Here is a 72,089-nt window from a genome sequence, read left to right as displayed (position 1 = left end):
AGTGCATGACTTTAAATTGAATGTGGTGTTACAAAACTGTACAATTTTCACATACAGCACCAGTAACATTTAAATGGCATCACATATTTTGGATGTGCCATTTAAAGTGGAACTAAATTGAAAATAAATAAATCACACTTACCTTTATTTCTGCAGATCCCTCAATCCCTCTAAGATGTTCTCAATTGGGTCCTGCACCATCCTGGAATCCTCCTTTGTCCCGGTGCCGTCTATCTACTTTCTTGTTCTGGATACGTCACCCAATTTTTCACTATGCAGATGCAAGAACGGGTGAAGTACCCGTTTATTGCAAAGTAAAAAATTATAGTGATAGTTGCGCTTTAATTTTCACATTTAGCTTGGCATAAATACAGCAGCTCCCCAATTTTTTGTTAGCTTAAAAAAACACTGGTGCCACAACAGCTCAGTGGTATAGTTGGTTGGTTTTGTCTTCATTTTTAAAAAGACTAGAACATTCAATTGACTTTAAAATTAGTAACAATGCAAGAACCTAGTAGGGAGTTGGGAACATATATCTTATCACTCTGAACAGGGATATTTATGGCCAGATCACCAGGTCTTACTTTTTATAAAACTGCAGACTTGATAAAATATTGTAATTTTGTAAATGACTTGTTTAATATCTACATGTTAAAGTGTATAGGAGAGTTTCTTGAATATAACTTGTAAATAATTTGTTCACCTTCACAGTATGGCCTATTTTTTATTTAACAAAACAGAATTTACTAAGAATTGTATTTTAAGTGCTTTCCTATTTGAGGTAAGATATATGTATGTGTATATATATATATATATATATATATATATATATATATTGTGCATCTGTATATATATTTTGTTTCCAGCATGTTAAGAAAGAACATTTTTTTTCCAAAAGCCAACATAAATTTTTGCACATCTGTTCACAAATACCACTATTAGGACAATATTAGGATCATAGTGTAGAATTTAATGTGCTACAACCTGAATATGTTTATACAATTTTACTAATCAAAGTAGAAATCCAAGGAAACCTTCTTGTGATAAACACACCTCTGTGTACATGTATGGGAGCATTTTTAGCTGTCCAAAAATGTATATTTTATCAATCCAATCAGTTCTGAGATTTACAGAGCTTTGTCGCACAGGACAGTCCTGCCTGGCAGAGGATCTGACCTTTTCTCTGCTGCAGTTTCACTCTGATTTCAAGTTTGTTTTACCAATCCTACCTTGTGACACGCCAATGAAAAGAGAAGTGGCACACTAATGAACTCAGAGCCACATCATTATCACATGTGTTTTAAAAATTGACAAAGAAAAGAAAATGCTGCAGAGGTAAATAATAACATATGAATAACAACATGTGCAAGTACTGAAATATTGGTGTCTGGAATTCAACTTTTACTATAGCTGTTGCAGAATATAGTTATTTTAAGAACTTCCCTATTTGAGGCAAGCAATGTCAGGAAAACCACAGATACAATGTATGAAACTATTATTCCTGCCTAGGATTCCCCACTCACCTCTTCTAGGTGTTTTTGTGTAACTTTTTACTGATCTGTATAAACTATTTATAGATTGTTTCCAGAATTTTAATAAAGAGTATTTTCCAAATTGTAAAGTTTCTTAGGTATCACTATGCATAATTCCAAGATTCTTCTGTTACATGCCATGAGTAGGAATTAAAATGTTTAATGCAATGTTAATAATCGAAATGAAAGTCTGGAAACAGCTAAATGCATATATATATAATTATTTCTTGTGTTGCACTCATCATAAAAAGTAAGATTAAGGAGTAAGCATTTTACATGTTTGTCGGTAAAGCACCTTGGATCATTTGCTGTTTCAAAACCTTTGATAGACTATGTACTCATTTACCACTTTGATAAATTGGACATTGAATACGAATTTGAAGTGGCTCCATAATTTTGGAACCATATAATGGGAATCCTGCTTTGACTGTTAAAAAAGATTAATTTTACCAATAAGCCATATATCAAAGGTAATAATAAAGAAACTGTCTGATTAAGAAACATTCCATAGTGTCAGTATTGTATTTACTTCCTGGAATACATAGGGACTGTTGAATTCACTATATCAACCCATAGTGACCATGATGGGTTCCATGTGTAATCGTTTGGCCAAATTTACAGACAGAGTTTTTCTTCCTTGATTGCTAAGACAAGATCACATATATATAAAACCGCCATACTGTTGCTTCTCTAGTTCGTAAAAGTGGAATCACAATCCAGAGGCCTGGCACCGTCAACACTGCAAAGAAACAGAAATTATTGAGTCGAAACAAATCCGGTCAGAATGTTTGAGAATTCCCAGTAAAATCAGCTGTCAACGTCCACCAGCTAGATTGGCTGAGCTGTAGCTGTACCTATCACTGATGGGAAGAGTGCAGAGTTTGAAAATGTGATTAGAAAAGATGTATTTTTTTATAAAACCAGACCCTTTTTTAGACTTTCCTAGATAAGAATTGGGGCACAGCAAGGTCTTGCCCCACGTGTCTAGCCAGAAAAGGCCTCTGGAACAAAGTAAAGAGTGCGTAAAAGGTGTGAAAACCCCCTTTACTTGCAGCAAAACCTAACCCCTACCTACTCCTATAGGTGGCAAAAACCATTTTTGGGTGTGACTAATCCCACAATTTGACCCCCCAATGCTGTGGCCATTTGTGGGCAGAGAGCTTACTGGAATCTGTAGGCCGTCTTTGTTAAAGGGCTCCTTAGATATCCACCCAACTTTCCCTAAGGAATGAGCACAGGGGTACACAATACCCCTTACCCACATTCAGAAAGTGTGAAATTAGGTCTAGGAATAACCACAAAATTGAAAATGGTATATATATGGTATATGGTATGGTATATTTAATAATATTATCTAAGCCCTCCTCTGGACGGCTACCCATGGCCCACCATTATACCACCATGTTAAACAAACATAGCACTACATATCATGTGGACACCACTCCCCAGATAACACCCTGCTGCAAATATAGGTACACCTACCATCTAGTATTAGAGCACAAATATATAACCCACTACCAGATATCAAGGCTCCTATATGTTAACGCTACTACCTACCTAAATATTCAGTAAAAATTACCTACTAAGTTGCTTTTCCTAAGCACTACGGCTTTTACAACCAAATCATTTCACAAGTAGTATGAGAACAACTGGCCTCCACAGAAAAGATTTCAGCAATACTACCAAGTCTTGCCAACAAACCCCTGAGGAAGCCTAATTAGGAGAAACGCGTCGGGTGGGAAACAAAACTATTGCTGTCTGAACAGGACCAAAACTACTTGTACCATACGTTTACCTGTAAGCGTACAAAAGCAATAGTTTTGTTTACCTGTTACCTAGCTTAGTTTTCCTATGTTAGCACTAGGCACTAGCATGGGTCATCTCTGTCTAGCTATAGAATATTTTCGAATATAGAAATATGAAATAAAGTTTTATGAAAAACACTCCATGACCTAAAAAAGCCTGTCTTTTCTCTATCCCCCCAAAACTCACCTTCTCATCTAACATTTGTCAATAACTGGTAATTATCGTATTTTTCGCCGTATAAGACGCTCCGGAATATAAGACGCACCCATTTTTAAAGGAGGAAAATCTAAAAAAAAGATTCTGAAAGATTATTTACCTTCTGATCACTCATGTGCCATTCATACCTTATTCCCCTTCTGATCACTCATGTGCCATTCATACCATATTCCCCTTCTGATCACTCATGTGCCATTGATTGTCCCCTTCTGATCACTCATGTGCCATTCATACCATATTCCCCTTCTGATCACTCATGTGCCATTCATACCGTATTCCCCTTCTGATCACTCGGCCCAGCAATGTCCAGTGATGAGATTCCATGAAGATCCATTAAGCCATTGGGAACAGATGTTCCTTGTTGATCCACTCTGCTGCCCCCAGCGCCTCCTCCAAGTCTGATACCTACTGGCTTAACAACTCCAAGGTCTGTGATGGGCACCACACAGCCACCTTTATTTCACTAATTCCTGTGTCACTACAAATAGGATATAAGGACATGCCTTCAGTGAAGAAACCTTGCAAGGCTCAGTAGCATCCAGCCTTATTAACTGGAGAGGTAAAATAGGAATATGACTTGAAGTCAATGCTGGGTGTGGGGTGGAAATAATTTAAAGAACAGATATCTTATAGGGCTATGGATTACTAAATAACACTATTACATTTTATAGCTTTACCTTGTTGCTTAACAGGTTAAACAAATGTATCCCTTTTGTGTACATTATGAAAGTAACACCCTATGTGAATTGCACTACTAAAAATCATGCATGCAACGCTAGCCTGAATAAATGTTGGCATTGCATCAGACAATTTGAAATTCCTTGTCCAGCAACACTCATAAAAATGTGATTCAAACAAAACAATCTCTTCACGATTAAACCACATTTATCTTGTATCCATAGCCTAATTTACATGTTTTGCATTACAAAACTTGCACCATAGTGTTAAATGCAAAAAGGTTTTTGTTGATTGGGAGTTCTCATACATTTGCTCATTTGCAATGAATTGATAAATTGGAAAGAATTGGTCAATTGGCAAAGATAATAAAATTCTAAAAGAAAATCATTATATGTAATTTAGAAGCTTCATCATGTAAAATTAAACATTAATAAATAATAAAAAAAGGTTAAAACACAGGAATGTGTATGCATTTTTGCACATAAACTTTTGATTTTTTCATAATAAACTGTGTAATGCCCTTTTTTATATATAAAATGTCCACTTCTTAAATCTGCAGTAATACTTTCTAAGGATTTCTTGATTTCCCAAAGCCCTTCACATTTAAGGTGGGCCTGCTTGCTATGTCACTTAGAGGAAACTAGCACTTCAAAGCAGAAAACCCCACAAACCAAAGTACAACTAGAGAAAAAAAAGAAGCATCACATTGCCTATCTAACACCATCTGCTTTTTTTTTTTTTTTAAGCCTGTGAAAAATGACTAATGGTGACGTGATACAAAAAGTTAGGTGGGTATAAATACCTGCTGTAGTCTACATGAAAGATATTGTTTTTTCTGAAGCTTGGTTCACTGACTTGAACCTGATAAAAGGACACTAACTTAATTCTGCAATTGAAACCATATCCTGAGAAATAATGAAATATTTTAAGATGCTCCTCTTTTACAGTGCTTTTCTTTACTATATCGGACAAGTCATTGGATATAACATAGACCTCAAATCGGCCCATGATAACATTGAAAGGCTGAGAAGATACTTGGTAAGTATATATTGCACATGTACAACATTTGCACAAACTGTTGGCAATGCTAAGATCAGTCAGATTTTACAATTGTTATTAAACAAATATGTTCATCAGTTTTTGACATAAACTGCATTTTTTGTTTATCATAACATTTGTTAGTACAGTACCTATATATGTATGTATATATATTTTCTAAAAAGGGCTTCATTTTTCTGGCAGTGTCATTAGAAGTCAGTAAATTGCTGCAACAAATTAATATGACTGGCTTCAGAAATTATTATAGAAAGTATCTGAAAGGTGTTCAGGGGGAGTAACTTGCAGAAAAAACTGTGGATAACTGGGAACTGCAATGTCATTTTATGGTAGCAATAATGATTTTAGCTTCATGATCTCAGAACAATGCAACCCAGGTCTATTTCCATAGGAGTTTGTGCTTTATTATAGCACTAAAACTGCTCTTTTGACCACAGTATAAATATTGGGGCCATGTCATATGGGTGACTCTGCCACTAGACATACATATCCAGAGTGATGCTTACCAAAGATGGGGCAGTAATATTGTTGGCTTCCATAGTGAAGGGAGTGATTCTTAGGAAGTCTTAGTGGTCCAGACACTGATGACAAATCCTAGGGTTGGCCACACATTTTTTGGTTATAGATTTGAGAATCATGTCTGAACAGCTGTCACTTCCAGAAGCTGGATGAAGAAACTCTCCTGCATTGTATGGATGTTGATTTCGATTGGAAGTTTTGAATTTGAGTTTTTTACATACAGACGCATTTTGGATTTTATGTTTTTTTTTTTTGCATGATAAATTTATTAAACCTTTGCTTAGAAACATCCACATATTTACTAGCAGAATAATATTGGATTAACTGTATGTGCGTCACCAATGCGATATATATTACAGTGTTAGTATATTTATAGCCTAGCAATATTGTAATAATATTTAATATTGTAAGTGTATTTTGTGATCTGGAAACTTTGATGGAAACTGTGTATGTGGTCGAGCAAGCTGTTACCAGCTGCTGCTTACTGCAGGAGGAAATGACACTTACTGTGCAGCACAAAAGTGACACCACTGAATTTATAACCAAAAGCAGAAACTAATAAGGCAACTTGAAAGAATATTTTGTACAACCATTTGTTTCAGTGCATACACTCAAAAATAGTTGCTTTTTCTTTTTTACTAAAAAAGACCTGAAAAAAAGTAATAGAAAAGTGACTTGAGGTACCCATAATCCCAGAGCGATTATTTTGCTATCTGGCAGGTTTTGGAATGAAATAGGTAAGCAATGGTATGCATAAACCCTCTAGAGCCTCTGCCTTTCCAAACCTTTTTGTACTCCCGAAGAACCCTTATCATTAGTTTAGGTCCTCAGGGAAGTGTTTTTACCCATAGTTGTCATGCTACATACAACCAAAGTATATAAAAAAATAGAGACTATAAATATCACCTACCTACTGTTTACAACACAACTATTTTTAGTAATAATTTTAAAATAGAATGAATAATATAAAAACAAAGAAAGCACAGGCAGTGTGTTTTCCATACTTGTGGTTTCCCTAAAATTAGGTATCATCATAGATGTAAGCCCTGCAGACAGTGGAAAATTGTTGACTGTATACAGTGGAAAATTGCCCCCTTGTACTAGTAGTTAGTAAAGGTGGGATATTAATTTGTTACTGATTACTACAAAAGAACCTTGCTACTCTAGATGACTAACCTAGGGAGAATATTTACTCAACTATATTAGATTTTGCTGTTTTTTACTCACGTGTAGTTATAAAATTATTTAGAGACAGGTATACCCCCTCATCTTCCTAACACTTCCTTTCAATGCAAAAAAAGGTCTCTGATTTAAAACATTGCTAACGATTTGACTTGTTGGTTGTTGTGGGAAAGACAACAATAGACAGCAATGGAAATAAACAGGAAGCCAGTCAGCCCCGTCCAACAAGAAAGTTTAATGTATTGCTTTGTAAAGCAAACAAGTAAAATAATACCCACAACCTTCATGCTGTGGCAGAAAGGTGCCTAAGCAAGCAATGCAAGTAATGTTATGCTGAAATGCTGCTTACAGGTTTCAATTTAAATGTACTACATTATTATAAGTAAATTAATTGAAGGCTGCATCTGACAGATTTCTAAATGACTTATACAATTTTATTTATATCTTACTAAATAATAGTTGGTAAATTATCCATCCACCAAAATTTCAATTTTAGTTGTTTACAGAGGCTGCAGCGTAAAAACATGTATAGATTTCCTATATTTCTTGGGGCCCTTTAGAAGTACGCTTGAAATTGTGGTCTGCACACCTGCTTTTGCCAATACCAGTGATTTTCACACTTTTAGATGGATATTTGATTATTTCACATATGCAAAAAGAGAAGACTCAAAAACCTCAAGGACAGGTCGGAATTTCAAAAATACAGATTAGTAGAGTACAGTCCAGAGTCACAAACTATGACCAGTAGATCTCAATGCGAGAATTCCCAAAATATGTCAGAATTTATAGGGTAACCAAACCCATTAGACTTCTTTAAGCTACAATATATCTTGTGAGTTGACTGTTCACATGCTTAAATTTCCTTCTTTTTAAACGTTCTGCTTTTTTTCTTATGACAGAATGACAAGGATCAAAGTAACACTGATGATACAGATCAGAAATTTGCAAAACTACTGGACTCTTTCAAGGAGGTATGTTAAAAAAAATTTAATAAAACATTTATTTTAAATAGTTGGTTGAATGTCTGCTGAGTTACAGAGTGGAGAAAATGATTATCCATTGAGAAATTTCAATATTTTAATTAAGTATGCCAGTACTAAAATAATTCTTATAGCATTCATAATGTAGATGTATATTATATGGTTATTCATTGGAAACATAAATAAATAAATAATATATATATATATATATATATATAATCAAATTGATTTGGCTTAATTATTTTTACTGTTGTGGCAAAGTGGTATATACAACTTTTATTATAAGGAATCCATCTTAACAAAGGTTCTCTTTAACCTTTCAGGAAGGAGAAAAGAAACTGTTGTTTAGCCAGATTGTTCCTATGTACCTGAAGATGCTTAATTCTGTTGAAGTCGCAGAAGTGAAAGACAACAATAAAGTGAAAGACAGCATTACTAACTTATCGCAGATGCTGCATCATTCCAATGAAGACTTCCTAAAGCAAACTAGCGAAAAACTGAAATCACTTTTTGAATTGAAAGAAATGAAGGTATGAATATATTCTATTCTTGTTGTGTTTTATTCTGCATTTTATTTTAGAGTACAACCAAAAACACAGTCAAAAGTTGGTTTCTTCCATTATAAAGTCAGTTACATTTGTGCATATTTATATAGATAAACTTACACGGGAGAAGAGGGATCCATTGGGATTAAAAAGGACTGAAATCATTCTGGTACTGAGAATGGAAAACTATTTTATTACAAGTTTAGTTTTTCCACATAATCATATTACATGTAATGTAATTGCAGAATGTATGGTTTAGTCAGTGGATAAAGAAGGAAAGCTATATTTTATTATCCTACAGTAAAGGGCTCATCTATTTTTACAAAGAGGTTCCCACCATCTGGGATGATTGGAATGACAAGTGGCCAATATTGGGAATCTAAAATGATCTTTTTCCCATAAGTTGAAACCTAATTTTCAACAAGATCAAACATTCACATTACTACAAGCATAGTAAAGTGCACATACCAAACACAATTGTTGATTTTATAATAAATAAATATTATTGTATTATCATTATATTTTATAATAAATAATGATTATGCATGTAAAGCCTTCACAGAAAGTTATTTACAATTAAAATGTAATACATCCTTTTGGACAATAATGTTAGATGACAGAATAGTGTAAAATACATAATTACCAAGCCCAAGTATATATAAAATGTTCACCAACATGTATTAGTAATATTCCCAAAAAAGATATGCTTGTATGTATCACTTTGACACATGCACATTCTCTGCATACTGATCAAATTATTTAAATATGGTATGACACACTACAGCTGGCCATGGACATAAATGTGGGTCAGATCATCACTGATTTTTTTTACAGACTTCTGCAAAAACAAGCACATTTAGAATCAAGGGGTGTATGAGGGTCTGTTTAGAGGGATATAGACCAGCAAAGACTGACAGACTTTTTTAAAAGTAGAATTATAGTGAAGTCACTATAATTCTATATGTTGTAATAATGTATGACTACATACAGTAAATGCAATTTGTAGATTTTGACTGTTCTCAATTAGGATAGAAGTAGGATCTGGTAAGATAAAATTCTACTTGATTCCACATTTAGCATGCTTTGTATACCGTTAGACATAGTGAGATATGTCCCTGAGGTCACAAAGCCTGATTCTTTTTGAATTATACAACTTAGTTCTACTTAGTTCTACTGTTTAACTGCAACCTAAACAGTAAGATGACTAACACATGCTTAATCCAACATTTATTTTACTTTTTACTAAAAACCTAAAAGAAGATTTTGTCCGTTTATTAATAGAATTAATAGTAGAATTGGGCATTATGCGTGCAAATTTAAACACATAAGGTCTGAATGTTCCATTGTATACGGTGAATTTTTCACAGATTGGACAATCTCATTGCTTACTGTGGGCATGTTGCTAGCAGTGGACATGTAGACATGCAAAAAAAGTTGAATTTCCCTCAAAGATTAAATTCAAAATCAAATATTTGAGCTTCACCTAATCAAATATGTAATGTTTATTCCTAATAATCAGCACTCCACATAATACAATGTGAACATTTGCTTCAGAAGGCATCCCTATAGACAATAAATATACATTTTGAAGGTAATATAAAGTGATCATTAGGACTAATGAATACATTATTGTTGTTAATTAATGCTTTGATATACTCAAGGAAAACTACAAGATAAGCATATAAATATGTATTATGGTATAGCATATGTGTGTGTTTTATTAAGTTACTTAATATTATTCTGTTCTCTTTTCCTAGGTGACAGATGTTAAAGTCCAGCGATCAGCCATCAAAGAACTGTTACGAATTCTAAGAGATATTTTTGACCTTCAACATCAAAGAAAACCAGACCCCCAAAAATGCAAAAGGGAAAGCAGACGGAGGAGAAGAGGATGTTAGATATACTGAGTTTATTTCAGTCAATACTAATTTAAACACTGCTAGCTAACTAAATTTAAATTATTTATCATTTATTTTACTATTATATATTTATATTCATAACATATTATTTATATTTAAATTATCTGCTGCTAAAAGAATAAATAAAAGTTTACATTCTTTTCATAATTTGATGTCTTTTCTATTTGTTCAATTACTTTAAATCTTTAAACTTGAAAATACATGTTTCTTTCCAGAGTCACTAAACAGCAAAACTACCATTTTGATTGTAGGATTGATGATCTCATTCAGTACAATATTCTTTGAGCACACAAATCTCACAGTGATTAACAGAATTAAAGTATTCGTGTTAGGTTTTGTAAACATAATTGCAACTAGGGAACTATTGTCTTGTACTCGCAATATCCTAATCAGTCTACAGTTACAGGTACCCACAATACAAAGGTAGGAGGTCTGGGGTTAGAGTCCCCATCCTTCATGCAGAATGATTTAAAAAATCCATTTAATGACATAATAAATGTTTTTTGCTTACAGTGCATTGCGAAAGTATTCCCCTTATTGTTCGTTCTATTTAGTTGCATTACAGCCTGAGATTGAAAACTGATTTTTAGGGGAAAAGCACCATTTGATTTACACAGCACACCTACTACTTTGAATGTGACACAAACAATAATTAAACCAAAAATAGAAATAATGAATGTGCACAGGTATTCACCCCTCCCAGAGTCAAAACTTAGTAGAGGCACATTTTGCTGCAATTACACCTGCAAATCTCTTGGGTTATGTCTCTGCTAACTTAGCACGTCGCCATTAAATATTTCTAGGCAAAACTTCTCGAAATCTATCATATTTTATGGGTTGCATCAGTGTCCAGCAATTTTTAAGTTATCCACAGACTCACAGTTGGATTGAAGTCAGGACATTCACTAGGCTGTTCCAAGACCCTTTAAATGTTTCCAATATTCCACTCCAAAGTGACTTTAAGTGACAGTATGTTTAGGGTCATTTTCCTGCTAGAAGGTATAAATATATACATATACTCACACACTTATTTTATTGTCAATGCACTTGCTATTGCAATAAAACACAAAAATCACCAAAGAAAATTAACACTTTTTCAAGGCACTGTAGCAGGTAGTGAGTATCTTTACACAATTTTGCAAACAAACAGACCAAAGGGATAGGATGTGCATATAGAAAGGACCTGGTTTTCAGAGATATAAAGAATATAACTACCATATCCCAGAGCATGCACTCAGAATATCTTAAAACATTTATGTAAGGGGAAAAAAAACAAAAAAGTGGCCTCTACATACCACTAGACACCAGGCATGTATGTGTTACGTATTTTTAATAAAGCAGTTTAGGCTGTTCACATTGCAAAGTGAATTATCACTATAAAAAATACTTCACTTAGTGAATAAGATGAATAATATGCACAAAGTAAATTTTAAAAACAATTAATACGTTAAATGAAAATTCTCAATGAGTGAAATTTATTGATTCACAGTATATATTAATATATATTATGTATATTATGATACACAGTTATTGTGTGCAATAGATGGCACTTAGTTTGGATTTACATAAATGTTATTTATGCATTCAGAAAAGAATCTAAGGAACCTTTTCTACAATACATCTTGGGTTTCACTCCTTTTGTCTCTAGGCCACACCAAACTAGTTAAACTGGTATTACCATTGTTCTTTTGTAACATTGTACTTTGCTAACATGACCTTAGGGTCAAAGCTTTTGCTGCCACAGTTTTGGAAACTTGTCATTTTCATATTTGCTAATGCTATAACATTTTGCCTTACAAAGTGTTTGGCTACATTGTAATGTACTGAGAACCTGTGGTAACATTCACTTATTTTTTTACTTTGTGACAAAGCACCTTTGGATATACATTAACATTTTGGTTTGGCCAAATAGGTTCAGTTGTAAATATAGAAGAGAAGAATATAGAAGCTTTGGTTTCACTAACTTAAATAGCCCATTGGTTTATTAATATACAGTAATTATTTTAAAAGAAATCTAAAATCACACTTTTCACATGGAACTAAAAATCTGTCTTAAAAATGTGCGATCTGTCTCTTATATTCAAAAATCACTAAGCTGCAATCTCCTAAGACATCTTGGCTTCCCATGTGACTGCCAGGACTAAATAAACTCCATCTTGCCTAGGCCCAAAAAAATGGCTGAAGATGAAAACAAGGAAGAACATGGCGGTGCCTGCAATAAAACAGGGACAGGTGAGTGTATGCAGGATTTTGTTCTGTTTTAGGCATTTAGAGCAACAAACAGGTATACTTACTAATTCAAAAAGTCAGCAAAGTCAACTTCCTGCCATAAGGGAAACTACATGATCCATGATTCCATGCATTATGTATCCTACAGTATATGTATGTGTTTAAACTTGTAGGCACAGATTTTGCAGCCAATGCTGTCATATTACCACCAAGTAGGACTGCCATTTTGCAAGCTGTGGCTTTACAGTGCTCAACAAAGAAGATTTGTTGTTTTCCTGTTTGTTGAGCATGGAATGAACCAGTGATAGATGCCATATTCTCATTTCAGCTATACGCTATTTATTTAGCATAAAATTTTTCTTACTTATGCTTATACATAAAAACAATTATATAAAAGTGACTGAAGTATTATTCTGGGGAGACAAAAATCTCTGGGGAGATTTCTGTCATTGTTTTTCTTTACATTGTATGACCCCAAAAGCAACATGGCTAACTTTTTCTTCTCCTCATAATCACTTAAGATGTAGGTCCTGGTTTATTGTTTTGCACCTGAATCTATCATACATACAGCAGTCACTTCCCTGGTGCTTTTACCTCCTACTACTTCCTAGTAGACTACATTGTCATCAAAAATATAAATTATTTTGTTTCTACTTTGTATTTGAGGAAATGCTAACATACATCTTTTTCGACTCACACATTATCATCAAAAATATCTTAATAAAACTACTGGATTGGAAACAGTTAAGTCCAAGGCTGGATGGGTTTTTGTTTTACTAGTGGTTAGAGTTTACTGTGTGACATTTACAGCCTTGGTTTTACTAAACCAGCAGCAGCTGAAGAAACAGGAAACCAGGTAGACGATAAGACTAAGTCATGGTCCGAACACAGGTCAAGGATTAGGGCAACTTGCAGAAAGATAGAGCACCTACAGAAATCAGAGACTTAAAGACAAGTCGGGTAGGTAATAAACTAACAACTGTGGGACAAGTCATTATAATTACTGGACAAGGTTACGTTGAACAAGTAAGAAAATATTTATTTTGTCACAGACCAGTGTGGAACATGACCATGCCTTAGTATACATAGGCCATAAGGTGTCAGGAGAATAACCAATAGAGGGTGCCTGGTGTTGAAATTAAGCAAAGAAGAAATTATTAAGTTCTTTAGAGCTCCAAGACATAGCTATGGAATAAGTGTGTTAATTTTAGTTTATCAAGCACCACAATATTGTGATCCGATCTATACAGATCTGGTCATGAGGTATGGTATCCAATGTAAGTGTGTCATGACTGCACTGGCCCTAGGATAAAACACAGCTGTGATATAATACATTTTAAATAACTATAGTAACTATGTCTGTGAACATAAACTGAACATCAACATTGGCAAATAAAATTTTATAAACAACATACAGTTTACTATTTATTAGTAATACAGATTAAAAATACTAAATCGCCATACAATAGTCAATAAAAGGTGGAAAACAGGATTACAAACCATCTATAACCATCATCTGTCATAGACTACTTGGATTCACTCAACAAATATTCAGATTTATCTGATTTATTTTTTTATTTGACATTACCAACACATAAGACCCTCCTAAGCCCATACAACCACCAATCAGAACCAAGTAGTTATTCCTTACAAAATGTAATCCCTTATACCAAGAGAAAAACCTATTGTATTGGTTGGCTATATCATTTTTGTCCATGAAGGCCTTTCTGCTTGCATCCACAAGAAACAAAAAAACTGCTGTAGGTGCTTCTCTATGACTTGTAAAACTTTCAGAAAATGCCTATTTAAGGGCGGAAAAAAATGGCCTGTAAAAGCTCAATGTCCCCGACACAAACACCTAAAAAGAGGAAGCTGGTAGAAAAATAACAATTTATCCCAATGCAAAACATTTCCCAAAATATATGTGTTCCTCTAGATACGTACAAAAAAGTTTGAAACTCGGTAAAGGCATGGGAGCCCTCCTTTTTTTTCTTTTCTAAAACAGTACACTTCATTAAAGTGTCTACATATAATATTTGTTTCAAAACTGATGAAAGGGGTGACATGGGTATATCATCAGTGAACCTAATTTTGAGAAATATGCTTATGGATTTTTTAATTGTGATGTGATCCATTTTCAAACCTACTAACAATGTGTCATACTAATAATACCAATACCAAAATTAATGTTTCATCAAACATTTTAAGAGGATTGCCCAGGTAAATGTGGCATCGCTCCTCCCTGATGCCACTAGGTGGCGCTTACTTTAGCTTTGCAATCTGCAGATTAGTTGACTGCACAGAAAAACCCTGCATGTCTAAAGGGTGCCATGGATGCATTTTTTCATACTAATAGGGGAACACTGGACAACTTCACATAAACACCCCCGCATTCAGAAGACAGGAGGGCAGAGAAGGTAATCATGATTTATAATGATTGTTTATCTTATTGAATTTAAATGAACAATGCTGAGCTTTTGCATATTGGATCTAATATTTAGGCATCAATAACATATTTGTTCTTTCATAAAGCAAGTAAAGTTTTGCATTAAAGGGAAAAATATTCACTAAATGTAATTAAAAACTGTAAAAGATTCTTTTTTCTTAAAATAAAACTGCTAAAAAAATCATTGAAAAATAATTTTTAAGGTTACCTTAGCCAGCATTTCCTAATTGCATTTATAGATGTTAGCTTAGGGGTTGTCTTTTTTTAGGGCTGTGTCTGACCCTTTAACAAATCTGTATAAATCATATGTCCCAACTTACTGGTTGCTTGCATGATCTGGATCAGAGGCTCACTGTTACTTATAGTAATCTCCTATATTCTGACAAGTGTTCACTTTCATACTGATGACCTTTTACCAGACCCAAATAAGACTTCATCTGGACTTCCATCTAAAATTCATTGCTATCAATGCAGCTGCAGTAGTGTCTTGCTTCTGGTAAGCATCATTTCATCCCTTTTTATCCCTTACATAAACATTTAAAAAGGCTAAAGTTAAACACTTACACACTTAAAGTCAGTCATATCTTAAGGCTTTGCCAAAAAAAAAAAAAAAAAAACAAACATGGTAAGAGAAATGTAGCATTTATGAAAATTATTTTTTTAAACCTGATTTGCTGTTTGAAGAGTAAACAGGTGTGCTGATTTGGGATGGAATTTAGTCTGCTAAAATGAAGTTAGTTTCTAAAATAAACTAATGCACTGAATGCTCTGTTTAGGTGATGTTTTCCATAATTAACTCCATATTATGGCTTAGATACCAAAAGGAACCCCGCTTGCAGTAATGTCCATGCTTCCCTCTTTCCAATGTTTTTATCTTTACCCGGTCTTCTTCAAGGTTTTAAGTCTTTAGCCATCTGCATTGGCTGGATTAGGTGGATGTAACTCCCATACATGCGCTGAGTCTGTACACTGAGCTCAATGAACTCTAAACTGCTGACAGACAGGTCAAAATATCTTTGACAGAACACATTTCACAGTCTTTTCTGTTCTTAGAAAAAAAGATGCCTGTCGGCACTTTTTAATTAGAGGTCTTTAGTTCCGCATTAACTATGGTAGAAAAAAAAGCCATTAAGCTAAATTCAGTTCTGTGAGAACCGGTATTCTCAGGTGAATCCCTATGGTTGGCACCCAACTGTCCCAAAGTGCACTAGCAGCAGAACCAGCCATTGAACATTTTTCTGTGGGTGGCAGTGGGCAGAACTGAACCAATCACTACAATCCCCATGCATTTCCTATGGATTCCTATGAATGAGTGTCAGTGAGACACTACATGTAGCAACTTAGCCATGGACACCGGCAGGGGAAAGAGCTTAACCCACTGTCCAAAAGACATTATCTATGTCATAACCCCCATTTGTTATTAACAAAGTTTTTAGCAATAATACTTTTATTAACAATAAGTGCATCTTTAGTCTACACCAGCATTTCTCAGTCAGGGTTCTGTGTAACCCTAGGGTTCCTCCACAGGTTTCTAGGGGTTCCCTAAGCACCAAGCACACCAATGATCTCTTGGTGATCTGTAAGGCTGACATTTTTCTCACTGGCCAAAAATATAAAAGGGATTCTTACTTCTGATCACCACACTAATATAGTGTGAGCTGTAGATATAGTACTTATAGTAGGGGTTCCCTAAAGACATGAAAGTTATTTTAAGGGGTTTCCCTATGCTTTTTTGTTATTAAGAACCACTGTTGTTTATTTTGTTTATGCCTTTGTCCGTAATGGAAAGATTTATTCTCAGGTGACAACAATATATTCTTTCAATTTATAAAAATTAGCTTTAATTTCCTGTTGGACATTGGTAATTGTAACTATGAGACACACTTTTTGACAACATTGCGTATGTTTGCAGTCAGCAGTAAATGAGAAATGTGAGCTTTCTTGTGCCATTCCCAAATGACGTACTGTTAGCCTAAGCCAAACATTTGGTCAATGTTCAATTCTTTAAACACACTTCTAAACATTATTTGAACTGATCATATTTGTAGAACTAAGCTATTCTAATTCATAGTTTAAGATATTCTAACTCTATGTTTAGCCCTAGAGCTTGCCAGGACTCTGATTTCACAAGAATGCTCGCAGCTTACAGCATTTAACTCTTAAGATAGCACTGTTCATCAGTTCACATTGTAGCGTCAGTGAAATCTTTATAGCTGGATAGAGAAAGAATTTTACACTTTAATCCAACGTCAAACACACACATATTTAATGAGCATACACATTTCAATGTAATGTTTGAGGAAAAATGTAGCTGATGCTCTCAGTTGTACCCATTGTAAAATGTCAAGATGGCTTGTAGCCAGCAAGCGCACATTGTTAGCATTTTACAGATAATTTATAGACAGGTTGCTGCTACTGTGTAGCTACTTGTGGAACAACCACTGCCTCTCTGATCAGGATAGTAAAATAGAGTTAACTGTCTCATGTTCTGCACTGACTATGGAGCCACTAAGTAAATTTTATTTGTTTATTGGCTGGATAGAAACTTTCTTTTAAAGTAATTTCATCTACAAAGCATTATTTTTAGTGTGGCAAACATTTGTCAGGAAGAGGATTATCTCATTCTGTTAACACATCTAAACACTCTTTTGTAAGACGTAATCATCAGCCATTCTTACTGTCAGCTTGCTTTTCTTAGAGTAAACAATTAATGGAACCTAAAGAGACCCTGTCACCAAACCATTCAATTCAACAAAAACTTTCCTAGAAGAATATATATGTATTTAGTATTGTATGCATGCTATGTGTCTGCATAGACATCCAAAAGCCCTTCAGAACACCACACCTTGGATGTCATGTTAGCAGCTCCAGCAGTACTCAGAGCTATGTTTATGTGTTATTTTGGTGCAGGTTACAACTTTCAATTTCAAGTTTTTACAAACTTGAAATTTACAAACTTGTAAAATTTTTTACAAATTTCAGCAGTGCAAGTCATCTTCAGGTGTAAATGGCAATGTTTAAGATGGAATATAGCACTTAATTGTCAGTAAGTCGCAATGGCAGTCCCTTTACTAATTTAATACCTACAAAGGGTAATTCTGAGAAATCAGAGGGACATCTTGTAAAAAGTAATAAAAGAAAATATGTGTAAACAAATACTGAAACTTGGAAAGGTACATTTCCAAAGCACAAATGTTGTTGCTGTGTGCTCTACTGGCCTTGAGAATTAATTTCCCTAATCTCTATATCTTTGCAGTACAAGACAAAAGGAATGTGGAGTACTTTACAAGCAATTAAAACAACCAAAAGACAGCAAAAATTAAACTTACAATTTATTTGGTGATTGTGCATGCTTCAGTAAGTGCCCACTGTATAACTGTGCACCAAGCATTATTATACCATTTCCTGCCAGGTGATATGGCTCCAAATGTCAAGCTGTTCAATGTTATGGAATTTATAGAATTGCAGTGAAAAAATGTTATGTTTTGGCTAAAATGTGATGGGTATGTTTTCTCTCTACATATTAGTAATATTGCTTATGGGTCTTGTCAAATTATCTGTATATATATATACACGTTTTGAATGCAGATATTGCATAGCATTATTTGGCTAGTACATTTTGATATAAATATAATAAATCAGAAAGCGTTGCTTGCCATTGATGTGTGTACTTTTGGTGTTGGTGCTAGGGATGGGGGAGGAGGGGTGTTGTATATCTATTTTCTGTGCAAGTATGTGTGTTGTTGCTTTTTGTAAATAGACACGAGATACACTTTTCTTTTCTTCAGTTCCCCTAATTTAGGCTTCGGAAATTTCTGATGTTTCTTATTAAAATCAACAATTTGATTATAGAAATCTGTTGACATTTATGTATGAATTGGTATCTTTGCATTCAAACAACTCTATTCTGTAACTATTCACATACCTAAGAAGAGCAAATGTAATTTATTTACACATTTATATGGTGCTGACATCTTCTTCAGAGCTTTAGAGTCACTAGTCATGTCACTATCCATTTATCAGAGCATAGACTAAAGCCAGTTTGGGCTGAAGCCAATTAATGTACCATTATGTTTTGTAGATGTGGGAGGAAACCCATGCAAATACTGGGAGAACATGCAGACTCCACGTGGATAATGTACTGGCCGACAATCAAACCTTGGACTCTATTACTCCATGTCTATGTCTTTGCATAGAAGTACAGAGGCGAGTTTTACTATGCATTTGTGTTTATTAGTAATCCTTATTGTTAGGTTTTAAACCTCAAGAAAGATACACTATCCAGCTCACAACTGTTTGCATTTTATCTATTTGGGCAATCTTTATTGCCTGATTTATTAAAGATTTCCTGGAATGGATTTCTTAAAATTATTTGGTATTAAATTGCAAATGTTTTCAGTCCTGGGCCAAATCCATTCCTGGTTTGAATAGTCTGTTTTCTGCAGTCTTGTATAGCTTTAATAAATTTGATCCAATGTGTTTTTATGTATTTATTTTTGTCGCCATTATTGTGTCTGATTTTTTGACTTGATTTAAAAAGGAGATTTGTTATTACTTTCTTTCTTATGTTCTTTATGAGTATACAAACAGGTAACTCATTTTTGTTGAAAAATAATACCATTGATTGTCTACTAAATAAATGTGCCAAATGTACTTTAAAATTCTTCATGTTTCAGTGTTTTCCTCAAAGTTTAATTTTCATCGATTCTTTGACACTTGAAAATATCTCAATATCTCTATATTTGTAAAAATGAGAAACATGTTCACCAAAAAAGTGATGAACTCTTTTGACTTTTTTACTAATGATGAACACTATAGTAAAGATATACAAAATAGTATATCACTATAGTAAATTAACAAAATGTGGAACATTTCTCAAACTCTTGTTTCCCATTTTCCTCCATTATCTGGTCACTTCCAAGTATGTGTATGAAACTTTTGTTTACCACGATGACATTGGTTTCCTGGCTTGTGGAGGTCTGTTAATATAAGCTTCTGTTTACCCCTTTTATACTACTTGACTTTGATTTTCAATTCATTTTAATGAGATTTCTTTTCTCCACTGTAGGGTATTTACAGTACTTCTCCCCTCTCAGTGACGTCACTTCAGCATCTATCTCTTCTGATCTGAGTCTTGCCAATGCTTGCTGCATATAAATGAGCCTGCAATAACTAGAGGTAACATTTTAAACTTGATTGCTCTATTACTGGACTTCTAAATCATAGGGAGGGAAGTCATTATTACATATATATATATCTTTCCTAATGGGTTTAATTTGTGTTTATGCTGATCACTATGGGGCTCCTTAAGCTTTTATTTTAGCTGTTTTTTACCATAATAAATGAATGTTCATACTTACTCTCCTGAGGAAGAACCAGGTTTTAACTATCCAATGGGCCCCCATTATATACCCAACATACGATTGTTCTAATGACTCATAAACTCTTCGGTTGGGAAGTTAGGCAAGGAATACTTGTACCTATAATGGATACTTGTACCTATAAAATGCCCTTTTTTTGTTTACCAATATTTGTCCTCCAATTTTCCAGCCTAGTTCGCTTTTAGCTTTGTTAGTTGAATTTATTTTTTGTATGTACTTGAACTGAAGCAAGAGCTAAAGATATTTCAATATTTCCATTGGTTCGGAGAAAAAATGACTTGAAAGACACCATTACATTCAGTTCAGAAGCAGAATTGTCATTATCTGACCTAGATATCAAATTCTTTGTGGGTGTCTGACTTTTCCTAGTCAAATACAAAAAGGCAGACAAGCATTCATGATCAGTACAAATAGCAGCTGCAAGTCTTCAGATGTTTCTGTAACTGCTGTTCATGTTCTTAATACAAGCAGAAAAGAGGCTCATTAATAAATACTTTGTCATCACAGGATTTATTGTTTTGCCAAATCCACATTCTTTTACTCTAAGGACCATATATAAATACTTCCGGTTCCTGTAAGCATTCCTGCCTCACAACTACAAACTGTACAAGAAAAAAGAAGCAGGCGACAAGGCTGAGGATTGATAAGAAGGTGAAATTCTAACCTTTGGATTGCTTTACAAACCTGCCAAAGGATATACAAAGGGAAAAAAACAGTACAGGACAACTGAATGGACAGCAGAAGACAATCACTGAGGCACAGAAGAAGCTGGAAGGACAGTGCAATATTAACCTAACTCTGGTCTGTTCCTTTGCTGTTACATTTCAGAATGTCACGTACCTTCTGCTCCTAGAACATGAGATTGGCTGCTACATGTGCTTGCCTGTTCCTGATGCCTCTGGCTTTAATACAAAGTGTAAGCAACTGTATAATTAATATTAGAAGGTCTCCGTGTAATAATCTTTTGAGTTTTCAATACCAAACTGAAGTAAGTAAGAAATAGCATCATCTATTTTTGTTCTTATTTTCTCTTACAACTTTTATTATATGGTTAACATTCTGTAATTTTGCTTGCAGGATATGTATTTCTCAAAGAAAAGACTTCTTATTTTCCAGAATCACTTTGATCAACTCAATGTAAGTTCTAAATCTAAATGAGATCGGACACCATTTTTTTATGATGGCATATATTGGGGGAATAGAGAAGTGGTATGACTTGCAATGCTCTTGCAGTTCTTTTACTGATGTGTGTGAATGTCTTTTGGGTTCCATAACAGTGTTGAATAGGTAGTCTTAGTAAATCTGTGATGTGATTGTGTCTTCAAGGTAGGGTGCTTTGTGGTACGCCTAACTGCATATGTGATAAATATACAGTCATCATTGAACTTTTTGACATGTGGTTTAGAAATGAGCTGGACAGATTTATAGTGACAAGAAAATGCAAAAGTGTGACTACTATACTTGCTACATATTTTTACATTATTTCTGGGTACATCTTTATATATGTCACATGAATACTTGCACCAGACGCTTGTATTACTACATTATAGTATAGATAATTGGTCCCTAGCCAGTGTGGCTCCTAGCTGTTTTTGATGCTGTTCACGCTAGCAGGTGCTCAGTATATGTGTGTTGATACACCTGCTGAATTATATACTTCGTAATGTATATGTATACAAGCCAACGAATAGAGACTTCAATTTTATTTAAACTCCTAAACATGTCATTAAATTTTATGGGTACGGATTTATGAGTGCTATATTTCATACTCTGAGACTCACTACTGATAAGTGCAAGCCAGTCTGCTACTCACAGACAGACAATGGCAGAAAATTATTTTGAATGAATTCCTATATATATATAAATCCTTATAATTTTATTTTTGTGTTTGTGTGTGGTTACTGAAATGGGGGTAATGGTATAGAAATTGAAGTGAGGATTGGTCTGGGAACAACAAACTGTGACTGATTAGCCTACCGACTCTTTTATTTCTACTGAAAAATTACAGAGTTATATAAGTAGATTTGAATAAATCAAAAATTAGATCCAAATAAAATGATTACCAATTAAAAACATTTTGTACTGCTTAGCAGATCTGATCAAGACATGTCTTTTGTTTGCTGATAGCTGCAGTTAAACACTCAATATACCTGTAATGTGCAGTTTGAGGTGTGGTTTGTTTGTTTATTGATGAACACATCTATGTGCTTTTTCTCTATTCTTGTTAACCAGTTTCACTACAGATTTATTTATTGACAGATCTTCTTTAACTGTTATTCTCCCCATGTTTCTTAAGTGAAAAGAATTTATGTATATAGAAGACTAAATGTTTTTTTTTTGCAGTAGGCTGCATGTTGAAAGCTTTAGAAAAACAGAGTGACAAGGCAACATACCTCCTTTGGTGTCAGTTTAGCTTCAGGCCACATCAATCTTTAATCCAGTATATTGATGTTGTTACATTCAAAAAAAGGCCTTTAAGTAATATCTTGATGATCCAAAAAAATGCTATATATTTAACATGCTTTATTCAAAGAAGGGGAAAACAGCTAACAAAGAAAAAAAAAAACAGGTCATACAATAAACTTGGAAAGTACCAAAAGCATGGAGCCATACTTCGTACACAAGTGCAAAGTATAATTTGTCAAAGATATTGCAGTATTCTAGGTAGAACGTTTAGTAGTCTCACAGAACAAAGAATAATTAAAACAAATGTAATTTTATGTCTTTAAAGTGTCTTGTTATTGCTAATGTTACTGTTATCTGAGCTTTTTTTCGGGTGTTTTAAATAACTGAGAAAAAAAGATAGAAAAGGAAAGCACTAAGGAAAATGTTGAAAAGAGAAGAAAGGGGAAAAATTAAAAGGGTTGCACAGCTCTAAAACGGAAAGAAATTAAGTATTGTATACACGTCAGATCTATACCTCTCTGAGCTCAGAAACTGCATCCAACTAAACCATCTACCATGGAATTTAGCCCAGGTAACATTAAAGTGGAACTAAAGTACCAGTTTACAAAATTAAGGATAAGGCAGGAGGTTTTTGCAGAAAGCGGCAGGTGATTTCCCTTCTGCAATAACACATCTTACTGCCTGATCACACCAGGAACATATGATAAAAGCTAAACATGAGCAGCATTAGCTTTGATTGCTGGGGAAACCTGGCATTCATGGTTTCCCTTGTTGAAAATTTAGGGAAAGAAAAATGAGAGAAAGAAAGATTTGGGAAAGACCAGAAGTCACACCAAGACAGTCAGTCCGAGTGATACAGAGTGATACACAAGTAAACCATGCGTCAATGAGAAGACCAAGCAGGGAGGAATAGCCACAGGGGCAAATATAAATGATAAGTACAACCTAGAAGGCACAGTAAAAAGAGCAAAAACAGCTGTCAGTTGTAAATCTGAGAGACAAAGAGTCCAGGAGAAGTCAGTTGAAGAAACACCGTTTCCCTATGTGGGGAGCAAAAGGCTTGGTGATTATCCTCCGGTCGGATCCTTGAAGGGCAGTGAGATATATATACGTGTAGTTCTCTGTGTATGCCACTAAGTTTGTACAGGGAAACCTAAATAAGAAGATTGCAGGGCCTAGTCTGGCATTGGGATTTATGAAAGGTACTGTAAAAGGGGCCCAGAGATATAGGGAGGACCTTTTGATTCCAGATCAAGGCTGATTTACCATTACGCAGTGAGTGATCACTTGAAAAGGGAAAGCCCATCTATATTTAAAGTTGTTAGCTCAGAAAGCTTCCATTACTGAACAGATTTAAAATAGGTGCCTGGGATTCAGACTGGTTTTGTTTGTAAGAGATTTAAAACTCTAGGCAGAATGGTCATTTCAACAATGTGTGTACAGATGAACCAAGAGAACACAGCTCAAGGCTACTGCATTCATTAAATGTAACCTTATCCTTTGACTTGGCTGCTGCCATAATATCTTCTTTTATCTGGTAAAAATGGATACTACATATCTTATCACTAGAGTTAGCAAAATGTTCCAAATAATTTTGCTGGTACATTAATTAGTGGTGTAGTACAATATGGTCATGTAAGACTTCAGCATGTTGCTGGATATAACCCTAAACTCCATCAGTGGATTTCTCTATCTCATCCATCTACCCCTTAAGTCCATTTTTAAAAACTGCCATATCAGAGGACTAAGTGTTTACAATGTGCGGTACATACTGTTTAGTGGATAGCAGATGTGGGGTATGAATGGGCAGTGTTCTATGCACATATGTATTAGCCTTTGCCATCTCTATGGGGGGGCCAGTGACCATGACAAAAGAAAAAGGAGTCCATCTCTCTCAGGTGAATTATACCCTTGGATTGCTTTTGATCCCTAGAATGCTGTTTATTCATTTAAAAAAAATTATTACTAGTCTAGTTCTACTGTTTTTGGTTTTAATTCCAAGCATATAAGTACTACCAGTTTTATTTACACTATAAAAAAATGTTAAATTACATGACTTCTTTCACTATTATACATGCAAATATTTAAAAAATTCCAGCTTAACTGCATTCAGCACATGTTCAGCAATGGACTACATTTTAAAAGCTTTAGTAATGTAGATTGACAAGGGGACATGCCTTCTTTGATGTCAGTATAGCCTCCAGCAATGGCAGGTTATTTCATTTTACAGTACATTAGGTTAATGTTCAAGATATGTTTGAAGCAACCCTAAGTATTTTGTCAAAGAAACTTTCAGCAATGCATACAAGTTAGAAGTCAAATCAATTCTTCTGTCATTTTGTGGAATATAGAATTAAATCTCAGGGGTTCATTTCAGTCCGCTAATAATGATGTTCTGTGTGTATACTTGTGGAGTTTCAGCAAATTGGAGAATAAATTGTGCTGTCTAAACTACCCTGTATTGTGACATCTTAACAACCTAAGGTTAATATATCTCATCAGTTAGCTAGTAGATTTTGCAATCTGCACAATTCTTTTATATTTGCAGCTTTTTCACACATATTTAGAGCTTTGCTTTACAACTATTATGGTCAAATCTAGTGATATACATTTGTGCAGTAAAGATAAATTCTAGGCAGATATACCAGACCCAAAAATAATGCTACTCCATAATCATAAATTCTTTATTAAATAAAAGCAATGTAAGTACCTGAAATTGAACTGGTATTTGTTCAGCAGGGCTGGAGTTTCAAAAGTACAAGGAGCCAGTTTGTTAATGTGCTGACAACAAATATTCTGATAGAAGAAGAAGGCAGAATGACAGAGCGATGAACTCATCACTGTGTTGATTGTTTATAAACTACTGTTCAATACCAGGGTGGGGCAGGATGACCAGGGCTCAGAGGAAATGGATTGAACAAGAATATCTAGTAGCCGAAACAATTACCAAAATCCCTGGCGTGAAAGTGAATATTGCGGACAAGTATGGTTTTGTTGTTGTTGTATGTTTTGATTAACTTTTACCTAAACAGTGTTTAACTAATGCATTGTTTTTGGCTTGTATCCTGCTTTATGATCAAGTTGAGAACCATTATTTGAATTACTTATAAAGCATTAACAATAAAATTAGCATTGGCTTGCAGCATAAAATGTTTATATTTATAGGCAGCCAGCTATTTCAGAATGCATTCACCAATTAATATTGGTACTTGCATCTTTCGTACTATTTTAGTAGATGTAGAACAAGATCTAATTTTAATTTTAGAACAGTGTCCTTCAAACTCTTCCCCGTGTCTCTCCAACAGTGCAGGGCTTGTAGGTGGCCATACATATGCACATTTATTATTATCAGTAATGTTGACAGTTTGGGATATCCACAAAAACAACCACTGCTTATAGGACCCAAAGTGTGCTTTTTGTAAAGCACTTTTGTATGGAATAGGTCAGATTGTTCACATCAGAGTTTATTTATTAAAGTAATATGTGCTGTTTCCCTAAGTAAGTGAATTTTCAGTTTAATAGTTTTTGCATATGATCTGACATTCTTTGCCAAATGATTTCATACAACATTTACTAACATGCAAGGCAAATATTCACTTTACTAAGTGAACAGTCTATGTTCCTATAGTGAATCCCATAACCCATAAATGTGAATATATTCTACTTTATTATTAGCAGGTCAAACTATCAGGATGGATGCTTGGTCACCACTTAAAAAAGCTGAAGTATAAAAGCACAGGAAAATCAAGTTTTTTAAATGCTTACTTTCGGCATTTTTCCAACAATCATTAGCCACTTGCAATTCGCCTCTGGCTTGCAAAATTGACAGTTTCAGGAAATTCAGTTCCCTTGCACTGTTAACCCCCTCCCTGCCCATTAAATTACTGTCTTTGCTGACTTTCATCCCCTCCCCACATTATTTTTTATGAAGGGAAAATGTTTAAATTGACAGCTCTGAGTTTTGCCCGGGGTTGCTGACATTGCTTTTGAAAGCTTATAAGAAGAATGACTAAAATATGTAAAATGGACATATAATGTTATGAAAAGATTGGAGATGAAATGAGTGGTCTGGCCACAGCGCCCCTTAATGCAAGTTGGTAATGGTAAAAAGTAGTCATCATTTATGGACGAGCTTTGCTTCCATGTGTTACAACCATGTGTTAAAAAGTTCAACCACAAAAAATAAACATATCCCACGTAGATCCCTAAAGATATTTGATCCAATGGAAGGCAAAAAACCCTGGTACAATTTGCTCCATGAAACAATTCCTTCCTGAACCTGTGAGGTAATCATGCTCCCTGAAACAACAGTTTCTGTTGTCTTTAATACTTTAATACACAGTTACATTTTGAACTTCTAGAAAAGCATCTATCTTTTTCTTAGAACAATCCATAAAACTTGCTAAAACTAAAGCAGCTGATTCCACATTTTCACAGACCCTACTGTGAAGACTCCCTTTCTTATCCAGGGGGAAAAAACTTATTTTCCTCCAGACACAAAGAGTGCCTCCTTGTCCTTTGTAATGCTCCTAAAGTAAATAGTTGGGAAGAGAGTTCTTTATATGGACCGTTTATATATTTTTACAGGGTGATCATATACTCCCTTAAGCGTCCCTTCTCAAGGGAGAATAGATTCAGTTCAGCTAATCTCTCCTCATATCCGAGTTCCTCCATTCCTTTTATTAATTTAGTTGCCCTCCTCTGCACCCTCCCCAATTCCACAATGTTCTTTTTGTGAACTGGTGACCAAAGCTGGACTATATATTCCAGATGTGGTCTGACCAATGCTTTGTACAGGGGCAGGATTATGTCTCCATCTTGCATATTAACCGTCTGTGGGGTACAGTGTCAGATGCTTTAGCGAAGTCCAAGTACACTATATCAACTGCTACTCCACTGTCTACCTGTTTACTTATTTCCCTATAAAAAAGAGAGTAAGTTTGTTTGACAACTTTGGCTCGTCTTGAATGAATGCTGACTTTCACTTCTAATCTTCCAGTAAAAACTCTCCTTGGTTCTTTAAAAAAAACTCTCTACGATCCAAGGTAAACTTACCGGTCTCCTATTACTTGATTTTTAAAGATAGAAACCACATTGGCATTGCACCAATACATGGGTATCATGCCAGTGTGTCTTTAAAAATTTAATTTGCTATTTGTTAGTAAATGTTTTCAATCCTGGATAAGATCCATTCAGGCCCCCTGCATCTACCCAGAATCTAATTATCAGTGTTAGGTGTGAAGTGTTAGTGTTGAAGTTGGTTGTTAATGCTGTAATATATATGCCTGGTTTAGTTACTGCCTTTTGATGTCTTTTTTTAATACTTTTTTCTTACAGAACAGTGAAAAAATATGCATTTTAAGAAAAGTGTTGGAACTCTATATACTAGTAAATGAAGATGTATGGACGAAGAATATCTCAGCAAAAGTTATCTGTGAGCTGCACGATCATCTAGTATATTTTGAAGACAACTGTCTAAAATGTGTAGGTTCAGTTATGTAACTGGCTCTTGCACTGTGCATTCCCACATGTTGTATTTTATGGCCTGCTATTGCATCAACACTGCTGAATCCTCGCACTGATTTTTATGTTGGTAGACTTATGTATATAACAGTTCATGCAGTTGCAACTATGACATTTGACATTAAATAGTGGTATTTTTGGAATGTAAGGACAGGGATTTTCTTCTCCATTAAAAGGATTATGCAAGGTAAAACAGTGAACTAACTCTATATAATGATTCTGCACAGTACAATATCATAAATAGAGTTTTCTGAGATTAAATTCTTTAATAAACTTCCCTAAATGTAGATTTAATATAATCATGGTGGAAATTGATGTAATCCATAGAAGTGAAAGTTATAAATTTATATAGTTATGAGATAAAGAAAGTACACACATTTAATTCTACGATTTTGCAAATCAGGAAATCAGAAATCATCTGGTCCTAGCAGGTCTTAAAATAGAAAAAAACTATTTCAGAATAACATATTATATTAAAATATATTACACTGTGTTATTTTTTATTTGACAAAGACAAAGTCGAAATGCAGAGGTAATGAGTGAATAATTAAGTACATCCTTAGTACTTCCATAGGAATTAAGAAGGTAGGTAGCATGTACTACAAATCAAATGATTATCAAAATGATCAAATTGATTGACTGATCATTAGCAAGTGGCCCAAATTAGCCACCCCTATAAAAGCAGATGTTTTGGCACTTTGCTAGTCTAGGGCATTTGGGTGTAAGTTAACACATGAAGGACATAAGCTATGATCTTGGAGAAGAAATTGCTGCTGTCTATCATTTTGGGAAGAGTTATAAGGCCATTTCGTATTGTCAGTCCATCATCCTACAGTGATTATTGACAAGTGGAAAATATTGGTTGTCAGTCTTCCCAGGAGTGTACATTACAGCAACTTCACTTCAAAGGTTAGTCTGTGCAGTGCTCAGTAAAATTGCAAAAAAACAACAAGCTACAAGCTGATACTCTTAAAGGCAAAGTTCATGACAGTAAAATTAGAAAATCGTTAAACAAGTGTGACTTGCTTGGAAGGGTTACCAGCAGAAAGCCTCTTTTCTCTAAAAAGAACATGGCGGCACAGCTTAGGTTTGGTGAAAACAAATCACAGCATATAAAAAACAATTTATGCCAACTGTTAAGCATGGTCGATTTGGTCTTGTTTTGCAGCCACAGAATCTGGGCACCTTACAGTCATTGGGTCAACCATGAACTAGAGTCATAAATCTAGAGTCAAATGTGAGGCTATCTGAATGACGGCTAATGCTTGGCCAAAATTGGGTCATACAACTAGACAATCCCAAACACACCAGCAATTCTACAAAATAAAGTCCGAAAAAAAAGAATAAAAGGGTTTGCAATGGCCCAATCAAAGTCTAAGCCTTAACCTGATCAAAATACTGTGGTATTAGGTTCTCAGTGAACTGAAGCAATGTTTACTATGTATCATTTATATTCTTTGCAATACCTACTTATAGGCATGTTTTAGTACACCTGCCTTGAAAGTTATGTGGTATGCTTGCATTGCACTAGTGACCAGCATTGCTTTGAAGTCCGTAAACACTTACATATTGCTGTAACTTGCATTATACTTAGACTTCCATAGGTGGTAAATGTTTGTTTTGGATGCAGTTGACCTTTAAAGCTAACCCCCTGAGAAAACAGCCAAAGCATTTGTATGGTTATGAGATTACACAGGGCCAAATACCTGATTATTCCTATTCTGCAGTTTAGTAACATTTACAGGTCCCTCCCCCGACCTGTGAATGACCAGTGAAAGAAAAAGCAGCAGCCTGATGAGCCCATCTTTCTGTCACTCTTCGGTCTTCTATTATCACAATGTCCCTTATTAGGTTATGAGCCCTGGCGCAGTGTGAGCTCCAGTGTAAAGGACTAATACCAAGCCAAATGTATTTGCTTCCACTGTTTCCATTAAATATTAATAATTAGATGACTTAATAATATTTACAGAGTTGTATATATATTTTTGTTTTGCCTCCACATATTTGGATTATGTGCAAAAATAGGATTATAAAGCTAGAAAAACTTTATGTATGATATTAACTTTACTGAACAGATTCCAATTAGCAAATAATATAATTCAATACCTGAAAAATTAGAATAAAACAATATAGTGTTTCAATAAAGACTTGGAGACTTTAATGCTAATTAATGTCACATTCTTTTTTAAAGGAAGCATGTCAAGAAATATTTGGAAATAGGATACAACCAAAGAAGGTGAGTGATGACGCACATGGGTTACAGTGTAACTTTGCAAACATTGCACTGTGTTTTTGTTTGATATTAGAATGCCAATATTTGTGTTAGTATCCATATGTATCATCATGGTGTATTTACATTTCTTATCAGCAACAGCAATGAGAACCAGTCACAGTCATATTCCAGTGGACCTGTTATTACTCACTTGCATTTTTTTATTTAGGTATATACTACTAATCATAAAAGGATGATGATGCATTATAGCTGTTTAAAGTTTTGTGTATTGTTTTTTTTTCCATTACTTTTGGGTTAGGCATACTTGACCTTGCAAAACCAGGTAATCAAACTATAAGATGAGAAATACAGGTTTGCTATTGCTAGCTTCTGTTCTAAAATAATGAATAGCTGTGATTCTGAATCAGTGACCTTTTTACTGTCAGAGTCACTGAGCCAGAACAAGTTTGCAGATGTGGAACTTTGACTTAAAAAAATACACCAGTGTAAGGTCTGACAGCAGGTCTGAGGATTTCATCCTGATACCTGACTGCAGTGAGGGTAACATTATTTAGCATGTGGTGCTCTGTGCAACCCTTGGAGAATGGTTCCCCAGACCATCAGAGACCCACTACCAGACCTGCTACCAAACAGCTTAGCACAGTGGCTCAGGGGTTAGCACTCTGGCCTTTGCAGCGCTAGGTCCCAGGTTTGAATCTTGGCCAGGACACTATCTGCATGGAGTTTGCTGGTTCTCCCCATGTCTGCGTGGGTTTCCTCTGGGTACTCCGGTTTCCTCCCACATCCCAAAAACATGCACTGAGGTTAATTGGCTTCTCTCCAAAATTGTCCTTAGATTACATTGCTGACATATGACTATGGTAGGGACATTAGATTGTTAGCTCATTTGAGGGACAGCTGGTGACACGACTTTGTACAATGCTGTGTAATATGATGGCGCTATATAAATACTGTGTAATAATAATGATGAACATTCTTTCACCATCTTTCGCTGTCAATAGGAGATTTGGCCATTCAGCAGGTAAAATTGATTTACAATCACTTAAAATTTTTAAAGGTGCTCAAAAAATTGAGCATTCACTCTTCTTTGCTTTTAGCCATATATTTTAATTGATGAATGAAGGTTCATTGTTTAATACAAGTGTATACTAGTATTAAAGAAAGTGAAGAAATAAAATATATCTATTCAGCATACTTATTTTAAACATTGTCAGCAAGTCTTGAGTCTTAAACAAGACTTTGTACTGGGAAGGCTGTAATAAAATCTGGATGAATAGAGATAAAAAATGTATTACCACTATTACCATTAGATATAAGGTAATGAGGAAGTGGTATATGACGCTAACCACAAAAACAAGAAATGCCATTCCAATCTTATTAAGGCTTATCAAGAGATAGCTCAACTAAAAAGTAATTAAAAGCTAAAACTTTTTTTGTGTCTGCAAGACTTCCTCTTAAGTTAAATTTTATTTTTGAAGACATCAAATGTTTTATTAAAAAAAATAGTGTAAAACTCATATAGCAAATTGCACAAAACATGCCAAGCAGGTTAATGATCATCCACCTAATTATGCAATTCATGCCCAGGTTTAAAATACAAACATAAATAATAGTTGATACTACTGAAGAATTCCAGATAAAGATAAATGCTCCATAAACTCTTAAGTAACAAAAGTGACCACAGCTTTTAAACTTAGCAGACAAATAAATGATAAATCCAAAAAGTTTATTAAACAAACATGTGTGATCAAAAGGCATTAGAATGTATAAATTGTATAAATATATATATATATGTTATTCTATACCCATGTTGTAGAACACACAGCAATGTGTACACAAAAATAACAAAGAATAAATATAAATATATACATACATATATATATATATATATATATATATATATTTACCAAAAAGAGGGAGAAGAACCTTTAAACAAAACTCTAAATTTATAGCTGAAGACAGTGCCATGTTAGCCTCAAATTATCAGCAGTTGTCAGTTTAGTTGAGAGCTGACATACTGGCAACTGTGAAAATTCCTTCCATTTAACGATTTTGGAAAAGGTTTAGTTCTGCTTAACTAACTTTAATTAAAAAAAAAACAGAGCTTTTTTTAGTTTTAACATTAAAGGTGTCTGTACATGAAGGAACTTTTATTGCTCCCTAAGGACTAGTTAACAGCATGGTACTGCAGTGATTTATTTTCAGTGGCTCAGCCATGGCACTCAATAACAAGCTGTCCCTGTGCAATAGACTCTTCCAGAACTTCCCATGTTTGTCTGGCTCCATATAAGATTTGTTTCTTGGAAAAATGTAAAAAAACAAGAGACACTCCTAGTGTGCAGCATCAAAACGTTGGTGTGGTTACTAAATGTTCTCACACAAGATTTAGCTATTTTTTTCTTATGATCCACGCATACGTGAACCTTGTGTGAAAACATTTATAAAAGATCCCTGTGTGAGTCCACCTTAACAAATTACTTTGTTGAAATAGTAAAAGCATGGTAAAAAAAAAGCTTTGTTTTGGAGTATGTAACGGATAATATACCACGCAGAATGCCAGGGTCAAGTCTATTTAACATTCTACACAGTACATGAAATGAACAATAGAAAGTAAAGAATGCAAAGGTCAAGAAAAATCACCTATTGTCAGTGAAAGAAAAAAATACCCCAGTGCAGATGAGAAGAAAAATGCTTTTACACTAGTTGTCACTGGGGAATACCCCGGCATTGGTGTTAAGTGGAAGAAAGAATGTCCTCATGCTGGTGGTGTCAGTGGGGGGGAGAAAGAATAAAACATTGATGACAGTAAAGCTAGGGGGGATGTTGTGTCCCCCACTACTTACTATGCATTTACTGTTGACCAGACAGTGAGCACAGACCTGGATCTGGGTGCTGAAACAAAATTTGCAGCATTTGGTTCCATGGCATGTGTGGATGTGTGCATGTGTGCCATGATTCTGTTGAACTCTTGGGAAAGTCCCAGGAGATCAAACATACTTAGGGGATAAGTACACAGTTAATTTTTATTAACATGAAATTACAAAATAGTTTGTGTGGTATATGTTACATGAAGACCAAAAGGTGGATCTGATCTTTTTAACAGCTAGGATGGGCCATGTAATAACAAAGTTAAACATTTAACAACTCAGAGTTTCCAGGGTTCTATAGAACTACAATAAAAATCCCGAAGGGTGGCCCAGAAGCTGCTGGAAATGTGTACTTGATGTCTGATGTTTCTGACATATTATTGCATTGAAAAAATAGGATAATTTGGTGCAGCTATCCTACAGGTAACATAAGGATATGATTATTTACCTGTTCTCTGAAAATATAATAGTGTTTTTTTTTATATTAGTGATTATACTCATATAACCTATATAATACTTATAGAATAGTAATCATTCTCACAATATTTTTTAACAGAAAGGTTGCAGAGGAATATTTGAAAGTAAAGCAAAACCAAAGAAGGTAAGCCCCATCATAACAATGGCCAATGTATTCCTTCTTCAAAAGAATTTTCTCCTTTAATGCTGCATTTCCTACTTCATGTCGCTGAGGTTTCAGTTGGTTGTAGTCTTTTGGACATGATAAAGTCTATGTAAAGCCAAACAACCATCGGCGTTATAAAAATAATAATGTATGGGGTTTGATGATAGCACCCATATCCACTATTAAGATTTATTGTTTCTTACCTAAATATGAAACAGTGGCCATGAGTATATTTTTTAGATTCTCTCAGATACCTCTGTAGAATTTATAGTTGTAGACAGTTTATAGGTTACTAGTAATCATGAATTACCAACTAGCGGCTGCCAATGTGCTTGGCTGGAAATGAAATGAACTTCTGATAATCCATTGATTTTAAGCCAAGTAATCTCTAATGATACTGATATAAATGAGAGGATCAAAGCCTGATCTGGCTAATTACAGTGGGATCAGTAAAATTACTGTCTGCAGGAACTCCATGACCTCTGCCAACTTTTCCTGGATAACTTATCTTGGTAAATGATTAGATTTTCCCAAGCAATTGTTATTTTACTGTGTATTTGTTATTTTATTGTGTATAAATATGAATTATTTGATATGAGAATATGGGCATGTATGTTTCGCCATGTATACCACAATCAGTTGATATATATTTTCTGTAATCTGTAACTAGTAATTTATATATCACTCATACATTAATAGTAAATACACAGCCTTATCTATACTAGCACTGCAGTAAAAGTTAATGACAGGTCAGGATAGGTGTGTTCTGATCCTTCATTAATTTTACATTACACTTGAATAAAGTGGTTAGGATTCCTTTTCAAAGGTGGCGTTCCACTCCAGTCTTAAGTCTCTTTAAAATTGCCCTGCATTTGACTTCATTAACTTTGGCCTTACCCTTTTAGTTTTCCAGTTGATAATGAAAATCATTTAGAATTACCTGTCTTGCCAAGTTTAGGTAAATGTCTAAATTTACTAGGGTTCACGTTGTGCCAAATATTTAAAATAATTTAAAAATCAGGGGATATTTTTTATAGCAAGCCCCAATTTTTGCTTCTGCATAATTGTATTTCAGGGTTATTTTAATAGTCTGTTAGACTTTTGCTATGTTTTTAGATTTGTCCTAAAATAAACTTTGGGGTTTGCGGAATAAGGTGTATACTTGGAGGTGTGGGTTCCAATTAATTACTCAAATATTATTGGTGTTACTAGAGGTAACTTAAGGTAAATAAAAGGAGTATTTATGCAATAAAAACATTTTATTTTTTTAATAAATATGATATATATATATATGTGTATATATATATATATATGTAAATAATTTGAAGAACTGTGTACTTTTTTAGTTTAACATAATGGGATATCGATATTATTGATCTGACTTTGGTGTCTGTCAGGGGCTCTTAATGACACCACTGGCTTAACAGGCTTAAAAATCTTCTGGCAAATAACACACTTGAAATAAATGTAATTTAATCGTGCCGTTGTTTGTCTGAAATTCAGTTTACAGAATGCTTTAAAGCTCTTATATAGATTACATAAATATTACTCATTGTAACATTGAGTTAATGATGGTAATGACCTAATTTTTTGTGGGTGAATTATTTCCTGTTTTATACAGACCCATTTATTTAACCTAAGATATACACATATCTCTTTTATATTTTTAAATAGAAATGTTATCAAGAAGTAATTAAAAAGAAGAAAAAACGAAAAAAGGTAAATTGTGCCAAATATATAAACATATTACATTTTGAAAGATACTAAAGATTTATAGTAATAGAGATGGAATGATAATATGAAATAGAGTACAGCCTTATTATTCTGAGAGAGTTGAATTCCCAAAGTTTACGATTCTTAAATATTAACCCAATCACTAAATTCTCATATTAGCTTTAATATGTCATTTTTTATATAATTTTACATATTTTTAAATCTGCAACTTCTATTAAAATATTACCTGATATTCCCACTATTAAGGTCCTTGTTCAGACATTTTCTGTTTAGAAGTGACAGCATTCTACTTCTGTTTCCAGTTGTGTTACTGTGTTGTCTACCTTTCATGTGATCTCCTAATGGAGACTACAAGCTACCTTTCTGATGCACGTTGTGTGGGCATAGTCCACTGTTGTCACTATCAGGAATCCAGCGCTGAGAAATGTCATGCAGCCATCAATCAAGTACATTTATGTAATCAGGATATGGTTGCAAGAAGTGTACAGAAGATCAGCTGCACTGAGATGCAAAGATAAAAATGAAAAAGTTTTAAAACAAATGGCAATTGTTTATAATCTACAATGCTTTATCAAACAAAAAGCCATTTAGAACCTCCAGATTTTCTAACAGGAGTTTAAACCTTTGCACAGTTGCCAACTGCCTTCCATCTCGTTGGGGTCACCATGAGGGGGAGATAAGAGGTACAAGGCACTGATCAAAAGATCTTGATTTTTGCAATGCTGGAACTTTTAAACATGGGGGTGGGGGGGAACAAGGAACTTTACCCAGTATGGGGTCCAGAAATTTCTGGTGGTGAACCTGCATCTCTTAACCATATCCTCTCCCTGCACACCTATTTAATTAATACCTAGTTTCAGATATCATTAGTATTCTGATAAATACTAATATATATACTAGTACAAATACTGGTATAACAGTATTTTCTAAGTTTTCTAAATGGAAGGCATTTTTCTCCTCTGCAATATATATATATATATATATATCTTCTAAATCTTTCACTACCAATACATATCGGACTATTTGAAAAAATAAAAATCCGACATATGAGCCATGTTCTATATAATATTTTTTTAAGGAGGAAAATTGCAGACTGTAGGTGTTAATAGCCTAGATAGATGTAAAAGGGAAAATACCAGAGATGGTACTGTGGTAAGTGTGGGTTGGGATTGTGGGATAGTATAAAAGGTGACATAGACATACAACTGTATGACTTAGACTAATAACTATTTTTGATGGTTCTAAGAGGTATTGTCTAATTCCTTCTTAACAAAAGACATACTTCTTCAAGCTAAAATTCCTGGCAGCTCAGACATTTTCCTCGGGTTGGCAGTCCATAGGGAAACATCTTTCATTTTCAATGTAAACCTGATTTTCGTTTCTATTTTTACAGAACATTTGCAGCAAAGTATCACAAAGTAAAATACAATCAAATGGGGTAAGTGATATATTGATGAGAAAAAAAAACATTACATTTTAAAATGCTGTATATCCTTATTTCTGAATAAAGATTAAAGTGTTCTTCATCATATATATAATGCTACAATGTTTGGTATGTATTCATACCTTTTAGGCTTAGTCTACACAGATGGTTTCCAAAAAGCATGTAAACGTTCCTACAACGTTTATATGTGTTTTTATGCACTTTTTCTTTTTGCCTTTAAAACGCTAAAAAACCTATAATCGCCTATGACTCGTTTCACCGCAATTTTACATAAGCAGGTACTTTTAACCCTTTCAGGGAATGAGTACAGGGGTACATAACACCCCTATACTCATTCCCTGGAAGGGTTAAAAATATGTGTAAAAAAATAGGACCAGACTTTAATGTTAAAGTAATTTATTAGATGTGTGTGTTTTGTGTAACATAACATGTGTTAAACTTTTTTTTAGGTTATGAAAGGATGATTTCTGATTTCCATGGCTACATTCATGACATAAGCACAGCCATGGACTCCTGACAGTGTATGATCCCCAGGCACTAGATGGCAAATGGGGACAGGTCTCCCCATTCACCTCTAGTGCTGAATTGCTGAGAAAAAAGGGAAACCCTGATAAAGCTTGAACTGTAATGAGGGTTTCTCTTTTCTCAGCCAATCACAGAGATTGGAGCAATCAGCGGAGCTCTGCACTCCTGACAGCTCCGCTCTCCCGATTGCTCCTTATTGATTTATTTTTTGAAAAACCAATGGGTATGTTCTTGTCCTAAAAAAGAAAGCTAATGTAATGCAGCCACCGCATCACAGGACTGTCAAGCTACAATAAATGAAATGTTAGTCGTTGGGTTTACATTTGCTTTAAGGCAGAATAATTAATCACTTTAAATTGTTGTTAAAATATTTGCTTATCTTTGTATTGTATATTTACAGACACAATGTACAGAAATTAAACAAAAAAGGTCAAAAAAGGTATGTAAAACAAACATGCAGCTTGATAAACCATATTAAACCTTGTGTATTTTTATTGTTCGTATGTTTATGTTAATATTTGGATATATAAAAGGTGAAGCTATATGTAACTTTTAATATTACTTTAATTGGCATGGCAACAATTAAACTGGCAAAACTGCTAGGTATTGATACCTTCTAGTGTGTAACTATAAGAGCTTCAAGGGGAGCAAATAAAACACAGTGCAGTAGGTATTGGTGCCATAACTATAACTGCTTACTCCTGTTTATTTACTTGCTGTGCGCCCAGATCCTATTGTGCACAAAAAAAATTGTGTTGTATGAGTAGGATGTCTATTGGGTTTAATAAAAAAAATTCCTGATATCCTTTAAGTTTACATTGTATTTGTAATATTGTTATGAGACCTTAAGAAGGAGACTCTGTTTAGATTTTGTGGTTGACTTAAAGGCTTTAATGTACACCTGTATATGCTGTGTATGGCATGACATGGTAGTAGCTACACAATGGTATGTGTGTGTTCTTGTATAGGACTTGGCAATTTGTCTTGATAAAGAGTCCATGCAAGCAGCAGCACTGTGTACCACAACAAGCTATTTGTTTGTTCCACTTATCAGCTGAAAATGAACAAGACAGAGACAGTCAAGTACAAATACAGTTTAAAAAATGAGTGCAATGTATTACTGCACTTATCACATTACAACAAATATTAATTAAAAAAACAAAAACAAATGTAATATACATAAATAAAATAAAAAAATATATACATAAAAAGTAAATAAAAAGCCTGGCACATTAAGGCTAAAAGGTTAAACTGCCTAGTATTTGCCTTTCCTGCTTCCCTTTCTTCAACATACCAATGAAATAGTTAAAAGCTTTCCTGTTAAATGCTTTGTCAACAAGGATTTCTAAGAGCTTGATGCCTAAAGGTGCGTACACACTTCCAATTTTTATCGTTCCAATCGAACGACGAACGATCGATTGGGCAAAAAATCGTTCGTAAAAAAGTAACCAACGACGCCGACGAACGAGGAAACTCGTTGGAAACGAACGACCGGACCGGCGGATCGGATTGGACGACGATCGTTGACCATCGTTCGTGTGTACGGTCGTTCGTTGATCGTCCATGTTCAGAGCATGCGTGATGAACGAACGTCCGTTCACTTTCCTGTCGTACACATAGTTCCTCTATCGTTCAAACGATCGTATCTATTGTGTGTACAATATCTACGAACGATCGTGTCGTTATCTCTATGTGCAGGAGCGGTGCTATACGATCGTTCATATATATCGTGCAGGAACGTTCGTCGTTCGTTTTCCAACGATAATAATTGGAAGTGTGTACGTAGCTTAAGAGCTAGGCAAATAAATTGGGAATGGGATGAAATTTTATATACAATAATGATATATCTTACAGTTTTAGTGTGGACAATGCTTTTTTTAGAATTTTTGTTGATAACACAATAATTTATGTTTCTTTTAAGTTAATAGTTTGGTGATGTGTTCCACCAGAAAATTACCCCAATGACATCCAAAAGTGGAGTGTACTCCTAATTTCCCCAGACTGTGGTTATAAATACTATATAACTGGAAGAGAGAGAGAGAGAGAAAGTGTGAAATTACCGTAGCTGTATTGTTAAAATGCTAATCTACTGTCATCTACATTTACAGAATGTTTGCAAAGGAATGTTTGGACATAAATCACAATTCAAAGAGGTAAGTGGGGACACACACACCTAATAAGTGTAATGCGGTCGATATTTTGAAATCATTCCAAGGAGTATTTTGATGCTGAAATAGTGTGCCTAAACTTGTTTCTCACAAAACAAGAAGTACAGAAACACAAGAAGCACAGAAAGTTGTGCAATATTCACTAAACTAGAATCTAGCTATTTCTATAACAAAATAAAAGTGAACTTGTCACCACAAACAAAGCTAAACACGGAATCGTACTTATTGAGATTCTGATGTTTATTGGCAGCCGCAGCTCTGCCCCTTGGTTTGCATCCAGTGGTGCCTGCACAGTAAAGCTCCAAAGCCTTTAAAAGAGCAGGAGGACAATTTTTTTTATTTAATGGTTAGGAATGAATGGCATATTTCTGTAAAATCAATTCTATGGTGGAAAGTATGTTTCTCCACTGTGCCCTTAAATGCAACCAGGTTGGCCAATTTCCATAAAAATGTGCCCAAAACATTTTTAGCAACAAGATTTGTTGCATGTAAGCATTGCTGGACATTGTGATTACCATGGATTTACATTGTTTGTTGACTTAAATATGGACTTATTTCTGGAGACATCTGCTATTTTATTACTTATAGTATATACCCCTTTAAGCATAAATTAACCTAATTTGGCATCAAAACATTGGAATATATATATATATATATATACACACCACAATATGACTACAAAAACAAATTATTTCATATAAACAATTCATATACAATAGACTTAGGACATCAACATTAAAAATTATTGGTCTAAAAGAGGTTTTTACTGATCATCCAAGATAATATGGTTTTGCATGGTGACATGTTTCACAGTGCCTCTCTGCTTTACCAGACCAAATACCATACATTCATATCAGGAATCAAGATGAATAAATTTCTTCAATTTGAATATCAAATTAAAAGATCAAATTTTATACTTAGAATATGGTATTTTAAGAAGTTACTATCCTTAAAACCACTGCAACAATTATTCCCCAATGGCGTGTGATATGGCCCTTTAGATTAGAAGTAAGATTGCCAAACTTAGTACTTGCGTTGTCATCAAAAAAGACCTAGGGAGGAAAAACACCAATCCAGCCAGAGGGGAGGGGAGTGGAGTGGAATGGGTTTCAGGATGTCATCACTCAGGAAGTCCCCCAACAATTATCTACATACCTTTTGGGGGAACAGATGTGGGGAAGAGGCTGTTTTTTTAACATTGGAACTTATAGTGTAGAGAGTTATTGGGAGTGCCCAATAATGCTTTGTATTCCTGTTTTCTGTATCATACAAGGCACTGGGCACTTGAAATATGAATATAGCAAAACACATTAATTGGTAAATTTAACAGACAATAGAGAACAGATAACAGATGTTCACTGTTAGGGTTTACATAAACATTACATTAGCTTTCAATAAGTCAGGCACTTTAATGATAGATTGTGTTTTATGATAGCTTAGTTATTCTGACTAAAGCACAGAATTTGATTAAACATAACTGGCAGCATATATCACTTATGATCTTATCATGAGGATTCACATTTTTCGTCATGGGGCAAGCATTTATATTTTTAACTTGATTTATTGTTTTGTTTTTTAGTGCCGAAATTACAATAAGAATATGGATTTAAATGCAACATCAATAATAAATTGCCAGTTAAGCCGGTTAAAACTTGAAAAGAAAAATGTAAGTTATGTTTCAGTATTTCCTTTTTTTTTTGTTTCCGTAATGTTTATTGAAATTGTTAGGGATATATATTAAAAAAATAATACTACAGAGTGGTAATATGTTATATCATTATGTGTATAGGTCATCACCATATATTTCCAAACATATACCTTTTCAATGTAAATATAAATTGAAGGACTTAGGGCCTAAAGCAGTCTCTCCCGTGATCTTAGAATAAAAATATGAATGCTTGAAAAATATATTGGAAATAGAGCAGAATGTGGAGTATGGTATTAACCTTTTTTCCACCTTTCCCTTTCCTTCTTTAGCATTGTCTCATTTTCCCACCAAAATACATTGTCACTTTTGTTTGCTAGCATTGGTTAACTGATAAAATGCACATTTCTCTTGAAATAATGAATTTTTTTGAAAACACCTAACAAAAAAAAGATACTTAGGGAAAGACTCGATATATATTATAAAAGAAATACATTACATTGGTAAAAGTGCAAATGCTGTGCAACAACTTTTTTTCTGCAGTTTTTCTGCTTTCAGACTATGTAATATTTATTATATTTTAGGTAATGCTCCAGCAGTGATTTATTTATTATTTTAATTTTTAGTTGTTAGTGTCCTTACTTCTCTTGCTTTATTTGTATGAATGGGTTTGTTGATCAGTGGTGAGGTGGCAGAGGTGCCATAGGATAATCCTCTTTACCAGGGAGGAAATCAGGAAGCTGGGCCCCTAAAAGTGAGAAAATACACTGAGAAAAGGATGCTGGCAGAGGAGTCAGTTAAGTATTGGTGTTTTCAGCACGGGAGAATACAAATTTTGTGGATGTGCTTGATGGCTTCTAATTACATCTAATTGTGAGACTGTCAAATGCCTGGAACCACCTAAGTGCTTCATCAACCATGAGTTAATAGTAAGGGTAAACCCCTTTTGCAAGCTAGACCAGATCTTAAAAAGCAACTGGAGGAGAAAACGAGGAGGAAAGTTTTCTTTCGCACTAAATTATTCTACAAACGTGAAATACAAAATTGGGAAACTTCGGGATTTAAAAGCATTGTCTCATATACATGAAATAATTAATACCAAAGGCCACAAACTACAAATAGCACAAGATATAGCAGCCGAGTTTTACTCCTTTTACTCTAAGCTTTATATTCTTCTGCCCACACAATCCCAGAGACAGGATACAGACTCTAGGACCCATTGCATAAATCAGTACCTATCACAAAGTGGCCTTCCTACATCGCGCAGAGCGGAAGCAGAGGCCTTAGAATCACCTTTAATGGAAGCTGAGCTGAAGTTAGTATTATCCCAACTCAAGGCGAGTTAAAGCCCGGGTCCCGATGGACTCCCTTCTCATTATTTTAAATCGTATGCACATATTTTGACAACACCTCTTTTACAGGCTTTGAACTCTCTCTCAAACTCATCATCTCCCACCACTATGTTTACTGAAGCACATTTAACAGTTATCCCAAAGAGTTGTAAAGATGACAGGTATTGCTCAAATTATCGTCCCATATCATTGCTCAATGTAGACAATAGTAAGGGTAAATGTCGAGCCAGCCTCCTGCAAAAAGTTCTGTTTTTCTTACTCTTACATCCTTGGCAATGAAAACATTTAGGATATTTAAGGGAATGTATATGTTTATTTTTATTTTGTTTAAGATGCGATTAAAAAAAGACCTGCTTGATGTACAAATACCATATCAATATATGATAATGTCTAGTTTATGTGTATAATTTGTAATGAAAATGATAATGGTACGCAGAGCAGCCAAATTAGGTTCTTGGTTAAAATCCATGGTGTTTAACTTACTCAATACTTAGTACAATAACAAAAATGTTGTAAAATGTAAGACTTATATAAAAATTGCTCCAAGGTAAAAAACTTCAATGACAACCAAAATATGCGCATACTTTAGATATACTATACTTTTCCTTTAACCCCAGGAAGTATGTAGTTAATACCTTTCTGATTATTGCCTAAAGCCCTGTACGGACGTCAAACATACGTCAGATGTCTGTCACGGGAATTGATCTTTCCTGCTTATTTCTAGTAATGGATGAATAAACTAGCGTTCTATACATAGCATCATTCCTTTCTATAGAGAGGGGAGGGGGGAGAATGGGCATGTAGCACACTAGTCATTTCTGATTGATCATTCATAAAACTGATAGGGTGTATCGATGAGTGATGTCCGGGGACCTCTGTACACAGGCAAAACATTTTTCCCATGGTGAACTTGACCATTCATCCTGGGTAACAATCATATGTATATGGAGTTATGTGTATATTATAATGGAGTTATATGTACACACGTGCAATAATTGTCGTTGGAAAGGATCTTTCACGATCAGTTCCAACAACTACACGACGCTTGATCAAGTGTTGTACATACAGCACCATTCTGCTCTATGGAGCTGTGCTCTCTCCCACTTCACTTCCATTATGATCGTTCGTCATCCTTTGTCCGTGGATCTGCCAGGACGGTCGTTCGAATGATAGAAGATGAGCCCTGTAAACACATAAGATTCTTATTGCACATGTGTACCTAACCTAGTCAAAACTGTTCTAAATAGATTGATAATATTTTTCCTATTAGTCAAACATTTTCATCTGTAGATAAACACTGTGATGCATGTGCACCAAGCTTCTGCATTGCACATCACATTCTAAGGCTTAGTCTACACGGACTGTTTCCTAAGCATTTAACCTGAGGCTTTTAAAGCCCATTTTTGAAATTCCCATGCATTCCAATGGGCTAATCTACACCAGGATTTCCTTCAGGCACGTTTATGAGCTTTATCTTAAACGTTGCTTGCAACGTTCAAAAAAATTAAAACGCAGGATAAACACGGGAAAACACCAAAAAACTCTCACATTGAACTCAATGGAGGCTTTCACAAGCGTTTTTAGCAGGACTTTGGAATCTGGAAGCCCCCTTTAATAAGGAGACTCCCAGATCTCCACCCCCCCACATTTAATATGTGAGTTCAATATCTGGGAATTGGTTCACTATAACCTTCGGGCAGCACAGTGGCTTAGAAGTTAGCACTCTGCCCTTTGTAGTGCTAGATCCCATGTTTGAATCTCGACCAGAACACTATCTGCATGGAATTTGCAGGTTCTCCCTGTGTTTGTGTGGGTTTCCTCCGAGTACTCTCGTTTCCTCCCACATTCCCAAAAAAGCATGCAGTTAGGTTAATGGACCTTAGCCTGTGTTAGAGATTAACATACATAAAGACATTAACATATGACTGAGGTAGGGGCATTTGATTGTGAGCCCCATTGAGGGACATCTAGTGACATGACCATGGACTTTGTAAAGAGCTGCATAATCTTTTGGCGCGACATAAATACTGTATTATAATAACCTTTTAGTATCCCATGTACAGAATCATTAATTTATTCGTAAGGAAAATTGTTTTCAGGTGATGGTGCTTCAAGTAACTTCTAAGGAAAGAGCCGGTGCTTGGTGGAAAGGCCCCATAAGACCTCTATTGAACAACTACACAATATAGAGATAGACACCAATTGCTTGTGCCACTAAATGTCAGGTGGATTGGACATGCTATGCCAGCAACCCTCCCTGAGCACCACAAGTGCCAAACAACTCCCACAGCATCTGTTAACACTGGAGAGCTGTGTTTTGAAAGGGGGTGTCCTTTTTGGGAGCCCTTACACTTTCCAACTTTCTAGCAATGGGGATACAAATCCATAGTCAAAATAAGATGTAAAATGTTACCAAGATTCCAAAAGCTTTGTGTATCAATTTCAAAATTCCAATCTACTTTGAATAAACCAAGAGCTACAAATAGCATGCTAAATTTAGGTTTAAGCTGAAAAAATTAAAATTCTTGTCCCAGCTGCCTGTACTGTAAAAATGTTAGGTCAACTTTTATTGTTAGTAAAGCCATAGATGGACATAACGTGCATCCAGTTTAAAGACTAATTCGTCATGAAAGTGATTAAGTCACCACTGAGCTTAACATAATGTTTATTGATTCCCCAGGCACATAAAAACAACAACAGGAAAACATGGATATAAGTTGGTGCGTACTATCAGGAAATAATATCCAATAAATATGCTCGGATTCTGGATATTCTAGTTTTACATTTTAAAAGAAAACAGGACAAGAAAAGTTTTTTTTAAAAAATTAAGGCCATACAAATAATAAATAGGTAGAAATGTTCTAACTGGAATCATACCTATGTAATTTAAAAATACCGTGGTACCTTGGTATAAGTCCTAAACCTGTTCCAGGTCCTTTGACTTATACCAAATAGAACTTATACCAAACAAATATTTTCCATAAGAAATAAAAGGCAAATGACTAATCCATTCCCATGAAAAAAAATACTATTGTTATTGGCATATTATACATTGATGGGGCTGTATGAAATAATTTAAACACTGCTTAACCTCCCTAGAGGTAACCCCGAGTGTGACTCCGGTAGAAAAAAGTTGCTAAAAGTGGTAACCCTGAGTCACACAATATTAAATACAGCCTTACCTGATCCACCGGGGTCCCACATCGTCCATCGCCGCGATCTCTGCCTTCTTTTCTTCTCTCTTCTTCCGGCCGCCTTCTGCATCCGATGAGTCACCGGGAGTTCCCGGTGACGTTGGTACGTGTGTACGTTGCTGGCGGGGCAGGGTGGGAAATTCAAAATCCATTTGTATTTGTATACAGTTATTCTGTATTGAATGCACTACATTGGATTTTTATGTGTAAAAGCAGTACATTGTTTTCAAGAACATTTATTTTACAGTATATATATTAGTATGAGTATATTATGTATTTTTTTAAAAATATAGATTTTTTAATATATTCAATTTATTATTTTTACATGATTTTGTGTTTCAAACTTTATTATACTCATACTATTTTTTTAACCTTTAAAATAAATTTTCATGAAAAACAATGTACCACTTTTAGACATGTAAAACTGGAAAGAAATGAACTGCTAGGAAGGTTAATACTAAAATACATAAATAGAAAAGGAATTAGATGAAATAAATGAAAATTTAACCTTACTTTACCTTGCTGAGAAGAGTCGAGTGCCTACTAGGATGGTGCTGAGAAGGGAGGAGGAGGAGATGTTGTGTTGTGTTGATGTAATTCACAGAGAGTTATAGCGCGGGTTGTTCGCTGAATGGTAGCAACTGGCGTACTGACGTTCGTGACCAGTTGCGGCTTTGTCTCGAGAGAGGTAAATAGGTAGGGTAGTGCGCGATGTTATGATTAATTTGGACCCATACAAGTTCTAGCACAAAGGTTGTATACCAAGCAAAATTTTTTCGTGTCCAAACAGGACTTATACTAAGTTGGACTTATTCCAAAGTGGATCAATACCGAGGTACCACTGTAGAAGGTTGAGCTATTGTAATAAAATTGTAGTAATGGCTATAGCTAACAAAATTTTCAAATCAATTGCCAACCCCTTGAATATAGTCACCATAATTACTGGAGATGCCAAGAGGATGTGTGGGAACATACCCCAAAAGAAACATGGTAAAACATGTTGTTTTTCTGTAAATGAATGCTCTCATAAACAAGGCAGTGGGTGGTTTGGAGTTTGGCAAGGGATTTATAAAGATCACCAAATTATTTAAAACATGGTTTGTGGTGTAGATTTCAAAAGACTGGTAATCTGTCCAAACTGGATCGGACCAGCAAAATCACCCTAAGAGCTGACCAAATAGTGCTTAAAACTCTCTCGCCAACAGGGAAGCAAATCCTGGTAACGTATTCCAGGCAGTTTGTGAGGCAAATAGGTGAACTACTGTCAATAAGCAGAAAAAGAAAAGCAGAGGACTGCCATGGAGAACAAAAAGTGTCATGGGAAAAGAAAAGATTATATAGAAAGAAAAAGGATCTTTTTATGTGATATTGAAAGTGACATAGTGAATACACACATTTTTCAAATAGCAGGTTTAAAGGCCATAAAGCTGTGTGTGGGATTACAGAACCATCAAGATTTAAAGAGACAATCTCTGCATTTGTGGGCAGCTGGAATTTGATAGCAGGATCCATGTCAGCATAGATAATGAAAATAAAGTGGCTTTTACTTTGACTATAGCAAAGCTCATTAAAGTCAGTAGAATGGATGAGGGGGCCAAAGCTGCTTCCTTGCCTATGGCCCCATTATCCCCTAATCCATCCCTGTCCTTTGCACGGGTTGCCTGGGTATGTAGCTTTTGTTGTTAGGTCCAACTGGGAAGTCTGGCCCTACAAGTTCCTTTTTAGGAAAACTGTTTCCTACTGAAACCGTGGATGGAGCTGTCTGATAAGGGACTTGTAAATGCTCTGACACATTCAGTTGCATGTTTAAAATTCATCTTGAGCTCTGTAAACAAAATACTTTTTACAACAGGTTTTAGGGGGAAACTGGAAAATAAATGAAAAGGAACTGAGAGCTTCACCTGCTGACTGCCTGTGAGAATCTTATTTGTATGAAATATTTTTATTTACCTTACACAAAATACATTTACATTTCTATTCCCTAATATAATAAAGAATATGCAGAAAGCCACCTTCGTTCATAAAATGATGAATGAATTATAACTAAATTCAGTGTACAGGGAATTGATTATTTGCTAATCTGGGTTGGTGTTGTCATACATAATTGTTTTTTTGTGCAAGCTGAACCAATGGTTCTTCTGATATGGTATATTTCATCTACTAAAACATGTGAACACCAACAGGTCACTTTAAAAACTGCAATATAAAAAAAAATAAAAGGTCATTTGTTTAAAGATTGGGAGCTGTTTTTATCATTGTATTTCACTAACTAAAGCAGTTTCTTTAAAGTGACCCAAACAGTTGACGAAAACAAACTAAAAATACCCTGAAAGTGAAGATGAGGAATATTCAGTGTTTGGTGAATGGCCTTTTGAATTTTTGCACCTCTGCAGAGCTCTAAGTTCAGCTGCTATCTGATGTATCAGATATTAGTGACTGTGATGATCCACTGGTCAGCTGAAACCGCAGTGGCCAGCAAGAGACATACTGACACACCCAAAATTTTCAGATAGCTGTGGCACTTGGAATTTTGCAGGGGAAAATATATTTAATATACCTGATACCAGAAAAGTGAGTATTTCTCCCCATCACTTGGGTACTTTCAAGTTGACTCCATTTGTTAATTACCAAGTCTCTTTTTTGTTTGATTGCGGTCGGACATTCACACCAATGCACAGTTTTTCAAAATATGTTTGAGATCAGATTGTGTACATGTATATATTTACATTTATGTACTTGTTTTTTTATTCCAGAGACCTGCAAAAGTACAGGAAAAACTTTTTTTTGAACTTGACATACTCCAAAGATTTTTACGGTCCGCAGAAGAAACTTCTGGCCTATTATAATGGAACATAAAGGACATACTTCACAATATGTGTATTCTATATGACAGTTTACAAATTACATTATCTGGAAAAGTATTAATGGAATATGGAAGAATACAGAAAAAGTTTCATTGCCAAAAGGATTCCAACAAAGTACTTTTAAAACATGTAAATAGGACTTAAATTAGGACTCTGGCAATACCCTTTTTTGCATCAGATACAGTGGATAAGGACCAGAACCTCTGTCCGATTTTCATGAATGTCTTTATCCCCAGTTGGAGTTGGTTCCTGCTCACTTAAACCATGTCCCAAAGTGGGAAAAAAGTTATGGAAGTTTTGTCAAAAGTTAGTGAAATGCCACTTTGAAAGGTGTTTTCTCTCCAATCCTAATTAAAACTTTGGGTTAATCTACATTATAGGTTAAACATTGAGATAGAGTAATAAAAACAAGACAACCTTTAATCTAGAAAGAAGCCTTGGCCATAAATTACACTTTAAAGTAAAGATATCAAAACCTTGGACAATACAAACCTAATAAAAAATGGCACAAGATGGAACTGTCCTTAGGGAGCCCAAAAACTCCATTTCGGACATAGAGGCCATCTGTTTTAATGATGGACCAATAATGAAACTTGAAATGTAGAAAGGATTAGGGTACTTAAAGGCAAAATGTGCATGTAATATTAGCTGTCTTTATCTCCAGGTCTGTTTATCATTAACTATGCATTTTTTCATAATATGTTCAGTTTGAATTGTGTCAAAGACTGTAAGAGGGTTATCTTAATATAAATTAATTATCTATATGCACCTACCATCTATCCCAAGGAGCCAAAGTAACAATAACTTCCACGAGGGAGAAAAATGTGTTACTTGTGTTAGCAAGAAAAATGTGTTAAAGTAATGCTGATATTTGGTTATTACTTCCCTGCCATGCTGCAGATGTGTTTCTAGTTCTTTAAATGGACATCTATACTGCAAAAGAATAATTTATGGAGCAAAATGAAGAATTACTTAGGATAAGAACAAAAAGCTACTTATCATAATATATATGAACATAGCTATTTATATTTATTATCAGTATTACAATGTAGCTCCATATTTTTTATGTTTATTTGTTTTAGTTGTTATTTTGTGAATCACCACTTGCACTGATCAACATGGACTACATTTGTATGTTTATGAGCTGGAAAACGTTTTAGCATTGCCTTTAAACAGATGACTTCACGTCAAACAACATGTGAGCTTTAAAAGAGTAAAAAGAAAAACTGTTACACCTCCAGCTTTGTGTTCCAAATTCTTTTGCGCAGTACTTATACTGGTGTACTTCAGACACTTAAAGCCTGTTCCTCAATTGTCATTATTGTCAGACTTCATGGATTTTATGTACGGTGGAAATGGAGAGTGTGGGGCAAGACCCAGAAATGACTTAGGCTAGATATCTAGCAGATTGGAGAACAAGGGATTTTTTTTAAAGTATTGGTTAAATAAAATGGAGGTTACTAATAAATCACCTAAAGATTCATTTACACCTCCCAAGGGTTACTACAATCTCAACTAGTAATATAATGTTCTCTGACTATATCCCAGTAGTCCTGCATATTACCCTGGCACACACCTTGCCTACATCCTGGTAATAGAAGAAGATGGACTATGGGAGAATTTGTCTGATCCAGCAAACCTGGAGTAAATTTCTTAAAAATCTATTTCTTTTAGTTGGCAAATGTTTTTAATCCTGGACCAGATACATTCCGGGTTTGTTGAATCACTCAGGCTCTCCCTTAGTAGTTTATCTTCTCCAGTCTTGGAGAACTTTATTAAATCAGACCCATGGTTTGGGCTTTGTTTATTAAGCATGGGTCTAGACTCAAAGGATCCTGCTAGCATGAAATATCTGATCTGTTTTCCTAAGTCTAGACTCTAGAACCTATGCATAAACATTACCTTGACAGAAATGTGGGAAAGAAGTTGGCTTCCCTTTTCCTGGTGAAAGCTAAGACTATGTTGGCAAGTATCAGGAGTTCATTAATTAGTTCTGCATTAAGAGTAGCAGAATGCTAGATAATTCTTTCCATTGGAAAAGGGAACATGCTTTGTTCCACAAGACAGAAACATCATCATATCAAAGATAATGCAGCAACATTCCGCAACTTATTTATGGAGCTTTATGATATTCAGAATAGCACCTTTTATTCCCAGTCCTCCACAGTTGATTTTATAAGGGCTTATTTTCTTAAATCACAAATCCGTCATCTATTATCCCTTCAGGCCCCCATTTCACTTGACAAACTATGGGAAGCAATAAAAAGAACTTTGTCAATTAAATCCCCTCCCTAGTTTGGTTAAAAAAAAAACTTTTTTGACATCTTTGTAAAGCTCCATAACTCCCTATTGAGCAGTGGACAATTTTCCCTGGATAGATGTTCAGGAGCTCTTCAGTCAAATATTTTTCATTAGATCGGCCAACGAGGCCTACTGATCAGTTCCAATTCCTTTACTTTCTAAGATAAAGTCAGACTTTTAACAGTGGGAATCTGGTATGTTCACATGGTTTGCCCATGCACATATTCCTAAAATGAATATACTGCCAAGGATCTTGTACCTCCTACAAACGTTTCTTACAGGTTCATCAATCCTTTTTACAAACCTTCAACACATTTTCAGTTTTATATAGTGCAACAAAAGCTCTTGCATGATTTACAAGCTACTCTGTCATTCCAAATCAGCTTGGGGGACCTAAACGTTATGCTGTACTATGTTGCCCTAAACTTGGCTAGGGTGGTGGACTGGTGTTGTCATTCTGAACACAAACAGTGGGTGTTGGTCTAGCAATTGTTAAGTGAGTTATACCTCGTGTCATGGTTGAAGTATCCTATCTCCCTAGGGATTAAATGATACCCTACAATAAGGCTTACCTGGCATATGTATCAAGTACATATCTTCACAAATACAAACCCCATATTTTTTCATTTTGGATAATCAATCTTTCCAACCTGGAGTAGTGGACCTGGGATTCACTAAACTGGTTTCTTCTGGTCTTTGCATGAGCTCAACATTTTCAACATCGTGTCTGCTGGTCATGTATGATTATGGTGATTAAATTTTCCTCTCATGACATTTCTTTACCTGGATTATTGGAGATCTTTTTAGTTGTCTTATTTAATACACACTCTCCCTCCAGGGTATTGTTTTTTTTCTGCTCTTTGACAATATTTGAGTCGCTTTGTGTGGGTAGTGGTGGGGCCCACCCTACTTTTTTTTTTCTTAACATCTTAATACAGATCAGCAGAACTCTTAAGTCTTCTATTACTAGTAGATTCCATGTGTTGGGCTAAAGGATTGTAATACGATGGTAAAGAATGCCAAAACAATTGCATTGTTCCTAATCTATGTTGTAGACATGTAATAGGAAGGTAGGTACAATGTTACATAAATTCTGGTCATACCCTGTTTTGAAATAATTTTGGGACATAGTAAAGACAATCACACAAAAATTACTGATTGCCATATACCAGGTGACCCTGCTTTCTTATCACTGCACTAACACATTCTCCTTTAAAGTCTTAAAAAAAGAGGATCTTACTTCCAGCATTAGAGGAATTGTACAAAATTCTTTGTAATATGGTGCTATTAAAGGCAGTTCTAAAAATCATCGGAGTATGAGTTCCACCTAGGCCTGGTCTAAAGTATATTTACTACTATATTCACCCTAATTGCACCTTCCTACCTTCCAGGTTTTGATAATGTAATTTGACAGGAGTTACATGTCTGCCTATCATAAATTTTATGTGAATCATAAACCTCTATTTTCTCCATTGATATGTAATGATCCCATTCCTTTGAAACTGTTACTCGTATTCTAATTTTAATTTATCTTTTATGTAGATATTGAACATAAAAGAGGCAGATGTAATCCCTATGGGCTGGTTTTGATGTAGCTTTTACATTTGTATTTATAGTAAGAGATCTTTGTATGTTTACTATTGTTTGAGGGGTCCCTCTTTGTGTTTTTTATTTCATTCTATTTTATTTTATTTTTTTGTTGTTGTTGTAATTTTGCATTGGCAATAAATATTATATCACTTCAGCTGCCTCTGTTATCAATTTCCTTTCCAATGAACAAATTATGAAATTTGTATTTGTGGAGTATATGACACATAACAGAAACACTCTATTTTTTCCTTTAATATATAAATATATAAAGGATCAGTTAGATTTAGTTGGGTATAATTTACATACTCCATTCCAAGCAATACTCCAGTATCCAAATGTTAGATCTTTCAAAGGTAACTAAATTGGTGTGTGGATACATGAGTCCTTCTGTTACCTAACATTTTTAGCAGATCTTCTCCATAAACATAGCTATTATGCTAGGGCTTCAAACAGTGTGACCCATAGCAGTTATCGGGCCTCCTTATACTTCTGTGTTGCTTTGCAGTACCTAGAATACCTAGAGTACAGAGACTGCATTCATTTTGTGTTCAGTTTGTGTTTTGGTTCCCATAAAAAGTAATAGTAACATAAAACAAGCAATGTGTGTTTTTTGGAAATAATGTGTAAATGCATGCAAGTAAACAAAACAAACTGCATGCTGGCCATCCTTTATTTTTGTAATCAGAATAGTAGTTTGTATGATCTTCTGACTGAAAGTATCCGGGACCAGTCTTTTTGACTTCATTAGTTCGTCCGCTTCCAACCTCACTGTTTAGTTTACCTGTGATTTATAGTACACACATTCTGGTCATGTAAGTTATTTTAGTTGTGTTTCCTAAAACCTTAGCCTTTTTCACTGTAGTATCTTGATTGTCTTCTGACCCGAGCTCATCTTCTAGCAGTAAATTGAAACAGGTGGCCCCAGAGCAAAAAAATATTGATAAAAAATGTGCAATGGGTTTTAGGAGTGTAGAAAAGGAAAATGGCACACTAAAAAGGCATACAAATAAAATGAAGCCACTCAACAGAAGCTGTATCAATACAGATGCCCAGACATAGCAGATATCTGGAGTTCAAGGCTGTTGATGTAAGTTTGGGCCAGGTATCAAGATCAAGATATGACACAGCACAGTAGTACCAGGGAGAACATTAAAACAAAGGCCTAGAATCTGACAGATCAGTAACCAGGAACACAGAAAACAAGGTACCAGAGACCAGGCACCCAATGTTCTAGTCACAGAAGTCAGAAAGTAGTTTAAATAGGATAAGGACTTATTCAGCTCAGGTACCAGAGCTTGTCTGGGCTATCAAGCTTCCAATTAGTACTACTACCCTAAAAAACTGTAGTACTGCCTGCACTGGATATTTGCAGCTGAAACTACATGCATAAGACTAGCACTCTTTAGCAAAGTTCTGGGTTGACCCCTGATGAGGATTACATTTGAAAAGTGGCTTTCTGGTCTATTTTTTTAGACCAAACTTATATTATTTTAAAAGTGGACATCTGTGAGGTAGACATGACTTCAGCGAAGATAAGCTGGTTGGGAGCTCTTTAAGCAGAGCCCTGAGAAGGATAACTAAAGCAACACTGACAGATATATTTGTAGCAGATTCCCCCAAACAGAGTATTGAGCAGGAGGTTGCTATTCAAAAGGCAGAACCCCAGCAGAATTGAACTTTGCCAGACGCAGAATGGGCAGACTGGGAAGTTAATTAAATATTGGCAGATGAATGCAGGGTAGAAAGTTGGGTCTCTGCTTTAGAAGTTGGAGCAGCAAACCAGGCCATGGTAACACTATAAGCACCCTATATAACAGGGAACATTTTAAAAAATTGGCAGCAACAGGAACCTCAAAAAATAAGTCTGCATATCTGCATATGGGCCATTAGAAGAGATAATCCAGCCCTCAGACAAAACTTTCATTTAGGTAGATATTATGCCAAATGTATTTGAACAACAGACATTGGAGGCAGCCTGTGTAGCAGATTGCTTGAAGGTTTGAAAGCAGATAAAAGTTCAGGTGCAGTCAGTCTAAATAGCAGATGTGACCATCTCCGAGCAAGGGGAATCTGGTTAAAAGACAGGCAGAACAATACAAGGTTTCCCAGCTCACTTACCAGTCCATCTGCAAAAACACATCGGCCCTGATTTGCTAAAGTTCTCCAAGGCTGGAGAGAATACACTTTCATCAGTGAAGCTGAGCAATTGAGTAAACCTGGAATGGATTTCCTAAAATCAAGCTATTTGATAGCTATTTGTTAGCAAATGTTTTCAATCCTGGTCCAAATCCATTCCAGGTTTGCTGGATCACCCAGCTTCACTGATGAAAGTGTATTCTCTCCAGCCTTGGCGAACTTAAATAAATCTGGGCCACCATCTCAACTTTTTACATTACCAACAGAAATTTTGGTAGCATAAATCTTGTGGAAGTGGAAGCCAAACTGCCTTGTAAAGGCCCCTTTGTAAAGTATGTAAAGTACTTGAACTCTTCAATAAAAATTATTGTAACAGTAAAGTACTTGAACTCTAAAACCATGATAACTTCTTAATTTATATATCAATGAATAGATCGGAGCTAGTATACCTGGATGGTGCCTATCCTACTTTAAAGGTGCAGGGACACACCAAAAGCCCAGGCTTGGCAGGCTGGGTTGCAGAATGGATTTTGGCGATTTAGTGAATAAGTGCATGCTTGTGTTCTTCAATGTTATAAAAAATAGCACTATCAATGCTATGATACACCACAAATTAGGAGATGGATATGTGAACCTTGGTCATTTAGGTTCATAAAAGAATAATTCACCTCTATGATCAAATGCATTCCAAGGCCTTGGCATCTGTATACATAACCAAATCGTCTGGGTCACAGTGCCGCATCTTCTACCAACTAGAATATGTCTTGCTATTGGTAATTCTAGTGTCTTAGGGAACATAGTAACAAAGGATAGAGCTAGACAGGAAGTGTTGGTAAGGCAAGGTAGACAGATAATGCATTATGTAATGTATCATGTAATTTATCAGATGAAAGATCTGCATGTCAAGCATTAAGCACTTTATAGAGATAAGGGGAGGAGAAAATGAGATGCAGTTAAAAAGAAGCCAGGAAACTGATGGCAAAGCAGTCAGAGGATTTACTTGGTACATATAAGGGTTGTTAGAATAGATTATCCAAACGCATAGAAACACTGTGACAATTTATTACAAACAGCAAAATTTTACATTGTTTAAAATATTTTAATTATGCTAGTTTTTTTATGTAAATCTTAAACATACTGCATAAATATATGTACTAACAATCATGTTAAATTAGGATTTTAAAAAAACTCACAGACAAGACTTTACTGGAAATTGCTGGTAAAAAGCCAGTTACAGTAATTATATTGCATGCCCCCAGCAACAAAAGCCACATGTTAAAAGGTGTTATTTGTACACAGGAAACAGCATAGTCAAAGCCATACCACAATAGGATATCATGTCATTTTGAAGACTGCTGAAACTTATTAAAGCTACAAGTAAAGCAGTGCAATATACTTAGATACTGCATTTAATTAGGTAATGCAGGTATAAGTAACAACTCTAAGTAGAAGTAGAAGACCCTTAGCATAAGAAGCTTGTATTGCACCTTTTAGAAGAATGTAGGAGTGAAAAAAATGTTCAACTGCTCCCTAACACCAACTGATGTTTTTGACCACTCCTCCATACAAAATTCTGTTAGTATATAGAATTCAAAGTTGACTGAAAGCAGACCTATCACCAAATTTTTTTACTTTACAAAAAACGATAGACAACCCTTTTATGTAAAGTTAAAACTACTTTTTAAAACACCTTTTTTAAAAAAAAAAAGCCACTTCCTTTTTGTCTTGATCGCTACTTTTTCCTACATCGGGGCTTTTTCCTACATTAGAAAAAAAGGAACATTTTTTCTAAAGTAGCAAAAATCCCTGATGTAGGAAAAAGTAGCGATCAAGACAGAAGGGAAGTGGCTTAACTCCTTTTTTTTTTTTTAAAAAAGGTGTTAAAAAAGTCCCTTACAGCAGGCTATGTTACCTGATCTCGTGCCTGTGCAGTGCAAGATCAGATGACGTAGCTAGAGAGAGGAAGAGTACCAACAAAGATGGCGACTCCGGGCTTTTCTGCCGTCAAATGAAAGAAAAGTAAATGTTTTTTTCAGTTTAGTTTCACTTTATTGAATACAAGTTGCTGTTACTCACAGCTCCTCTGTTTAGCAGCTTGTACCATCCCCAGGCTCCCTTTAGTCATATGAACTCTGTCCATTTCAGCATCCCCAGCACTGCAATTAGATGGGATTAGAGAGATTGTCCTGTAGTCAAGTCGCAGATCACTTCTTGATCATGATGCTGTTCTACTATTGGCTGCTATGCCTATTTAAGCCCTCTAGGTATAGGCTTTGATTGCTGGATCCTCAGCGTGTTATCTGTGACTTTTCCCAACTGTACTCTGCCTAATTGCCTTTCTGAATATTTAATTTCTACCCTGTTTCTTGTCTTCTGCCTGCCCCTAGCTCAGACTGTCTCTTTGATTCTCACTTGCCACCTGCCCTGACCTCAAGACAGTTTTTACCTTGTTTCTCGACAGCTGCCTGCCCTACCCTGGCCTGCTGTTTATGCTCCTTACAAAGATTCCAGTCTACCTGGTACCTGATCTCTGGCTATACCTACACCAAACCAGTTGTTCTGTTAACCCCTTCTAGGGAAAACCTAGGGGCAGAGACCTGGTGTTCCCCAAGCAGCATAATAGTCCTGTGGCCACTAGGGTTACCAGCCCATGATTTCTTAAGTGATACTCTGGTGAAGACCAGGAGACACTTTGACTTCACACCCAAGTAATCCTGTGTCAGAAAGCATAGCCATAACAGTTGCCCATGCTCAATAGCAGTTTAGCAACCCAGAAGCATTTCCACCACTATTCCTTACAGTTGGTATGAGTTTTTTCTCTTGAAATGGTGTGTTTGATTTATGTTTAACACATCTACTCTTACTGTGGTCAAACAACTTTACCCTTGGTTTGACAATCCACGGCTTATTGTTCCACAAGGCCTATTTATTGCTAATATGTTAAATTTAAAACTCTAATTATGTTATATTATTGAAGATTAGGACACTTGACACCAACTAAGCCAAAAGTTACATGAAGATCCCTCTGTGTATTTTGGAGGATTTTTGGAGACGGGAAGTAGGAAGCATTTGGACTGAATTTGGTAGCTGGCCAGTTCTGGACACATAGGAAATCTTTTATATTATTATGTCATTTGTGGAATATTTTCTTTACAGTAAAATGGGTGATTTAAAGCATTTTTTTCAATCAATTTTGAATCCTGCACCAGATCATTTCAGGTTTGCTGGATCAACCAACTTCATTGATGAAAGTGTATCCTCCCCAGCCTTGGGGAGCCTAAATAAATAAGGCCCAATGTGTTTCCTATCAGCAAACACATCCCTTGATACACCAGACATAGTTCTGTTGTGTAGAGGATATAATGAGGCTGAAATCAAGTCCAATTCTGCTACCTAGATTTGATGCATTAAAATATGGTAGATGCATACATATATTTTTTAACATATTCTGAACTGGGCTGTATGAAAAATTTGTAAACGTCTACTAATCCAGAAAACAAAATCAATTCCTTTAATAGCTAGGTTGGATGGTGTTACAAACACTGTTCAGAAGCTTCACATATAAAAACAAACGAAAATAAATAGTATTACACTTTTTTCCAGACTTATACATTCTTTGTAAATCTTCAACCTTGCCTGTTGCAGAATAGGCACACCTGGACTAGTACAAAAAATGTTTGCAAAATAATAAAATAAATTCATATACTGAATACTATAATTATAGGTATTATACTTTTTTTATATAGTTTCCATGACTTTTCTTTTCATAATAACTGCAAAGCTATGAAGGTTCCAACCTGCCTATTAGCTAAAATAATTCAAGAGGCACAAAAAAGCTTTTATGGATAAAAAAGGTTATCAGTATTGGTGCAGTTGACCACTCCATGTTTTTGCCTGTTGTGTTGGGAGGATGAAGACACCCACTTGTATCTCTCCTAACAATTGATTCCATTTAGCAATTCTTGCCTACCTCCATGTGTCAAAGAGGGAACTGCACAAGCAAACTTGTGATTTACCTCCCTCACTTTGATCCTGGCAAGGAAGTGGCCCGATTATCTGTCAATACTCCACAGATGCCTTCTATTTCATCACCGCCCTGTGAGCAAAGCAACAACAACAGCACAACCAACCTTTCGAGGGTGGGTAGTGGTTTGTTTTTAGGCAAAGACAATAGGGAAAGATTGGGGTATTATTTTTTTTTCAAGGTAAACATTTTAATGTCAATAAATATTAAATGTCTTCAACAATAGGAGTAATATGTGTGTAATATAACTCAAACAAAATCTGAAATGCAGATTAAGGTAGATCTTCGCTTGAACTTTCCAGGTTTTGCACGAAGTCTTTGTTGTTGCATTCTTGTTGTTCTCTAGCCATTCATTTTTGGCTTTGCAGGAATTATTAGCTAAGTGCTTATCTTCTTGAAGATGAAGTCTCCCTTGAACCTTTTCAGGGTCAGACATAGTTTGCTGAACAAAACTTATGTAATTCTTCAGAGCAAGTCTGGCCTCAGCCCACTGGAGGAAATCAGCACAGCCTGTCTTGTTATATCTGGCAGCAATATCAACAATATAACATATGCCTTTCCACCTCTGAAATTCACTAGCAAGATATCCCCTCCTAGCTCTACAATTGTCTTTATTACCTCTAGTTGACCCAACGCTGCAGCACAGTGCAATGGTGGATAACCTTGAATTGTTTGTTGAATATTATTTGCTCTATACTTAACTAATGCTCTTACAATGTCACTACGACTAAGGATACAAGCTATAAACAGGGGGTTTCTTCCTAGTAGATCTTTTTCCAACAGCAGCTTGCTGCATTGCTCATGATGAACATCAGTTGGATCTTCAAATATGAACTGGAGGCCTTGTACATTTCCTTCCAATGTGTACAGAAGCATCAGATTCTCTATAGAAGCAGAACCTATTTTCTCCATCCTTAGCTCCTCAGTATCTCCAGATAATGTCACTGCCCTGGCCTCCAGTGCAGGAAGATGCTGGGAGACACTGGAACGTGTGTCTTATGTTTGTTTTTAAACCTTTCCTTGCTTTGCAGTCAGATATGTCAGGGCTGAGGACCAAATTTCTTTCATTTGCATGGCATGCTTAGAATCAATGAGGGACTTGGATCAAAATTGGGGCCTCTTTATTTTTAATACTACAAGTGCTGATGCAAGCAGTGCATGTGAGCAGTAACCCTCTGCAGTGTTCCCTGCACAACGCCAGTATCATTCTCATTTCCCAGCAAATGCTGCCATCCTTTCAGTGCTAAATTCACAAATCTAGAAAAAGAAAGCCAAAATTGTTAGGCAGAATTTTGCAGCAATCCCTTCTCAAAGAGAATGATATCACAGGAAACAAGCGAGAAAAAAACGTGTATCAAATTTTCAAAAGTTGAAGCTATTCAAGCTATTGTATTTTTAAAACTCAAGCAAATGTATTATTAGGCATAGGATATTGGCATTGAAAGCAGGTAGATTTTAACTGTTGCAGATCTTTTAAAATGACAGCTATACTCAGTTTCCAAAAATATTTTCACCTTAATGCAAGAAGTGGACTAAGAATAACTCACATTTACTTAGGTATTACTAAGACAGAAACTGTAATCAAAAGACTACGACCACCACATTGCTGTACCTTAAGCACATTGTTTATTCACATAGGAAATAAATATAATTCATGCATCGTGTGGTACAAGTTTTTGTTTCTTTCTCAGAAAGTATAACTTACTAACAGTAATCACAAGTATAATAAAGGGGAAACATATGCTTTTCACAGGAATAGTGTGGTTTGCTATGTTTAAATACAATTACTTACATGTTAAGGTGCACTAAATGGTTTTTTTAAGCTGACTTAGGATCAGAGTCTGGCCCTAATATTAAAGCATGAGAAGTATTTTGAAGTGCCAAGATCCTGAGGTCCATGAAATTCTGTGAAAAGCCTGAAATATCTGATTGGAATGGATTTAATAAACATAAGACTTGGCTAAACTAAGTAGAGTTTTTTTGCTTTAGCATAGTTTATTTTTTTACTTGGTAGTATTAGAGTCCTGCTTTGGAAATTTCTCCACTGGCACAGCTTGTTTTCTAATTTAACTTTTCTTTAGGATACATACATGCATCAAAGCACACTACAATTTTGCTCTGGGCAGTTAGTTTAAGGTACAGGACATTGATATGCAAGGCTGAAATCAAGTCACATTCTGTTACTTAGAATTGATGCATTTAAAATTCTATTAAAAATGTACCAGCTTTCTTTGGTTTTTGGTATGGTGTTTTATCCTATTAATATGATAAATACATACATACATTTTTTAACATATTCTGAACTGTAACATTTTCTGGGCTGTACAGAAAGTTTTCTAATTCAGCAAACAAAATCCAAAATTCATAACTAGGGATGATTTTACAAACACTGTTTAAAAGCTTCACATATGCAAAAAAGTAGTAATACACCTTTTTCCAGCTATTCACAGTCAGACTTCAGTTACATTTTATATTTTTAGGCTGCCAATGGGGAAAGATTAAGCGATTGGTGCCAAAGGATTGGTATTTAACCACAGGTCCTACACATCTTTTTTGTTTTTATTAGTTTTAGATAAAGCATGGCAAATAATTGCATAGGAAATGTGTTTCTTTTGTCTGTTTTTAACCCTTTCCCTGCATTGCAGTCAGATATGTCAAGACTTAAGATCGAAGGCGCTTGATTTGCATGGCATGCTTAAAGTTTATGGAAGACTTGGATCAAAACGAAGACACTTAATGTGATATAACAAGTGCATTTATAGATTAGATTTTGGTAGTTTATAATATGTAAGCAGTAACAGAAGGAAATTTTTAAATGTAATAAAGCCACCAAAGAACATGCAAGATGGTTCAGGACTCAGCAATTGACTGAATTGTACTGAAAAGTGGTTAACATAGTAATTAATTCACCTACTGCCCAATTACAAATACCTTTTACTTATAGACATGTAGGACAGACACACGTAGGTTAATAATACCCCATATAATATTTTCCAAGATCAGTAGGACAGTGAACACCACCTTCATTTAGAGTTTAAAAAGTTGCATGCCTTTCCACCAGTCACTTAGACATTGAAGTTAGTGCCACCAACCATCACTTGGATATTACAAAATAAATTCACTATGAGGACTTTATGAAGAATGTTTCCTGGTTCTAATTGGTTTATAAAAACATCAGCATACTATGTGATAGACAAAGGGGGTTCCAACACCTCTCTGACCCACATTTAGTATAAGTACATCCCAATATCTTAGTTTTTTCTGTTGAGGCTGCACAGTCTGCAGAAAAAGTATATTCATTTATTAACAAAATATTAAAAAATGGTAACTATGAAATAAAGTAATAGTCATCTATGGAATTTATAAGCAAATTCAATGTAATTTGCTTTTAAACAACTGCCAAATAATTGTTTCCTGGCTGTAGGTATACTGTTAAAGAACATGCAGAATCTCTTGGTAACCTGCTTTGAATTTACATCCTTTTTATCTTGTTGAGGGAAACACTATGGGGGAATGCTATGGCCATGACTCAGAAAGAGAAAATTTAATAGGAGCCTTCCAAATAGCACAGAGCAGACATTTAATTGAGACCTTTGTGTAGACATCTGTGTATGGCAATAAATTAATATGTTATCATAAATTATTCAGCAAACAAATTTAAGTTAAAAGGAACAGACAGTCTGAGTGTGATCATAAGAATTTATACTTCTTGGAGGGGCTGAGCAAGAGCAAGTTATCTCTCTCAGAAATGCAGGACAAGGGAAAGCTATCTCTATGTCTAGAAAAAGCTGTACATAAACTAACATTTTGTAAAAATGTCATTAAGGCAGCGTGTTGGCTCACGGTGGCCTTTGCAGGGCTAGGTCCCAGGTTTCAATCCCAGCCAGGGCACTATCTGCATGGAGAAGATGGTTTGTGTGGGTTTGCTACTGGTACTCCAGTTTCCACCCACCTTCCAAAAAACATGCAGTTAGATGAATAGCTTACCCCAAAAAATGTACCTTGTACTATCATAAAGATATATGATTATGGTAGGAGCATTAGATTGTGAGCCTCTTTGAGGGACAGCTAGTGACATGACTATGGACTTTGTAATATGTCAGTGCTTTAAAAATATGATAATAAGAATAATTGAGACATACCTGTATGTACCAAAACCTTTTGTAAAGTTAAAACTTTTACTGGCTGATGTTTGTTAGTGTTTAGAAATCCCTCTCTTTGTTGTTTCCTCAGAAAAAGGTGTATACGCTTCTTAAAAAGTTATTCTTCCATTCCCATATTAGAAAATTAATTTGCAGAACAGCCAGCAAGCCATAAGTTTGCCAACATATGCTGTATGTCAATGTGCTGTTTTCTGGGCCCTGGCTTTTTTAGTACACTTAAACCACTATTACCACCAGCACCACCATGATCACCATTAGCACCACAACTACCACCACTATAACTGTCATTACTACTTCAACTACCAGAAGCAGTTGCAGAACCAAGACAGCAAGTAACAACTTGCCACTGTCAGTGTTATTCCTTTCTGTACTTCTTTTCTATCTCCTCCTGATTTATTGCATTTTGTGCATCCTCATCAGCTCTTTTTTCATGATTTGTTTCCTGATTTTTCCTGATGATTCACAAAAACTGCTTGTCTCAATTTCCTAACAGACAGAAATAATATCTAGAAACAGATAAAGGTTTTGGGAACCCAAGTGTTGCAGATGAAGCAGTGAGGTGCGATGGTTGCATAGTAATGTATCATGTTAGCTGTCTTCATCTTCCGTCACTGATTGCAATGATGAATAAGACATCTAGTTCTCAAGGGTCAGGTTGAAGAATCTACTTCTTGTTAACTTAATAAAAAACATACTTGGGCCTCTTTCTCCCTGCTACCCCTGGTGGTGTGTTTAGTAGTTGTGCTGGTGCCTTCCCTCCTGCTACCTATATTTATATTTACCTAAATGTAGTCCAAAACCAGATCTTTAAAGGTTAGTTTAAGTCAAGGATACAATAGCGGCTGGTCTCATGTGGGACCTACTTCTATTGCAAGTATTTCAACCGGATGATGACATTTTATAACTAGTACAATTTGTGAGTCAACAAACCTATACTCATATAATAGGAAAACAGGCAAATATGCATGCATCAATGTAAAAAAAATGTCTGTGTGTACCTGAAAATAGTTGCTGTAATTTATTTTGGTTTAGCAGTCACAATATGAGAAAACAAGCACATTTTATATACAACAATGGAAATTTGTCTGCATAACTGGAAATAATTACTTTATAATCAAATATTTTACTTGGGTAACAGTCACATTATAACTCCTGTCTGCTCCTATTAGGTCCAAGCTTTGTACAAGTCGTAACATTTCTTAACTTTACACAAGATGGGAAAAGACCAAAATTTCCATTTTTTTAAATCTTCAAAACCTTTTTTTAATTTTAGCTTGAATATTTAAAATGTTTGCAAGTTAATATTGATATACTAACACCAATACTGTATTTGCATGAAACTTCTAATGTCTTCCTAATTGCTGTTACATAGACATGTCTCCAGACCAAGTCTGACTTGAAATGATCCCAATATAAATTATCCAATAGTTAATGTTAAATGTTTATAATGGGCCACAAAGGGTCTGATTCATTAAAGCTCTCCAAGACTGGAGAAGATAGATTTTCATGGGAGAACCTGGGTGATCCAGCAAAGCCAGAATCAGAATGGAAAACATTTGCAAACTAACAGCAATTGATTGCAACAGACACTCTGTTATCCTGGAGAAATGACTTTAGCCAGGGCATCCAAGCATTTCTGAATGGCATACATTAATAGGACATTTGACCATTTGATTATGTAATACTCATCTGTAAAATGACTTTATTACCTATCGTTAGAACAATATTTTGTATGTGGATGCAGATCACATGCCTAATAAGGTTATAATACAAACCCGTACCAGCCAGCAGGTATAAAAAAAGCACAAAGGAGTTACATAAAACAATTGTTACTGTCAAGTTGAATTAGTGTTCTTATCAATATTCCCACCTGTTGATATGGAACAGGACCTTATGTTATATACTTATTAGACAGCTTTTAAACTCAGCCAATAAAAAAGAAGAATCTCCTAATAAACCAATCTATGATTTTATAGGATTTGATTAATATTAAAAGGGTAGTTAGTCACTGTTTAATAGGCTAGGACAGAAACTTTTGCAATGTATTGTGAAAATAAAGAGTCTATTGCAGGAACTTGAGGTATCATCCCAAATTTGTTAAATTATCACAATTGAATGGTGCAGATTGTCAAGATAATAAACATTACATTATTTATAGTACATACATTTTAACTCCAAGGCGGGATTAGTATGTAACAATGCCACATCCCATTTGACATCCCAGTGTACCAATCCAACACCAAGGCATAATACCAATACCAACACCAATGCTTACAATAACACAAAGATTTTATTCTACAGTACAAAACCTACATATCAATATAAACATTAAAATCATAAAACCATCATCAACCATCTCACTTATTGTTCGAGGTGTTTCATAGACAAAGTCCACTTCATCAGGAACTCAATTGAGATAGTCATTACCACCAATTCTCAAATATATAAACATAATCCCCTCAGTGTGGCAGCTCTTTGGTCCCAGAATTCAGATGCAGGGTCAGTAATCCAATCTAATGGTAAGAATTCTTGTTCTATATAAATGTATAGAGGGAGCTGGTCCATATATATCACTTATCCCAGGATGATCTATCCTTTCATAACTAATCAATGCCCAGCAGCAGTTGACGTTTTACAAATATAAATGAAAGGATATTTTTAGATGTAGATACCAGCGATAAATCCCAAGTAGTTTAATTGTACCAATTGCCTAAAATACTATCTTATAAACGTAATTATTATGAAAACACCTAGCTGACTAGAGCAACCCCCATTTTTTTCAATTAAAGTCCCCTGCAAAGTGATGTTTAGAAAAGGAGAGAGCAAGGGGGAAGATCTCCTTATCTAAACATGTCTTTGCAGGCCTCATGTGTCAACACTTGACACTTTCCGGTAGTTGCTTTCATCAAACTGTTCCTTATAATGAGAACACTTTCCAATGCATGGGGAAAGCTGGGTTAGAATAAATCCACAGATCCAGAGTCAGCCCACCTAATCATATTCACAGCTGAATTAATTTGTTAATCCTTAATAATAATCCTTAAAAGATACCTATTCACACGACTTATTATGCACGCTATAAGATAAGCATACACTATAAAATATTTATAACATTAAAATATGCACTGTCATTTTTTTGTTTTTCTCAGAAATCATTTATATCATTTAACCACATACTTATCAGAGATAAAAAAATAGGACATTGCAATCAAACTTTTTGTGGTCTTGATGTTTCAGTATAGCTCATCTAACTAAAACAGAATTAGATGTTAACCATCAATTATCAAGATGTAAATTCATACCTATTATTTACTGTAAGCATGTAAGTTTTGCAAAAAATAAATCAATACTGAATTTAAATTTTAACAATCACTTCACACAATCTTATATATAACACCATTCTGAAACCAACAAAAATATAATGGTAAAAATAAACACAAAATTATTTGCCACAACCCATACCACAATACTGGCTTAATAATCTATAACATATAGAACTATTCTAAATAAAATCATTTGGTAATGTCCTAGAGTAACTCATACTTTTAGGGATTCCACAGCCTTCTTGATAATGTGGTGAGAATCAGAATGCAATCTAGTATATAGTGCATAGGGCCCAAAGTTCATTGCTCAGTGAAAGTAGAGAATTTCTTCTACTTGTTATCTCTTTCCTTCTGATTAGGCAGCTGTATTTAGGACTGATGATTGGTTTCTTAAGAACTGCATTCCAGGGGCACCTTGTGGAGGTGTGAGTTTGAGCAGGTGGGGTTTCTTCCAAATTACAGCTTTTAAGAAAATAATGGCAGTATTTCAGAACAATTTAAAACTAGAAGAAGGGGAAAAGGGACACATGTGCAGGACAAATTACAAAGAAATATAACAATTCTCCAACACACAGCTAGTCCGCAGAAAAAATAAAATAAAAACAAAATATACACTTACAATGCAGTGGACATGAAGTATATGTCATACAGCCATGCTTCTTTTTCAATTGTGATTGGTAGGGATCCAATTTTTTTTCAACAGTAACTGACTTATAATGGTCAGAATATGAGCCTTGTAAGGTATACCAGCAGAAAGGTCTAAATCTTCTATAGGGTGCAATACTCATATAAAGGTCATTATAGCAACAGAACTGGCAAAAGGGCTTCTTGATGTCCTAAATATTTATCTGCATTCAAATGTCTTTTTTTCAACGGTATCTTTTTTTCTTTTATGGGTAATGCATTTAATAAACCTAAATCCGGTTTCTTTATGTCTGAATCTATTTCTCTTTTCACACACTGCTAAAAAGCTTGACCCTAAAAAGTGTATATAATATTTGGAACTGTAGGTGAGCACAAATAATATGGCATACATTAGAGACTCACCCATTTGAATAGCACTTAAAAACATATTATTGTTGTGGTTATCCCTAGAGGACCATAGTAAGATCTTTCAGTGGTCAGAGGACCAGGTTATTTTTCCAAGGTTTTGAAAACTCTTTGTGCACATAGGACCTGGTCCATTACACTTTTATGGAGCAAAAAATCAATGCACGACATATACACTCCTGCTATCATCGTGCAAGTAGTGTGTGTTTAAGAATGTTATCTGCATAAATATGGGTATTATATCACCCTATCAATGCACATATAAATTCACTAAATGAGGGTTTATGCACACATGATAGCTAGTCAGTCAATCAAACAGTTTAAATAAGAAAACAAGGTGAAACTTGCAATAAAATGCACAGCAATATTGTATGATATTGAGATATAGGAACTTCTATCAATAACACATACAATAAATAAAAATAAGGTTGTTAGTAGGTGAACCCCTATAATAATCTAGTGATGGTTAGTGCATAATGCAGTAATTACAAAATAGCAAAACAATGCAATATTAATATAGACCCCTATAATGTAGGGATATCTCATAGCTACCTGCTAAGATGTTAATGGATACTTCAGGAGCCTGCTTCCTTCAGATGAGAGCTGCATGAAAGCTTACCTAAGAAGCCCCTCAGGAGAAAAAAGAAGGAAAAGAAAGCAAGAGCAAGAGAAATCCATTCTCTCAGTTCCCTGGCATCTGTTTTATTATCTGTTTGTTTATTGTTCCTTGGGTGAGGTTCTTGGATAACCACTGATTAGGCATGCCCTAGGTCAGGGGTCGGCAAACTCCGACCTTTAGGCCAGATACAACCTAGCCGGTAGTGGTAGTTCGCTCCGGCCTAACGCCCCCTGTCCGGTCCAGCTTAATGTCGGCCAGCAGGTTGACGGCTGATTGGCCAGGGGGGCATTTGAAACTACTGGAGCCGGAGCTTCAATGCTACCTCCTTGCTGTGGCTCGCCTATTTATCGTGGCTGGCGTTGATACTTCCACCGCTGCAGTAAATAGGAAACGCTCCCTGAAGGGAAATCCCTCTCTTCCGCAATGGATATGGAGGAGAGGTATTTCACTTCAGGGGGCATTCCCTGGTGGTGGGCAGAGCCATTAGGGTGCCACTCAGAGTCCGGCCTAGTGTGCTCCCTTCCACCCCTGAAATGGCTTAGTGGCCATAAAAGTTTGCCGACCCCTGCCCTAGGTGATCCAGATGGCCAGTTCAAAGATAAACAGGTTTAATGTTTAAAGGCCACATTCCTAGCCCTGCATTCCTGCATTATTTAATGATACCTAATATCAAAATCTAACAATTAGGATATGGCCTATAGTGTATGTATAAGCATGGGAACATAGGGTACCATATGTACACCTATATGTATATATATATATATATATATATATATATATATATATATATATATATATATATATATACATACATATACATATACATACATACATCTATCTACATACACACATACACTATATATACATATATCGTTTTACATATTCATACACAATCTTGAGGTGCAACATTGTGGATGGTACTAGAATGTAAGCGAGTTGCTTAAGAAGAAGTACGTCTAGGAAACCTTTGCAAAAAATCTTGACGGAAGAAAAAGAGTCACATATACAATATAACTTTCTCTAAATCCCAGATCCATGGACTTTTTTTTGGTCTACTAGTTTGGAGCTATATATTGTTTATATTTTTTACAGGAGTTATTAAAGACTTGGCATTTACTAATACTTTTCCTATGGATAATATTTTAACTATTCTGGGAATTGTCAAATTGTTACTTAGAAACATACGTACTTACTTCAGCTATGAGCGACCTTTTCGCTAATCTCCATTGCATACATTCTCTGTCTAAATTATTTCTTTGCTCTTTACCATGGACAAAACTGTGCTAATGTATTACCCTAATGAATGAGTCATTCTCAAATGTTTTTATATATTACAAAAATAAAATTGTTAGTCGATGTCTATTTTCTGCATATTATGCAAAATATCTTTCAACATCCTTATTGCAAAGTATAACACTTTATTATAATTTAACAACCTCTGTTCAGTACATGCTGGTTACTATGTACCAGAAGTGGTTCAAGAAAGGACAAATGATGAACCCTTAACAAAGTCATGGACATCCAAAGTCTCATTGATGAGCATGGAGGAGGGAGAAGCCAGCACTTCTGGTCTAATCCTGCAGTTACTAAGGTGGAAACACAATGCTGGCAATGAGGGAAATGTGTCCTGAAGATACATCAGATACTACATTACACCTTGAAGGGTCTTGTGGAGTTCATGCCTCTGCAGGTCAGAACTGTTTTGGGGCAAAAGGTGGACCAACACGTTAGGCTGTGGTTTTTAATGTTTTTGGCTGATTAGTACATATATGAATTGACATTAGCCATTAGATATCAATACATTCAGAGGGAATTTTTGGCAAGTAAAAATAACATAAAAAAGGAGTTAAACTGAACATTGATAAGAGTGAAAGGTGACCAAAAAGCATATGTTGAAACGGCTCCATTGAAAAAGATAACTTTATATTTTTAAAGTGCTGATATAGTGGGAGTAATAAGATGCTTCAGTGTTTCCATTTAAGAGGCAGTGTATTATTTATTGTAACTGTGATGGAAAAAGGTACATAGGCATCTACATTTTTTATAGATAATGCAAGTTTCAACCAGCAATATTAAACATTTAGTTGGCTAATTCCTATGTCTAGTGATCAACACTTTTAATTTTGCATTGGGCTTTCTGTTGGTAGAGCCTGCAAGAAGCTGGGGTGTGTTTAGAAAGAAATTCTCCTGCCAAAAAGCAGATCAATAGATTAACAAAACATGGAGTAGGATATAAGTAATGATGAAAATGGAATCACCGTGGTAGGCAACCCTTTCTGTTCAAGCTTTATTTTGCTAAAACTAAGATACAGCATCAACAACTTCATTAAGAATGACTGGATAATACATGTGAAAACATATTATACATTTAGAACATGACAATACAAAAAGTAAATTCACTACCTGTCGTTGTAACCACTGCCATATTGTATGAACAAACACAACACATGAAAAACAATTATCCAAAAATGATTCTTACATAGATGCTGCTTCCCCCGCCAGAAAGAACAGTAAGCTTCCCAGTAAAACCTAATTTCACCCATTCTAAAGGTCATCTGCCCTGAAACCACGCACCCAAAACCAACAACCTCAATGATCTGTGACTCAAAGTTTTCATGAAGGGGCTCTATCCAAAATAACCAAATTAAGAATTACTGTGCCATGGGTATTATACTAAAGGTAAAGTTTAAAGTGTGCCTAAAATAGACTGAGAATTCTTATGGTAATCTTTCGGTTTAGGTAATTTTAATGAGTGATAAAAATCTTTGACCTTATAAAGTGGAAACCTTCACTTTATGGCCAAAGAAATCACTTCAATACCCAAAAATGTTAGGCAAACTATGGGCCCGTCAGTTTTATCATTTGTTTATGGTAAAAAGAAAACCTGTATGAGAATTCATCTAAATAATAAACTGGACCACATAATACTGACACCCAGAAAATCAGCCATTTCAAGAAAGTGCTAAATGAATCAAAATGTGTAATAACAAATTGCACATCCCATTGGTAGACACCAGAAAACATTGATTCCCAAGGTTATGGCTTCATAAATCTTCACTATCAGGGTGCATGGGTCCCAGCTGATTTAGTATACTATCAACTTTAGCCATGGGGGCCCCACTTCCCATCTCCTGAAATGTCCTGCAGTGATATTTGGGTCTCTACTGTCACTTATTGTGACTTACTATGCCTGATTTATCAACAAAATGCACGTACCCTTGACACAAATACACTCCGGTCGTCAAGTTCTATTACCGCGAGTCAGAGCCGAGTTCTACTAACCGTTCGCCGGTTTCCTGCAAAAATGAGCAAAGATCTTGAATACGCCAATGAAGGAAATTAATTTTCAGCTGCGCAATTCAGAAGGAGATATTAACCTCAATGGTGAGGTGATAGCAATTGATTAGCGCACACCTGCACCCTGTTTTGTGCGCATCTCCAGTCCATTTTACAGGTCAGTTTGAATCTTCAATGCTTGATGTTTTCTTGTGTGTTACTTTTTTATTTTACATTCTACTCAATCACAAACTTGCTTCATTTATAGTTACATTTGTTGCGCTTGTTGTTTTGATACTTTTTCTTTTGGATGCAACACTGCAAACTAATTTCTATCATGCTGGATATATACTAAGTAGCACTTTCTAATATGTCATCACACAATAGTATGACTGTAAAAAAATATGAACAAACATTTTTGACCTGATCAAAATTTCATTCTAGTTTGACTTTAGAGAAATCAAATATTTTAGTAAAGGATTATAGGCAAACATGTTATATAATACATGTATAATACATTTAGTGATATCACTTGTGTGTG

At 35.2% G+C, this 72,089-nt stretch overlaps 2 protein-coding genes and 1 pseudogene across 2 annotated transcripts; 2 read left to right on the top strand and 1 right to left on the bottom strand.

Annotated features, from left to right (window-relative positions):
* Nucleotides 1-5,023: 5,023 nt before the first annotated feature.
* IFNG (interferon gamma) lies at nt 5,024-10,569 on the top strand. Its single transcript, XM_072398728.1, has 4 exons — nt 5,024-5,270; nt 7,889-7,960; nt 8,293-8,499; nt 10,272-10,569. Exons 1-4 carry the CDS (start codon nt 5,148-5,150, stop codon nt 10,410-10,412), a joined length of 543 nt encoding a protein of 180 aa, XP_072254829.1. The 5' UTR covers nt 5,024-5,147; the 3' UTR covers nt 10,413-10,569.
* A 10,349-nt stretch (nt 10,570-20,918) lies between these two features.
* LOC140323907 (uncharacterized) lies at nt 20,919-50,034 on the top strand. Its single transcript, XM_072401325.1, has 11 exons — nt 20,919-21,477; nt 21,567-21,626; nt 28,233-28,379; nt 30,610-30,654; nt 34,075-34,119; nt 35,815-35,859; nt 37,268-37,312; nt 38,244-38,282; nt 39,952-39,996; nt 41,591-41,677; nt 48,956-50,034. The coding sequence occupies exons 1-11, from the start codon at nt 21,346-21,348 to the stop codon at nt 49,046-49,048; spliced, it is 783 nt and encodes a 260-aa protein (XP_072257426.1). The 5' UTR covers nt 20,919-21,345; the 3' UTR covers nt 49,049-50,034.
* Nucleotides 50,035-59,313: 9,279 nt separating this feature from the next.
* LOC140322459 (ankyrin repeat domain-containing protein 45-like) lies at nt 59,314-60,029 on the bottom strand (annotated as a pseudogene).
* Between the last annotated feature and the right edge of the window lie 12,060 nt (nt 60,030-72,089).

Source organism: Pyxicephalus adspersus, chromosome 2 (assembly GCF_032062135.1).
Source record: "Pyxicephalus adspersus chromosome 2, UCB_Pads_2.0, whole genome shotgun sequence".
Taxonomy (NCBI): Eukaryota; Metazoa; Chordata; class Amphibia; order Anura; family Pyxicephalidae; genus Pyxicephalus; species Pyxicephalus adspersus.
Note: the sequence above shows the minus strand (reverse complement) of the source record. Positions and strands in the feature narration are given on the sequence as shown.

Coding starts and splice junctions, on each gene's coding strand:
- IFNG (XM_072398728.1), top strand. CDS start 5,148: ATGAAATATTTTAAGATGCTCCTCTTTTACAGTGCTTTTCTTTACTAT. Junction 5,271..7,888: donor AAAGGCTGAGAAGATACTTG/GTAAGTATATAT, acceptor TTCTTATGACAG/AATGACAAGGATCAAAGTAA. Junction 8,500..10,271: donor TTGAATTGAAAGAAATGAAG/GTATGAATATAT, acceptor CTCTTTTCCTAG/GTGACAGATGTTAAAGTCCA.
- LOC140323907 (XM_072401325.1), top strand. CDS start 21,346: ATGAGATTGGCTGCTACATGTGCTTGCCTGTTCCTGATGCCTCTGGCT. Junction 35,860..37,267: donor AGAAGAAAAAACGAAAAAAG/GTAAATTGTGCC, acceptor CTATTTTTACAG/AACATTTGCAGCAAAGTATC. Junction 37,313..38,243: donor GTAAAATACAATCAAATGGG/GTAAGTGATATA, acceptor GTATATTTACAG/ACACAATGTACAGAAATTAA.